The sequence below is a fragment of the Oryza brachyantha genome, chromosome 3 (assembly GCF_000231095.2).
Source record: "Oryza brachyantha chromosome 3, ObraRS2, whole genome shotgun sequence".
NCBI lineage: Eukaryota > Viridiplantae > Streptophyta > Magnoliopsida > Poales > Poaceae > Oryza > Oryza brachyantha.
Genome location: NC_023165.2, coordinates 2,801,163 through 2,861,324, shown reverse-complemented (window position 1 = coordinate 2,861,324; position 60,162 = coordinate 2,801,163). Strand labels below are relative to the sequence as shown.

General features: G+C 42.2%; 6 protein-coding genes across 9 annotated transcripts; all 6 read right to left on the bottom strand.

Annotated features, from left to right (window-relative positions):
* Positions 1-7,764: 7,764 nt before the first annotated feature.
* Positions 7,765-11,784, bottom strand: LOC102717598 (exocyst complex component SEC15A-like). 2 transcript variants are annotated; one of them, XM_015834863.2, is made up of 3 exons: positions 11,389-11,781; positions 10,154-10,449; positions 7,767-9,988 (listed from the first exon to the last, which is right to left on the bottom strand). In XM_015834863.2, exons 2-3 carry the CDS (start codon positions 10,440-10,442, stop codon positions 8,079-8,081), a joined length of 2,199 nt encoding a protein of 732 aa, XP_015690349.1. In that variant the 5' UTR covers positions 10,443-10,449; positions 11,389-11,781; the 3' UTR covers positions 7,767-8,078. The 2 variants fall into 2 exon arrangements, with proteins under 2 accessions (XP_006649446.1, XP_015690349.1); XM_006649383.3 differs by having other exon boundaries at positions 7,765-10,449; positions 11,389-11,784.
* Positions 11,785-13,792: 2,008 nt separating this feature from the next.
* Positions 13,793-17,832, bottom strand: LOC102717324 (glutathione reductase, chloroplastic-like). The gene is made up of 11 exons (XM_006649382.3): positions 17,381-17,832; positions 16,656-16,881; positions 16,271-16,549; positions 16,005-16,181; positions 15,842-15,895; positions 15,603-15,751; positions 15,054-15,117; positions 14,813-14,983; positions 14,594-14,731; positions 14,399-14,446; positions 13,793-14,218 (listed from the first exon to the last, which is right to left on the bottom strand). Exons 1-10 carry the CDS (start codon positions 17,743-17,745, stop codon positions 14,411-14,413), a joined length of 1,659 nt encoding a protein of 552 aa, XP_006649445.1. The 5' UTR covers positions 17,746-17,832; the 3' UTR covers positions 13,793-14,218; positions 14,399-14,410.
* A 1,164-nt stretch (positions 17,833-18,996) lies between these two features.
* Positions 18,997-20,752, bottom strand: LOC102717046 (UPF0481 protein At3g47200-like). Of its 2 annotated transcripts, XM_015835085.2 has the most exons (3): positions 20,553-20,752; positions 20,362-20,478; positions 18,997-20,271 (listed from the first exon to the last, which is right to left on the bottom strand). In XM_015835085.2, the coding sequence occupies exons 1-3, from the start codon at positions 20,575-20,577 to the stop codon at positions 19,085-19,087; spliced, it is 1,329 nt and encodes a 442-aa protein (XP_015690571.1). In that variant the 5' UTR covers positions 20,578-20,752; the 3' UTR covers positions 18,997-19,084. The 2 variants fall into 2 exon arrangements, with proteins under 2 accessions (XP_015690571.1, XP_006649444.1); XM_006649381.3 differs by having other exon boundaries at positions 18,997-20,478.
* A 50-nt stretch (positions 20,753-20,802) lies between these two features.
* On the bottom strand, positions 20,803-29,186 carry LOC102717694 (putative ion channel POLLUX-like 2; the record flags this gene model as incomplete). The annotated part of the gene is made up of 24 exons (XM_015834288.2): positions 20,803-21,230; positions 21,440-21,550; positions 21,634-21,707; positions 21,781-21,850; positions 21,937-21,984; positions 22,296-22,372; positions 22,457-22,583; positions 22,705-22,797; positions 22,912-23,025; positions 23,099-23,290; positions 23,677-23,757; positions 23,845-23,921; positions 24,600-24,747; positions 24,830-24,914; positions 26,362-26,448; positions 26,550-26,654; positions 26,743-26,897; positions 26,990-27,088; positions 27,256-27,331; positions 27,494-27,565; positions 27,752-28,017; positions 28,675-28,784; positions 28,914-28,999; positions 29,134-29,186. Coding segments are annotated over 24 exons (2,526 nt in total), but the record flags the coding sequence as incomplete, so codon positions are not given.
* A 3,767-nt stretch (positions 29,187-32,953) lies between these two features.
* Positions 32,954-37,599, bottom strand: LOC102716578 (pentatricopeptide repeat-containing protein At3g23020). Of its 2 annotated transcripts, none has more exons than XM_006649379.2 (2): positions 34,940-37,599; positions 32,954-34,160 (listed from the first exon to the last, which is right to left on the bottom strand). In XM_006649379.2, the coding sequence occupies exon 1, from the start codon at positions 37,597-37,599 to the stop codon at positions 35,131-35,133; it is 2,469 nt and encodes an 822-aa protein (XP_006649442.1). In that variant the 3' UTR covers positions 32,954-34,160; positions 34,940-35,130. The 2 variants fall into 2 exon arrangements, with proteins under 2 accessions (XP_006649442.1, XP_006649443.1); XM_006649380.2 differs by having other exon boundaries at positions 32,954-33,374.
* A 1,080-nt stretch (positions 37,600-38,679) lies between these two features.
* LOC102717419 (probable 3-ketoacyl-CoA synthase 20) lies at positions 38,680-42,805 on the bottom strand. The gene is made up of 2 exons (XM_015834286.2): positions 42,086-42,805; positions 38,680-39,713 (listed from the first exon to the last, which is right to left on the bottom strand). The coding sequence occupies exons 1-2, from the start codon at positions 42,803-42,805 to the stop codon at positions 38,886-38,888; spliced, it is 1,548 nt and encodes a 515-aa protein (XP_015689772.2). The 3' UTR covers positions 38,680-38,885.
* Between the last annotated feature and the right edge of the window lie 17,357 nt (positions 42,806-60,162).

Below are 60,162 nucleotides of genomic sequence, written 5' to 3'. Positions count from 1 at the left end.
AGGCGTATTGATTTGCAATAAGGCAGAAACTGACATGGATAGCTTGGTCGTGAAATTATTTACTTTAATTTCCTTTTGTTAGGCGTATTGATTTGCAATAAGGCAGATTTGTATATTCTTGTCAATACAAGAGATTTACTTTAATTTCCTTTTGTTTTTCCCCTATAATACAATAGGTGATTCATTCTTAAACACATATATGTCTCCAATTTAAATATATGATATTGGTGATTTCATTCGTCCGTTGTTGTGCAACTTTGACCACTACTTTCTATCGGTATATAAAAATAATATATAATAGTATTACCCCGATTTCATTTGATACTGTTGAATTTTAGATCACATTTGAGTATTCATATTCATCAAACTATTTTGTGCAATATACAAATCTGTCCTATTTTAAAAAATAACATCGACAAACATATGTTCCATAAATATCCCAGTAGAGTCCGTTTGTACTAGAACTACTATCATCATTACGGTTCCATCTCTACACTCCCACCAAAAAATGTAATGAATTAACGGAGATGGAACCTTAAAAAGCATTGATATTTCTATAATAATGATCAACTAATACGATATCATTTTTCAGAACTTGTGCTAATCAATGGCCGTATTTATCGGAAAACTACGTACACTTGTTAATTATATTTATTGGATTTTCTCGTTAATCAATCAAAGTCACTTTCTCGGAAGTTATATAACGACCTAGGCTTCAGGTTGGTCGGGCCGGCAGCGGCAGTCACACGCACGGTTTGCAATATCACGATAATTGTCACGATTATCACATTCATCGGCCATGTCGTCATGGCACGATAATTGTTACGCTGTGATTTGGTTCAGTAAATATCATGAGAATTTAAAATATTTTAAATAAATCTAAAAAATCATGAAAATATATCCCAATAATCAGTACATATATCACGATAATCATGACATATTGTGTGGTTTTTACATAAAACCGCGATTATCAATTCCACTAAACACGGTGATAATTGCTACTAATCACGTGATAATTGTGCACGACCGCATGGCATTCCCTTCAAAACCGTGATAAACTTATTTAAAAATTTTAATTTCAAATTTATATAATTTTTATGTGATTATCACCAATAGTCACGCTACCGTGATATATAGCACTTTCGGTCCCCCACCATAAAAGGAACCCTGGGTACACGTCGGTTAGTCAGAGCAACCAGCATGGTGTACTACAAGTTGATGTACAACGGCAGGGGTAAGAATAACACTAGCACTTGGATCAATGGACAATGGTGTACCTTAAAATAATCCATTACATACTAATTGTATTTTTAATTACGTTATAGTTCTTATGTAATTACACCTTATGTTGAAATTTTGTATAGTTATTCAGGAAACAATTTTTAGCACACGGGTGTATATACACCCGTGTGCTTGCATGCCATCTAAATAGTCATCAAAAAATATGAAAAAATTTGACAAGATAGATTAATACGAGTTATATCACTTCATAAACATGTAAGTTTAAATTCAACTTCTATAAGTTATAGCAAAAAAAAAATAAAACTGAAACTAAGTATATGCATATAATTGTTTTTGTTATTTTTCTACAACTTGTAGAAATTAAATTTAAACTTGCATGTTAGTGGAGTGATATAACTCATATCAAACTATTTTATTAATTTTTTTTCATATTATTTGATAACTATTTAGATGACATTTAAGTAATGGGTGTATATAGATCCATGTGCTTAAAAAACTTCTTCCATAGTTATTCGCCTATTCCTAGTACTCCAGGGGAGCGTTGGCAGGATAGTCAACGAACAGAAAACGTACGAGCCTAGCTTTGGTTGATCGTATCGATGTCTTGAATTTGAATGGTACGTATACTAGCACTCTGCTTGTTTGTCAATGTCAAACACAGGAAGCTGAATTAAACGAGACCGCGGCCACAGCTCGCTCGCTAGCTCAAAAAAAACCGCGTTTTTCCGCACGAAAGCTTTAAAAGTAGCACCTTTTACATGTCGCCCGGTGGCCATGCAAGAATAGACCCGGTCCCTTTTGTTGCAAAACCTTTTACTTTCAACGTATGCATCCTATATATAACCAACCCATCCTGCTTCAGTTCTCTTCCAACAACCACTGCGTCTGCTTCATTCATTCGATCGAACAGTACGTAACCGGATCGATCGAGCTTGAATTAATTCTGTCTCTGCCGTCTCTGAAACATAGTAGATCGATCCGATCATGGCGGCGGCGATGGTGAGGGTGGCGGTGCTGGTGACCGCCGTGCTGGTGATGCAATGCTGCAACGCGGTCATGGCGGCGAGGCTGCTGGAGGGGGAGCTGGGCAGCTGGCTGCAGGGCGAGGGCGGCGTCGCCGGCGGGGAGCTCATCCTGCAGGTGCTCAAGGGAGGGTCGGAGTCGGGACCCAACCCCTGCACCCGGAGTCCCTCCGCCGGCGGTGGCGCCGGACGCTGCTGGCCATAACTAGCGGCGGCGCGGCGCGCAGCCGGCCGCATCAATTGTTCATTTGGTTCAATTCCTTCTTATCTTTTTCTCTTCTTGTTCTTTTTTCTGTGAGAGCTTCATCCATGCAAAAAAATGGAGGCTCGCATGCAAATTAAGCTAGCTGTTCATCAGTAGAGAGATTGAGTAGTGTTTAGTCAGTTTAGGCGCATTGATTTGGAATAATTAAGACGGTCCCTGATGTACATATAGTTAGCTAGATAGGTCTCCTGCACAAAGTCTGTACATGTTGAATGCTTCATATATACCGGCGTATATAGAACATGGGGCCAGGCCAGTCAAATGAAAGGAGAGATGTTTTACTTTTCTTTTGTCTCAATTTCACTTTAATTCAACGGCCCAATTCGTTTTTATGCATGGTTTTGATTTACTCCTTAAAAAGAGTCTTAATTTTTTTTCCCCGATTACACATGAAAGAGACACGTACATCATCGGCACATATGCATTCCCGTACCCGTGGAGTGTCTCCTTTAACTCACATTTTAAACACAGAGGTCATTAATAAACTTGTGACCTAATCACTAAATTAATTTTTAATAAAAGAACAGTGGTGTGTAAATTGTAGGAATCAGGAATTGAAACCGGCCGGTTGATAGTTTCGTACTATCGTTCACCCGCATCATGGGTGATTGTTTGCCTTTTTTTAACGAAAAAACAAAACGACATATTTATAAATAAAAAATAATTGGTTAATAAAATTTTTATATATGTGTCTTTGTCGATCTAAAATCAAAGTCTGAAAAATAAAATATGCTAGAAAAACCTTGAAATGAACCCCAAGTTTAGTAAAGAGTTTAAATATCGACTTATAAACATAAGTAGAAGTAAAAAGATGGTAGTAACGACACTGGAGATAGTTCAGTGTTTCTTTTTTAAAAGTGAATTTCACATAATTACATGTATACTTTGACCAAATTATAAGTTATAACACCATAAAAGCATATATTTAGCATTGAGCTAATGCTGTAAAAGGAATCATATATATTGATCTTAAATGGTGTAGCTCTGTGATTATTCAATCGAAATATACGTGGTTTTATGAAATTTCATTTGCTCACTTTTAAACCGAAATGTTGGACGAATTTAAATTATTTCAATATAATCAGTTATACTGTTATGTTTCTATAGCACCATGAGGTTATTCTTCACGCCAAAATGCGGGTTGGTTATTCGGTGTGATATATCTAATCAAAATAAGTTTATCCCAGTGACTGGGGCTGTATGCATCACTATATGATCGAACAGTTAATAATTTATTTTCAAAAGCAGTCACCATAAAAGCATCATCTGACTGTTCTAATAATGCAAATATCCAGAAGCTGCTAGTATGCTAGCAGTCTAGTATAATTATACTACCTTAACGGCTTGACCTTGGCCTTGATCAACAATTATAGAAAGGTTCGATTCAAAAAAAAAATCGATTCAAAAAAATTACAGAAAGGTCAGCATATGCGAGCCGTAGCCACAGAATGCATTATATAATTAGGATCGTTTCAGTAAGTAATATATAATTAGGGTTAAATCCGATTTACCGGCCGTCAACTGACGGAACATTTGGCGACATGCGAACATGATATACTTCCTTCATGTGCAAATATACGTCTTAAAAAAAAGGTGGGAGGGAGTATTTTTTTATTTACTGTGACGATCTCCAATTAATTCACAGCCGATTATCCAGGTAAAAGTTAAAATTCTTATTAATTTCACACTTTTCTTGTTTAACTTGGCTGGTCAACTGGGACATAATAATTTTGACTCTCCGGCCGAGCCAAACTGTTCAGACCAGCACGCAGGAAAGAATTTGACTTCAGACGTACATGCTTTGAATAAAATAAAATAAATTTTGAACTGAAAGATTCAAATATTCAATTCAATGCAGTCTTTGGAATTGGACCGACTATTCACATGCATACGTACTTTACGTTGAGGAATCTAAATTATGACATGAACAATGACGACCGCTAAGGCTGCATTCGGTAGTGGTCGAGAGTAGAGTTAGTTATCTGGCGTGAAAAACGATTAGTATATGATTAATTACTTATTACTTATTAAAAAATATAAAATAGATTAATCTGATTTTTTAAATAATTTTTTTATAGAAAATTTTCGTAGAATATACATCATTTAGTAGTTCGGAAAGCGTGCGCACGGAAAAAAGAAGTTAGATATCTTACGGCCGCTACCGAACGCGGCCTAAGATATATCGAACGTAGGAACGACAGTCCCAAAATTTAAATTTTCAACTTTAAATATGGAGTAGAGTTTAGAGTTTTTTATCGTATTTTATTTTTACACTTGACTTTCAGATTGCTATGAAAACACACGTATATCAGTTTTATTTATAAATTATTTTTATTAATAGATATAACGTCTAAACAGTCATCCCCTTGTGATCAAGAAGTATTTTGCGGTCAGGTGAAAATTTAATGGACCTAATCCAAGTCACTAGTACAAATCCTAGGCGGAAGTAACCGCCTTGTGCAGTTGTGCTTGGAATTTGAAGTAGTACACGATGGAATTAAGCAGTCTTGGCATGGCATCGGATCTTTTCGGTAGAATTTGGTCCATGCAGGCAGCCTAGTTGCCTGAGCAGACCATTCAAGATTCAACTCAAACACCTTATGTAGCAGTAGTACCGCACTGCGTGAAAGATTTGTTTTTTTTTCTTCAACATGTAAAAGTTTTACACATTAATATATTAGAAGAAAAGTGTTTCGGTACATAACACCTACAAGCCTGACAGGCCCAACAAAGAAAAACTGGAGCAACTAACTATTTAAATTTTCTATTCTAACTACCCAAAAGGTTTGTTACTCTTCTTCCATCCCAAGATGTTTATATTGTCTATTCTAAAATATAAATATTTTAACTATTTTAATCTTATTTCATAATATTAGTAGCAATATTCACAACATTAATTGTTTCATAAATAATTACTCATTTTATACCCAACAATCATTTCACCTTCGTTTATTCTACATTGTAAAAATATTTATATTCTGGAACATGGAGAGTATATTATTTGGGATATTGCGCACAAATCTGACAATTAATTCATGCATTTTATTCTCTACTGCTTCCATTCCAAAATGTAAATATTTCTACAGACATTAAGGTTGAGAGGAAATACTCAGCGCCCCTCAGTAAATAAGAAATAAATAAAAGTGGTAGAGTATATGAGAATAGAATAGAAAGAATCATAAAAAAAAGCGGTCGATGGGATAAGTTGTCATAAATACTTATACGATATTACAAGATCAAACCATACGAATACTTATATTTTAAAAACAGGTATATAAAACCGAAAAATCAAATGCGTTTTGATTAAGTCAAAGTAAAACCAGCTTAACTGGCTCTTTCGCACGAATATGTTTGTGTGGCTCTGCAGTGGATAGCGCAGGATCGAGTACGTATGATGGCGACTAGTAAGTTAACGCATAGTAACGTGTAGTAACAGTAGAGCGAGCAAGATTCCGAGTAGTTTAGTAATCTGATCCTTATTATGGAGTACAAATTTTGTTGTTTTCGGCGAAGCACACTAGCTTGACAATAGACGCGCGTCCCTCTGCTTGAATTGAAACTTGAATTCGCGGTGGCCTATCGACCAGGGCACGACCGCTTCTTCGATCTACTCCCCACCACTGGAGACGAACCAAATGGCTTCAAAAGTTCAAACCAACCGATGCAACTACGCAAACGTGGGGCTGGGAACGGGCCAAAACCCGTTTGTTCTTTCCCAACTCTATTTAATTTTTAAAAAAATAGCTCAAAACTCTATACAAATTTATTTTTAATCCGTCTTAAACCCGACACTTAAATTTTAATAACAAAATAATTAGACCCATTACCACCCCTAAGCATACGTAGCTTAGGTCAGTGTGAAAACTCATGACTATATCTATACCGATACCCCTTTTTTTAAAAAAATAATATACTAAATTATTTTTTCAACCGTTTCTGTTTTTAAACTTTAGATTTTTTATTTATGTCAACGTTGTATTAAAATTGCACTGTATCTAGGATTTTAAGTTGGTGCGGTCCAACTTATATAATTTGTTTAATATCATAACTATATCATATAAATATATAGTACAAGTTTAAAATTAATCAAAAATCACCATTTATACTATTAAGAGAGTTTTTCATTATTCTCTTTATAAGAGTTGTTCTTTTTACATACATGTCTTAGATTAGGATCCTTTTGGCTGGTGATGCCAATGTAAATAGTAGTAGTTTAAATTCATAATATAAAAAAAAATCTTAACCGTTTCTTTATAAAAACAATGCTAAAATGATACTATCGTTTTGACCTTTTTTTTATCACGTTCCAGCCAACGGCAATGCCGCGAGCCATTCTCGAGCATTTGCACCGGCCGGAACTGCAAACGACCGTCCACATTTTTTTACTTTTGTTTATATTTATAAGCTAAAATTTAATTTTTTTTATTTATGGTTAATGTTAATTGTTTTTTAGTTTATTTTTCAGTTATATCTTTTCGATCACTATGAATATATATAAGTTTTATTAATAAATTATTTTCCGTACAGGTAGTATATCGGTGGGCTTCTTGGAACAAACGGGTGCTGAACTGCTGATCGGTTCGACGAGAAGCAAGATTGAGTTGGAGGTTGATGGCTGATCATTCTTGCATGATGGCCGACCGTTGTATTGCAAAGAACGGTCAGTGGACCTGAAACGATCAAGGTCGCAGGGTTGGACGAGAGGATGAAAATTGGAATTCACGAGATTTTGCAGATGTCAACACTTTGGTCATGTTTTAACTCTATCTTTACAGGTTTACATTATGATTAGAACTATATGAAATGACATTTTCTTGATCTAAGGGCAGTTCTAAAGGAATAAACTGATACGGTTGCTATAGCATAAAAAATTATCTACATGAACTATTTTTTATAATAGAGGTGTTTTAGAGTAATAATTATTTTCTCTTTCTTTTTCCTAGCTCTATATTGTTCCACCGATGGTGAGCATGTCATATACTCCCTAGAAATTAGTTGTTTCTCTCTAATTGTAAATTTATGGTTTTTTGGTGTACTGGGTGAAGAGAAGACTTGTTTCTTCGCGAAAAAACCATTTCTATTTTTTTTCTCTTTCTTCGTTAATTATTTCTTCATTAATAACGTTGTCATGTCATTATTTTACTTATATGACAAACTATTTAATGATGATAGAAACCACCATTAATACACCATTGGGCTGTCCTAATAGTAGGCTTTACGTTAAGCAACACAGAAATATTAGCATGATCTTTTATGCACGTCACTTTTGGAAGATGCTTTTACGACGAGAAAAAGAAATGAAGTCAGGTGATATTCGACACCTGTGCTGCAGTAATTGGACCCAAGGAATCTAACATGACTGGCAAATAGCAATTCAACCCTAGTACTAATCAAGACTGAGGATTCAAAACTTGACCAATTCAATGTGTCTATTTGGAAATTGAGGTAGATTGTCAGACACAAGCAGTCCCCAAAGAGGAGGAAAGAAACATCAATTTCAGCGGCGCATCGTCAGTTTATTTACAAAGGCAAACATTCCTAAACCTAAATTAGCTGAAATCCTTCAGCCTTCTCTTCAGAACATCCATGGACTTCTTGCGAGCATCCTGCTTGTTGCGGTTTGAAAGGCTTCCAAACAACCCGTCTGCAAAATCCTTGTACTTATCACAAACGATGGCAACCTTCTTGTAGTCTAATGATCCATAGTTCCTCATCCTTATCACTGGATTCATGAAATTCTCTGGCTGGCTGCTGAGGAGGAGATTTACGAGTTGCCTTATTTCAACCAAACAATCGGCGAATGTTGTTTCCTTACCCAAATCTGCCAAACCAGTGCTCTGAAATTTATCATCCACGAATGCCTCCAGTAATTTCAAGTCAATGTCAATGCCCATAACTGCATTGACAGTGAACCTTTTCACGCCGTCATTAAGAAGCGTTGTCATGATGGAGTCCGAGATGTGGCTCACTGCACCAGAAACCACCTTGTATAGAGCTTCGAGTGGTAAAATCGCCTGTGCTGTTGACACTAGCGTTTCAAGATAGATAAGGACCTCATTCATATAGTCATTTGGATTATCCGGGGCTTCCTCCACTATCCAGTTGACATCGTCCAAGAGCACCATAAATTCATCAATCTTGAAATTGGCTAAATTTATCAATGCATTGTATGCTGCATTCTGGGAGGCTTTTAGGACAGCTTTGGCAGTCAAACCAGAATGAGATCTCTGAGCAATACGCTTCGGAATGCCACACAGGTGAGCACAAAACAAGAGGAACATATCACAGGCTTGCTCAAGAACGGAGATATTTCCTGCAAGTTGCATCATCTGTGACATGGCCAACGAGCGAGCATAAATCATGTTCAGAAGACTATTATTTAATACCTCAATCAATAGCCTGTCTAGGTAACCTTTCACAACTTCATAGTTCATGCGACCACTGTATGACAAATAGCTGATAGAATCCTCAATGAAGGACCGAACGATACGACAAACATCAGGAACACCAGAGGAAAATGACGCCATATATGGAAACTCTGGGATCACATCATCGGGTTCAAAATGGAATGCTGTGACATTCATGTTATACTCATATTCCTTCTTTATAATCATCTGTTCATATGAGTCATTACCAAGGATATCCTCTATCTTCTTTCGGCATTCAATAAGAAGCAACTGGTGGTATTTGTCCTTGTTTTTCTCAATGACTTGAATCAATTGTGTGATTTGATAGCCATACTTACTAACAGTTGTGCCTAACAAAGTGACATAGTCTTTAACGAGAAGGAGGTGGCTGGCTATACTCATGCGAGCAAATTGATCTTCCAATATAGATGTGATCTTAGCAACAGCAGTCTCCCATGTTGTTTCAACCTGGCTCTCAGACAACAAGCCATCCGCACTTCGAAGTACACGTTGTTCAACAATGAAAAATCCAGCTACCTGAGCAAGTAAGGGTTGATGGGACTCAAGGAAGGGTTGTGAGGTGGAGATTTGCATGTCCAAGTTGAGTTGCATGAGCCTATTCTTGTAGTAATAATCTCGGAACTTCTCCCCGATACCAAGGCGTATGTGCATATGATGAGCTCGGTACACTGGCGTGAGATCAAAATTCAGTGTTGATTCCTCATCTGTATTCTCTACATCCAAGGTGTAAGTATGCCCATCTGGTCTAGCATCGCTATGTTCTTCAGCCTCTCTATGCTGGACACGCATTTCCTCATCTTTTTGTCGAGCCAAAGAGGCCTGACTTATTGAGACCTGTCCAATCTGCTTAGCCATCCTTCTGATATGAACAAGCCAATCATTAAACTCGCTGCAAACTTTCTTCTCAATGTGCATCTTTATCAATGGTATATGTTTTGCAACTACCTTCTTCAGAAGCTTCAGAGGAATATTTTGCAAGTAGCCCTTCTCGATCAAGTCCAAAGTCTTAAGCGCAGGATGAAACTTAGCTTCTGCAATATAACCATTGCATGCCATGCATAAACTGATGACTTTCACACATATCTTCAACGTTCTTGTGGCCTCTCCTAAGTTTTTCTTAACCGAATATAACTCAAAAAGTTCATCAAGCTTCAACAATGAGGCACTAGAAACCTCCTGCAGGTTTAAGTTCTCACCTGTTAGCATGCTCTTTAGCTCATCGGCATCAACCAACACACCACGTAGTTCATCAACGGCCAGGATGAAGTCCTCGTAATGAAGCCTGCATAGCTCTTCAATCTCAACTTCTTTTTTCTTTACAATACTCCTGAGGTTTTGCATGAGAGCTTCAGGTTTACCAGACTCAAATGCATGCCGAATGATAGGACCCAAATCTTCACCATTTGCAATAAATGCAGCAAGGCCAAGACCAAGACCTCCATCTCCACTTTCTAGTACAGTCCTCTTCTTTGGCTGAGCAGCCATGGTTCACCTGCAAAAGTAAAGCAACATAGACAATAAGCTCAGTGCAGACAGAAAAATAAATCCTTAGAACAATCGAAATTAAAGCTCATATGATAAGTACTGTCAATTATAATATGTAGCATGTATCAGACAAAATATAGTAACAACCCTGAAGAAGAGATTATTTGTTACACTACTTTTCACAACATTTTTCATGCTCACCAGGCATACAAACCATGTAGTACAGTGTTTATTTGAACTAAAAAAACATGAAGATCACCCAGTACAGTCACTAAATTAGTCACTAAATATAATTGAGAAATTACTCAGAATGGTTATCTTCTTTAGCCACTTATGGAGATCGTCCAACAGATGATGATATTTCTTGAAAATAAAATTCTAAACATGAGTACATGATTACAACAGTCCACATCCTAGAACTAGATGCAGATAACACTAGTTTCTCCTTCTTTGGTAGTCAGCATCTTGGCATCTTAACATTGCGACAGAATTTATGAAAGATTGGCATCACAGCATTGAGACTAATTGGTCGTGAACATGGCTGCAACAGGGGAATTGCATTGAAAAAATCAGGAATCAATTGAAATTCACTTCTCAAAAGTATGGAAGCGAGGTCATGATATAACACCGTACAGATAGAATACACAGGGAGATGGACAGAGAATCTGAAGAGGGGTGAGAACAAAATTGAACTCAATGTGATTATGCATGGCTACTTAAAACCACTATTGATACTATTGTAACATGAAAATATATAGATCGTAGTCACTATCCGCCATGATCAATCCCAATACTAACTAAGAAAATGTCATGCGGGAACTACATTAATCAATTTGCATATCAACGCAACCATGTAGAATCATCTCCAAATTGAACATAAATTGGTCAGGTTCGAAACATGAAGCAAAAACAATATGCAGTAATCACAGGAAGAATTACAAATTACCTGCTTGCGACGCGGAGAATTTCACAGGCTTCCAACAGGAGATGATTGGTCTGAAGCCGGAAGGAAGAACAGGAAACAAACAGAGTGGAAATACCGCACGAAGATGAAAAATACCACAGGGCGACAGAAAGAAATCCTGCCTATCACCAACGCGCAGGTGGGGAAACGAACGAACGCAAGAACGGTGAGCTACCGCGCGATTGGATGTGGGCGCATGGGTGCCTCTGCATGCATGCATCAAATGCAAAAATAGCGAGCTAATCATGCAGTTGGCCGAGTCTCTCTCCATGGCAGATCTTGACTCTTTGATCGCAGGAGGAGCAACGGATTAACGTCAGGTAAACACATGCGTTTTTTTTCTTTGACTAATCCCCTTGTGTTCTCCAAATGCGGAAATACTTACTACCTCTCGTTCTCCTTCTCCCTCCGCCGTCCATGGCTGTCGAGGCCGCTGCTCGCCGGACGCCGCCGCGCGCGCGTGGCCGACCGATCGATGTCGCCGTCTCCGCCCGCTCGCCAGCACACGCGCCCCAACGCGAGGGGCTCATCCGCCCTGCCAATCGTGCGCTCGTCCTACCTGGTAGGCAGTGCTTCTCTGCGACCGCGAGCTCCGAAAGCCGCCGCCGCTACTCGTCGCGCTTGCAGTCCCAAAGCACGCCGCCGCTTCCCGTAGCTCTCCGGCGAGTAATCGCGCGCGCGCTCATCTGAATCTGATGCGGCGCTCCGCAGTAGCTGTTTTTACTGTAAAATTCCCTTCTGTGCATTAGCTCAAGGCTGTAAAACCAGTAACACCTCAGTTTCAAATTTTAAGACTTTTTTTTAGTTTTAACTAAATTAATCTATATATCTATACATATGTTTTATATATTTGTCTAGATTCGTTAGCACATAAATAAATAGATATGACCAAAAAGTCATACGTAATCTTAAACTTTAAAATATTAATTATTTTAAACTCGAGAAAATAGGTTTATTTGTTTTATTAAAGCAATTTTTATAAATATTTTAAAACTGAAGTAATCACTTACCTCGTTTTATTCGAACAAATTCCTTTAGCCCGTTGTATTCCAAAACAACTCGCTCTATATCTCAATCCAAGGTAGGACAGCTGTGATTTTCTTTTGACTACTGTCAAACCTGAGCAAGAACGAGGAGCACATAATTGCAGTAACTTACAGACTGGAAGCACGACTAGACGTATATTCTCTTTGTCTTACAATAATTCTGGAGTTTAAATTTATTATAAAAAATAAACTAAATTTTAGGGATGATTGTTTGTGTTAAAACACACATCATATTTATAAATAAAACTTTTTTATATATGTATTCTTAACGATCTAAAATCAATGCTGCAAAATAAACTTTAATGAAAAATCTCAAAATTAACTATAAATTTAAGGGTAAAATTTAAAGTTTAGCTTATAAATATAAACAAAAGTAAAAAGACGAAAGTGTCACCATCTCACTTAGCGATTAGAGAAAGTAAAATCTCTATGTGCTTTTATCTATGGGTGCCACCTAGGATTGGGTGATGAGGTGAATGAGAGAAGTTTGAGAGGGGACGAGCCACATCTTTCGAGAGATAACCTCTATACAACCTATAATAAAATTATAAAGATGAGTGTAAAAATAAACAAATAAAATATTATTGGAATTTATATATTAGATTGATATATTGTACATGTATAGTCATCTCTACTATAGAACTTATTTGCGTGACTTATTTCACGCAAAGAAACATAGCATCAATGTGTCATCTAGTGCACAAGACAACCTTTAAAAGGGAGAAGAGTTGATTGGCATATAGTGTATCGAAGCTAATACACTAGAAGCAATGCATCGTACAAAATGGATCATCATCACCTCTGCCATAGCTTGCTCTTACCATAGACGGAATTAGTTTGGTAGTTAGCTTATGAGAATATGAAAAAGCTATAAAATCTAGCTTTTTCAGTCTCGGGCTTCTTAGTTTATTTTCTAGAATACAAATTGTTAGTAGTTATGGATTATCTGGGGTAGCTTCAAATAGAAACAACTTTTTGGAAAAAAGCTGTGATTTGGCAAATCTAAAGAGTCTTTAATGTTTCCCCCATCCGCACACTAACACCAGTTTGCTATTAATGAGTATCTTGGTATTTTGTACTTGTCTTATTTTAGTATTGACAAAGTATCCTACAAACAGAAAACATAATAAAAAATATATACTTTCTTTATTTTATAATAGATGAGACCATTATTTTTTTACATGACATGTAACCATTCATGTTGTTAAAAATATATATAATTATAATTTATTTTGTTATGGCTTATTTTACCACTGAGGATCCTTAAATATAACTCTTTTTTTCAATTTTGTATAAAAATTTTTGAACAAAAGAGCGGTCAAACATTATGAGAAGTCAACAGCAGTATCATTTATTGAAAAAAATAGACGGAGCACATATTTTGCTGCATATTAGGAAATGCTCGCACAGATGTAAAATTCAGGTTAGGCCGAGTTGTACACTTGTACTACCAAAAATAATAGCAGCTGCCCCCGTTTTAAATAAGAACATTCCTGGTTATTTGTTTCTTCCAAAATTTCCAGGCCGTGAGACTCACATATGCAGCACTTATTTCAATGAACAGAAGGAAAATAGCAGCTAATAGTACCGTGTTCAAGCTACACAACAGATGCAAAAAAAACGGGAGCAGAGAATGCCAGCGCTATGATACAAGTTTACTGGCTTCCTGTCATGGGTTTCCTTTCCGTGAATACCGCTACAAAAAAAAAAAAGTTTGCCCAGTGTAGTTGGGCTGCTCGGAAGCAGAGTAGTCCCTCTGAGAATGCCTGCAATATAAAGCTAAATATTATGACGACGCTGAACAATGCACATTCCGTGGATGATTGCAAGTTACAGTGACTATTGTTTTGGATTTAACAGGTTCTAGACAATACTATCATTGCTCTGTGATTAAATGTGCATTGCAAAGACAAGAGCAAGTGCCAGTCTAAAGGGACTGTACTTACCTCCTATCTGTACTAGTTCTGAGTCACAACCTTATCTTTAGATTCTACCTGAAATGAAAAGGAGGGGGATAACACGTAAGCATATTATAAACGTATGAATAGAAACAGGCAATTCTAGTTGGAAATGAATCGTTTTAAGAAAAAAAATTATCATATGCTCTGATAGGCAAGAACTTAAAAGGCATTTTCCTGGACCTCATCTGCTGTGCTTCTCCGAATTTTTCTAGTTACATTTCTCATAGTGACATATTCCTCTGCAGATGTTGGGTGAATGCCAATGGTGGCGTCAAAATCTTTCTTTGTCAGCCCAGCTTTAACAGCAATTGCAATTCCCTGTCAAAATGTAGTACCATCATCAGCAGTATGTCAGGAATAAAGCTGAAATGGTGAGGAAGAATATAAAGTCATGCAGACCTGAATTATTTCAGGTGCGTCTTCACCACACATGTGTACTCCTACAACTTTGTTTGTTGTAGCACACACAATGAGCTTCATGAAAACACGATCAGGTAATCCAGAGAGAGTGGCCCTAAGAGGTCTGAAGTTTGCTGTATAGATATCAATATCTCCATACGCCTCAGTAGCCTACAGAAATACAGATATAATGACTTTCTTTTGTGTGTCACTTTATATAGATGCACACTGTATACTATACCTGCTCTTCAGTAAGACCGACTTGCCCGATTGGTGGTTGGGAGAAAACGGCAGATGGTACAGCTCTGTCAAATTTGTGTAATTCACAATCAAAGAGCATCCGATTGAACAACAAGAACCAGTACCAAATAAATGCTAGCCGATAAGCAGTGAAATATTGAAATGAATCAAGAATTTCAGTACAAAGTCAGTCCTAGGAGCTTAACATACTAGACACATCACAAAAACAAGAACGTTTCACAACAAATGGTAAATAACAATAGAACTCTAGATAAACAAGAAATCACCCAAACTAATTTGTATCACATATCAAACAAGGAAATGGCAGAGTAAGATGTTGTGTTTGCAGTCAAGCTAATCAAGTCCATCTCCTGCAAACTATATACCAGGATATGACTGAGTAACAAAGTTCTCTTCTACTGAAATGCAACAGAGATGCCCTTTCAGGGCCAAATTATAAATATGCAGCTCTAATATACAGCAACAACATTCCCTCAAAACATGAGATGTAACTGTAGTTCAAGATTCTTCATAGGGATATTATACATACCTGTAATCTGGTTTGGTCGGTTCATCGCCAAATACAGTTTTTGCAAATGCACCTCCTTCCATAAGTGCAACGGGTGTCAGGTTGACCCTATCAGTAACATCTCCCACAGCCCAAATTGAATCAACTGAGGTTCGAGAATACTCATCAACCTAGCAAGAATAAATACAGTGCAAAGCTCAAAATGCTATAGAGCCACAAAGCAAAATTGTAGTCAATTATCACTTGATTACTTAACCTACCACTATTGCTCCGTTCTTGTCCATTTTCACCCCAACCTCCTCTAATCCAAGGTTCTACAAGTTCAAAAGCTACATCAGCAAGAGAGTATGGATGTATGATGTATCAACAAATGGAGATGCAAGATCTAACAAAGTGAAAACAAATAGGGCATATGGTGCAAACCTTTGTGTTTGGTTTACGACCTGTTGCAAACATTACATGTGAGAACCCGCCAATAGTTTCTTTGTTTGTCTTCAGAGATAGCAAACCATCATTTGATTTAGTTATAGCTTGAGGACTTTGTTCAGTATGAAATGTGACGCCCCTTAGAGACATTTGTTCAGAAATAAAATCTCTGACCTGCAAATCCACAACAGACAAAAATAACTCAGTGAACGAGGCACTTGATCTACTGTGAATATGATTCACTTTTCTCAATATTTGCTCACCTCCTCATCAAACCCTCTCAAAACTTTCTTCTGCCGAATAAACACATGCACCTCACTTTTTAAGCCACTGAAAATTCCAGCAAACTCCAGAGCAATATATCCACCTCCCACTATTGCAATTTTCTCAGGTTTTGAAGGTAGATCCAGTGCAGCATCAGAGTCTATAGCATGCTCTATTCCTGGGATATCCAGCATTGATGGTCGACCACCAACAGCTATAAGTATGTTCTTAGAGGTGTAGAGCTTGCCATCTACACTCACAGTATGTGGATCAACTATCTGTACTAAGTAAACAGAGTTACATCAACAGCTGCACCTTCCTATAGTATTTGTTTATGGAAACAATCTATTAAGAGTTTAACTTGATTTACGAACATCAACCAACCTTTCCACGGCCTTCAATTAGAGTGACTCCAGAGTTGTTTAAAATATTCTTGTAAATGCCAACAAGGCGCTGCAGCTCTGTATTTTTGTTGGCAATCAGGGTGCTCCAGTCGTGCTTTGGATCAGTCTCATACATCCACCCAAAGCCACGAGATTCTTCAAACTCATGAGAGTACTTGGATCCATACACTAATAGTTTCTTTGGAACACACCCACGAAGCACACATCTGGGACAAAAACAAATAATAGATCTTATGCATACCTTCCAGGCTCTGTTATTCATGATTATTTAAATTGTAAATCACATAGGAAATACCAAAATAGCCAACATTATGCCGACATATGGATCGTTATTGTGTTGCATATATTCAATCAAATTCCTGCTTGGAAGCTGATCAGAACAGCGTGTAAATTATATTTCCACTAAAGACCAATAATTATAAAGGCAACAAATTGTGCAAGTGAAAATTATTTAAAAGTACTTCTAATAACAATTGCTTTGTGCTTCTAACCCTTAAATGAGCACACAAAAAAAGCCACCGAGATAACAGACTCTCACTCAAAAGCGCCGCGTTAAACGCAGTATGATATCAAGTAGAAACCTAGTCAACTAAAAAAATTCTCTGTAATGTAGTAACAAAGTTGAGTTAACGAAGCCATTTCTATCACAAAAATATCGCAGGAAAAAACATCGCAACTATAGTAGCAAGAGAAGCATCCACTTACGTGCCGCCGACTCCTCCCAGCTCGTCGGACGCGACGGTGGCGAAGGGCATCTCGCAGACGGCGGCGCGGGCGCCGTAGAGCGTGGAGGCGAAGCGCGAGGCCCGGACCCCGCCGCTCCCGGCGCCGATGGTGAAGAGGTCGTAGTCGTACTCCCCCTCGGAGGAGGCGCCGTTGGGCGCTGCCGCGGACGCCGAGATGGGTCGGCGAAGGTAGGGGAGCCTCGGGAAGGCGGCGAGGGAAGGGAGGTGGTGGAAGCGGCGGCCGCGGCGGCGGTGGAGGCCGAGGGAGAGGCGCGGGGAGAAAGTGCGGGACAGGGTCTGGAGGGTGGAGGAGCAGGAGAAGGGGATGGTCGCGGTGGTCGCCATGCCTCCCTCCCTCGCTCTCGCGGTGGTGGCGCCGCCGCTCTGCTTCCGGTAGTGTGGGGAGGGGAGAGAGGTTAAAGGCGACTAGGCGAGGCGAGATGATACGATATGTGGAGACGATGGGTTTGTTTGATTCCTTTTCTGATCGAAGGCGTATTCAGTGGATTTACGTATTCGAAACAGTGGAGGTCTAAAGAATGTGTTGCTGAAGGCGGCTTACAGGACGCTGGTTCGTATCAACACGTGTTTGAACAATGGGAAGCTGGCTCTTTTAAAATCATGCAAATTCCTACTCCACAGCGTTCGTTTTGGAGGGAGGGTAAGTTAAATTACTGATTCGGAAAACGTAGTAATAGATTAATATATAATTAATTAATTATTAATTATTAAAAAATATAAAATAGATTAATATGATTTTTAAACAACTTTCCTATAAAATTTTTTTTAAAACATACACCGTTTAGCAGTTTGGAAAACGTGCGCGTGAAAAACAAAAGGGTAAGCTTACATGGCGCGAACGAACGTGGCCCTAATCATACTATTATTTATCACTCTATTGTTTATTTATTTTTGATAAAACACTGATTAATATGACATTCCAGATCATTTCTAGGACTTGTTGATACACTCTAGATATCCCTTCAGTTTGTTATGTCTGTTGTCAATTAAGTTTTAGACACATATTTTATTATTTTGTATTATTATTGTTTGAAATAAGAAAAAAATATAAGTCATTGTTAAATTTTATTTGATAATAAAGTAAATTATGAGGTAATTATATAATTATTTTAAATAAGACGAGTGGTCAAAGTTATGTTCAAAATCAACAGTGCTAAATATAAGAAAGGAAAGAATGTGTTATTTATATTAATCCCTTGGCAAGGCTACACCCTAGTGAAATATTTAAAGGAAAGGACATACTAATATTTTTGTCAATAAAACTGTGCAGATTCCGCCCCTCCCGACCTTCTATTTCCATGGATTATTTGTTCAACGCCTCTAAATTTATGCTTTTTAATAAGATAATCTATTGTATTAACTATTCGTTCATTTTTTAAATGACACTGCTGACCAGTCTAATTTTATCTTTGACCAATAAAAAGTTTTAAATTATAAGTTTTGACGAATGCGAGTAGTATAGATAGATTTAGCATGCAAAGAACTTTGATAATATATGATATCTTTTGAAATATGTATAGAACTTTTGCAAAAAAAACATGAATAGTAAAAGTTTATATATATGAAGTGTCTTGTGTAAGTATAAAGGAACGGAGGGTATTTATAAGTCTCAAAATATTTATCTATCAACAACAAAAGAAGTCAGAAACCACTGTCGCTGCCATTAGGAAACGATGTACCAGCACAAAGCCAGAAAAACATACGCCGTCACAGCCAGCACCACGAAGAACATGGTGTCCGACATCGGCGTCGTCTGCGTCTTCCTCCTGCTGGCCCTCGCCTCCCTGTACAAGACCACATCCACCATCACCCGGCCGAGGTAGTTCTCCGACGACGGGTCGACGTCCTGCTTGCACCGCCTCCGCAAGGACACCTCATGCTGGGGAGAGGTGGATCGCACGTCGAGAACACGCCTCCTGCGCAGCATCTCCGTGTCATGGTGATCGGCGTTCAGGGCGTCCATGAAGGCGGCGTAGTTGGCCACATGGCACGTGGTAGCTCCCTCGTAGCATTTCTCGAACGCGATCAGGTTCTGCAGCAGCTGGATGCTCGCGTCGCTGACCTCCAGCTGAGGGATCTGCAGCTTGCCATGGCTGAAGGCGATGTCGAGGAAGGTGAAGGGCTCCTGGAAATGGCTCAGCGGCCACCACCACCGCCGCCGACGCCGCCTGGTGATGCTGACCCCATCGGCGTCGAGCTTCTTGGCAGGTTCAATGCCGGTTCTTGGTGGCCTCGGTGGTGGCTCCATCAGATCACTGCGTAGCTTCGGGTTCGGGAGGAGTGACCTGTAGAGGAGCTGCAGGAGGCAGCGCGCATCATGGCAGCGGATTGGGCGCGTCGACGTGCGCATTCCAGCAGGCAGGTACTTGTTGAACATGCTCCTTGCACATGCCGTCAGGTCAACAGCTTCGTCGTGCTCCGTCTTCAGAATGTCGAACAGGATCCTGACGGCGACGAAAGGTATTTGGTTCTCCAGGAGGAGCATGTCGATGGCCACCAAGCTCCACTCCCATGGCCTCTCCCACTGGTGCGTCCCGTAGTCGTGATCCAGCAACCCAGCATCCAGCTTTGTCCAGTATTCATGCTCTGCACCCTTGTTAGGATCATGCCTCAGCAAGAAGTGCACAATGAAGCACCCATCGAACAGCAGCATCATACCGATTTCCTCCTCTGTCATATCAACTGGCCCCGAGTATAGCTGCAGGAAAGACTTTGTTTTGATCGCCTTTGACAGTCTAAGCAGGAAGGCCTGAACCAAAGGTTCAAGGCTGTGGCTGCTGCGCTCCAGCAATCTGTTGACGCACCAGCGCTTGTGCTGCTCCATTCGCCTGAAGCTTGGCGAATTTCTCGCTGAATGGAAGTAGGGGCCGATGCAGACAGCCTTAGGATGGTAAGCTTCTGGGTCGCCCAACCGAATTTCTTCAGGGATACGGGTGATACCATTTTCATATGAAGAACACAGCGGCACTTCGTGGCTCCGGGGAGTCGTTAAGCCTGAAGTTTCATCGGTCTCCCCATTTGCACTCTCCATCATCTTTCTCGTCCTTGAGTTCTGCCCTGCATGCATGAATATACAGATGCAAGCAATTACAGGTGAGAAATCAGGAAAAACGAAGACAACATGAATGCACCTCTTGGTTGCTCTGGAGAAGACATCTCATGAAGCCAAAGCAGAAGATTTCCTGTAGTTGGTGGACACCAAGCAACAATCTGAAATAACGTTTGGTTGTGATGGAGGAGAATTATGTCTCCAACAGACAAACAACAAAGTTGCCTCCCACTTGATCAAATCAAACTTAAAGAAGAACAGTTATATAGTTTTATTGACCCGGCAAAAAAGTTATATAGTTTTATTCAATAGTCAGAAGTAAGAAGGCAACATCAAAGAACTTTCCTTTCTATTTCTTTATGCAAGATTGATACATCATACAAGTTGACCACGTGAATTTAGCTATGTTTACTGTTTACAGATAAACAAAAAAGATTCTGCAGTTTAGCTGCAGATAAACAAAAGAAAAATTCAAAAGGTTCTACAGCTATTAAGGCACATATAATATTTAAGTAAATGTCCCTCAAGACTCTTTTGATTTCCCTTTGAACTGAGAGAAAAGAATGGTTAATATTTAACGTGATACAAGCACCTCCTGATAAAGCTGTCAAAATTTCAGCCGGACATCAAGCTGGAAACTTTATCTGGAAGTTCCTCCATCCCTTACAACTGGCTGTTCACCTTCAAACTCAGATATCACAATAAGTTGGTCTGTCATTTCAAAAGAGAGTAGCTCCAACTTGTTCATAGGATTTATATGCTGCATGGTAATATACAAAATTATAAATTAGTTGGTGGTTATTAACAACACTTTAATCATGCACTAATATTCACAAAGCCAGAAGAGCCCCATGGCAGCACAAATGAGGTCCGTAAAGCTAGATGGCAAAGTCAAGGACCTGATTTCTTATGTACTTTGAAAATATCACACCCATGTAAAGGTTACAGAATAACATAGAGAATCTTAACCTGCTTCTGGTCCTTGACATAGCCAATGGCAACTTCACGACGCAAAACCGCCCTTTCAGCGAGCTCTGAGAATGATAGCTTCTCTCCTTCTTTCATGTACAGTCCTATTTCCTACAAAATGTGCAGCAAAGCAATTCCTTCAACAAACACAAAATAGAAGAGTGAGTCAGAAACTCAAATTATGCTCGTATTACCTTGATGTAGATCTCATCTCCTTCAGCATTTAGAATATCCTTCCATACTTCATTCAGCTCACTACTTCCCGCAACTAAATCACATTTTTCATCAGGATATGTAATTCAGATAAAATAAAATAGCCAAGATTGATTAAAAAAACTAACCCTGTGCAGTTACAAGGCTCATTACTTCCTCTGCTCCGATAAATGAAAGGGATGGTTTTATTCTAGATATCTGCATAAAATTAAAGTCTAAAGGATTTCCTTCCATGTTAAAGTAATTTTGATGACTTAAGCAAAAGAAAACAAGTAAATTCTCACTTGCTTTCCCAGTCCTGTGTCTACAATTTCTGATACAAGATGCTCAACCTGTAGGAACACATTCAGATAAAAATTATAAAAACCAAGTAAATTGTTATTTACAAGAAAACTATTGTATGGGCTGACTAGTTGAACCACATCATGTGTGAGAAGAAAACAAAATAACACTGAACCATTCGTATATTATCGAACCATTATTAATACAAAACAACAGAGTAATGGTTCATGAATTCTCTCTCTAGAGTCTCAAGTGTATCACAGTATTCCAAAAGGAAATGTTTTACACGCTGATGAGAGAATGGAGATTACCTTAGTGTGTTCCAGGTACTATTAATAATAGGAACTTTAGAAGAACTGACCTTAATGCCATGTTTCTGGCAAATGTTTTCAGCAAGGAGAAGGGTATATGCTAACTGTTTATCAACCTGTGCAGTATCTGCAGAAACCACAAGCAGATAAACTTCAGTTGTACATATAACAGGGAAATAGCATGGTTCTATCACTTTCATGAAACACATACCTCCACCTAGCCAGTCACTGTCAGATATTACGACAATTGAAAATGGAACATTTTGGTCATACTTCCTAGATTTCCTGAAGTTAATTATTGCTTCCTTTAAAGTATCATAGTTCATAGGACATCCCACCTGTTTCAATGCTATCGCATAAAAATTAGCCAATAACAATACTAGAGTTATTTTTCTGCCTGTGCAAGCATGATATCTGTGGACATCAGATGTTACTGTTCATAGGGAGGGTTTAAGAGACCTGATGGTTAACTTTAATATTTTTCAATTGTTTCTGCACGAGGGGGTTGACAATACTGCTCCGATCTTTAACAGGGGTTTCTGACAATATTTCCTGCACATCAAAGTTAATTTATTAGACAACAGAAGTTTGGATGAGGCAATACAGTCATAGACTCATTTTCTGCTACAATTCATATTTTTATTGAGACTGTTGTCCTACACGTACCAACACACTGCCTGGTCCAAGGTAATTATCGTATTCCCGAATCATATCAGTAACTTTTGGTCGCCAACCAACAATAAGCACATGTTCTCTTGGTCCTAGCATGTAGTCATTGCTCTGCATACAGTCAACCACTTATGAACTCAGTAATCTGGTATTTCCATCAATACATCATTACATTGACATTTACCTTGGAGAGTGATTTTGAGGGGCGCTTTACGATGCTATTTAGCCGTGTTTCCTTCATTTCAAGAACCATACTAGATGATCTTTGTCCCTCTGTTGACTCTGAGTGATTATTTGAGTTTTCAACTCCATTTGGGGAATTTAGTAATGTAGACACTGCTCTTCTCCTCCAGGAAACAGGAGCAATAAGTAGTAACTGTGAAAAAAATGAACGATGAATGCATGAGATCATCAGCTACGAAACCATATGTCAAATATGTTCTCATGACTGATGGTATAACCCTTTTTTTCAAAACTGTCCAAAGATACTAGTAAAATATTCAGAAATTAACAGATACTTGAACCAATGTTAACTTTAGTAATTAACAAGATAACAAAGCATACGCCAAGGGAGGTAAATAAAGAACCTAATCACATCTATTTAAAAGAAAAATGGAATAAGCTCACTTTGGCAAATGGCTTAGGACAACAGTTAGAAGAGCTTTAACACTTCAATGAACAGTTAATTCTTCTGGAATACTATGCTGAGAAATATCTTCTACTAGTTGCCCTTAACATGACAAGAAAAACATAAAACCTTACTTTGTCTGTCTCTTTCAGCACTTCATCCTCACATGGGTGAAAGTGCATCATTCCGGATCGAAAGATACCACAAACAACTGCCTGGTCATAAAGAGAGCGGAGAAATCACAAAAATGAAGTGGTACAGGCTGCAGAGTTTAGGCCTTTGCTTATTTGAAGTGATATTACATCTGGGATCCTACGTCTCACATCCCCATACTTCATACCTCCTACTTCACGAAAGCTGAAAAGGTTGAAGATGTTTTCTGCATGATAAAATAACATAAGTCACAACCCAAGTAGGATAATAGATCCTATCATTAAGAGCATAAAATAATTCAGGTACTCATAAATTCAATAAAATGTGAAAGTATGTCAATTGTCAAAAGCAGAAAACAATAACCAAATCATAAAACCGTTTTAATACAAGACATTTTCTTTGTGATAGATTAGATGTAGTTGTCTACACAACCATTGACATCAGCAATGCAGAACATATAGTATAAGATGGATGTCAGTTCCAGAAGTTCAGAAGAAAGAGAAACAATATCTTTTTTGTGTGTGGACAGATATGACCCATATTGGCCACAAAAGTGATTCTAAGGAAGAGAAAAACTGACCAGAAAATATGATATCATACATGATACAGTACCTTAGGAGGCTCAAAACAATTATTTATTTCATAACCAAAAGTTGGGTTCATGTAGATGACTGACTATGAAGTGTAGAACTAAAGTTCAATGAACAAAGGAGGCAAGCCGCAACAGGGCCTATGCACAACCAGTCTGTACAAACCATAAAGGCAAAGGGGTTTATTTATGGATTTCATGACTTGATCATGCGAACTCTCAGTTGCTAGTCCTTAAAGATAACTGCGAAACCGAACTACAAACTTGTACATAAAATGTATCAGCAAACATATGTTAATAAGATTAGAACAGTACTGCGATAATTAAGCAAGTGCCTGTAGATTTTAATAAGGCCCTTTTGCCTAGAGCACTGCACAAACAGCTTAGAAGCAGCCATCTCCACCGGCTGCACATGTAATCCTGTGATCGATTTCAGAAGATCGCATGTGGTTGAGTTAGAAGCCTACAATGACACAAAACATATACATAAAGGCCCAACTTTTGATGTGTATATTCACTGTATGAATAATGGAGGTTACCTATACCTCCACAATGGTAGGAACAGTTGCAATTTGTGGAAGAGATTGCAGAGCCAGCAGAGAGAGAAATGCATCTGTATCCACTTCATATCTGGTCAGGTTCAACAAGATGAGTTTCCGACAATAAAGTGGTTCTAAGTAGTCGTATTTTTACAGGACTTGCTTTGCAAAAAGATCTGCTTGTGTGAGGAAAAAAAAAGGTGGCATTTTTATTCAGAAAATGGCAGGCAGGTGACATGTTCAGAGCATCCACTGCTTTTCCCTTAGAAAGTTTTACTCGATTCTGATAAACTAATTGCCCAATTCAAGTCATCATTCCAAACCTCCAAGCAAAAAGGTCGATGTACCCCATGAGGCCATTATCCCATCCAATACTAGCACAAATGGAATTTAACATAGCAATGTTATTTTGAAGGAGCTGGATAACCTGCTGCTTTTAGCTATCTCTACAATCTCAATGCAACATCACAATAATCTATTTTATATATAAGGTTTATATGGTGTCAAGATGCCCTTCCCCTTCTCTGAAATAATCTATTACTTCCTCCGTTTCATAATGTAAGAAGTTTTAGCTATGCTTAGATTCATCTATTAACCAATGTATATTGTTTATATATATGTCTAGATTCATTGATATCTATATGAATTTAGAATACGCTAGAAAATCTTACATTATGAAATGGAGGTAGTATATATATAAAGTAATAGAAAAAGGAGTTACCACGTTCACTCGCATGAGCTAGAATCCCACATTAATTGAACAACAAAAAATATAATCTGATTAGAAATACAATTTCAAAATTAAAAATAAAGAAAAGTAAAAAGAAGTCCATATTGTAAATTCAATTTAGAAAAAAAATCCAAAATTCGGATTATATATATATATACACACACACACACACACACACATATAAAATAATAGGAAAAGGAGCCACCATGTTCACTCTCATGGATTAGAAAAACCCACATTAATCGAAAAAATATAACACAATTAGAAATACAATTTCGCAATTAAAATAAAGAAAAGTAAAAAAATCCATGTGTAAATACTGTTTAGAAAAATCCAAAATTCCGATAAAATTAAAAATAAATAATATTAAGTGAAGAGTCCATCTATAAATACAATTTATAAAGATCTAAAATTCCAGTTAAAAATAAGTAATATTAAGACTTAAGAGAAAGAGTGGACATATACATACACTTTAGAAGTATCTAAAATTTGAATTAAAAAATAAATATTATGCAGAAAAGAGTTTATGTACAAATACAGTTTAGAATACAAGTATAAATAGAATTTGGGATTTAAAATATAAAGAAAAGTAAAATGAGGTTCCACGTAATACAATTCAGAAAAATCTGAAATTTGAATTAAAAAATGAAAATAATAAATATCAAGATAAGAGCTCATGTATAGATACAATTTATAACGAAGCTAGCCGCACAATATGTGCTGACCACCGTGATAGTTTCCAATAAAGGAAATACAATTTACTCTGTTCTAAACAGAGCAAATCGAAAAGTTTATGGTGTATGCATACCGTTCGTTCTTTGCTGGCAGGATGATTATAGATTTTGCCTTATTTGCTGCTGCTCTCTCGAATGATTTTGTCAAGCCAAGGCTACAGCTGAAATGTAAAAATGTGAAGCCTCGATGAGTTTTTATATGTCAAAGAAAGTATTTGTTGTAAATGTAAATGGATGGAAGCAAAACAATCGTCACCTACACCTTTTGGTGAAGACATCAATATGGTTTAAATCTTTGGCAATGCTATCTCCAAGCTTCTCGATTTGCTTTCTTGGAAGATCAGACAGAAGAAGAATTCTCTGCTTCCTTGACGTTGTTCAAAAGAAAGCAAAAGCTGCATTAGAGAATATAGATAGACATAGCCAAAATAATAATCATGTTATCCTTCAATTACCTTGCAGTAGCAGTGCCTAACCTAATTGATGATTCATGGAACTTGTTCAATTGATTAAGTATGGATGGCAGATGACTATTGATTCCACAGATGATAATATGATCATGCTCAATAACTTGCTGCTGTGCCCCTTCCCTTACCTTATGCATCTGGATCTGTACAAAGCAAGGTGGTTATTTACCAGAGGCATGCACTGAATTAAAATACTTTAACCTCGGTTTTGTAAATTTTCGAAATGGTGACGTACTCTAAACTGTTCTGTTGTTGCACTTAACAAGCGAGAATAGAACAATATACCCCAGATAGCAAGAACGAAACCGAGCACACGCTCAATGCGTGTCTTTTGCTGTTAAAAGAAAGAGCAAAACATCATATTAATCAGGATTGCATAAAACGAAAACATTCATTTATATAAATGGTTAAGCAAATATATTAGTTAAACATACGATTATTAAAAACTAGGTTGAGCATATTGTTCTTCAATTGGCAACAACCTCACTAGTCTCTACTTACTCTTAGGTGAGTAGATGATGAAATTAGACATGCCCAAGCTTCCCAAAAACATTCCTCTAAAGTCTGTTGGTTCTTCCTGAAATGGAAAGCAAGATATTTCATCATCTTTTCATGCCCATCCAATTACTACTGATAGAGCATTTTTAAAATAAATATACAAATAAAAGAAATAATACTGAGAATGAAGAACACTAAACTAGATAATGTCCATTCTTTTCTTTTAGTAAAAATAACAGACCTGAACTTATGAAACAGGAATCCCCCAACAACAACTAGTGTAAAGCACGTGACCATCAAAGTAATGATAGACCTGCGAAGATAAGTCAATACAGAGTATGAAGTTGATTTACCATGAGCTAAAATAATATTTTATGTGTAAGTTAGGAATAGACAAACTTTTCAGGATGTGCAGAAAGTGAAAGCCCAGTAATGCAGTAATCTGACAAAAGACTCGTGACAAAATACCAACTGCTCAAAGGTGATAAGCTATACTTACAAGGCAATGTTCCGTTCGAGCTGTGAATTGAATAGGTAGTACAAGCGCGAAATGCTCCATCTGATATCAGGCAATGGTGGGAAAGTCACATCTAGCTTCAGAGGCACAGGTTTTTTCATAGGATCTGATATGCATGCAAATGGTAAACTTGTATTATTGTGTGACATCCAAGGGAGAAATTTTCTTATCAACTGCATCTGGCCAATAACAATTTTGTGTAGAAGGCAGAATGTGATGCCCACAATAGCAACCATGCTGAAGTTTCCCTGCAAAATTAGAATCTGAAACATTAAGCAAAATAAAAGGTGCTTTTGTATATCATCCATTGTGAACTGAAGCTGAAGGGAATATATTTCAGTTGAACCATTGCCTCAAAAGTCAAAAGGCACAAATGGATTGTATTGTTTGAAATGATCAATTATTCTCCTAATGAGGAGTTACAAGATTACATCATTTACCATTCTCTAATCCAGATTCCAACAAAAGGAAGCATGGATCAATCTAAACCTGGTTGGTCCAAAAGGAGCAGCTCCCAGCTGTTATTCGACAATCATAGGGGCAGGATTTGGTCACTCGGGTCTGTTATTTGTGCAACAAAATCAGCTAGTCTTATGATATTGCCAGTACAGCACCACTTTAGATGCTGTGTCAAACTGACAACCCTGAGTTCACCACCATTGCCCTATAAAAACATGTAATCTAAACAACACAGTGCCACCTCCATCTACCGATCAAATTTACATATTACCATCCCAAAAGTCACATGATAGGCCCTACAGTCTATCATCATCACATTAGAATGATGGTGTCCAACTTTCAATTGATTTGTGGTCGATGTATCACAATTAAAAAAATACTGCAACAGTTGATTTAATATCCAGAAAAATCAAAAAATAATGAATGATGTACAGCAAAAAAATCACCTGAGTAGGGAACGTTGGGTTATTTTCGGATGTGGAAGTGGTTGGTTGTTCTAAATTGCCAATAGTCACCTTCTCATTCAACCCCATCGCTGAGTCGAACACTCTTACTCCTGACGAGGCAATGGTACAACATTGATAGCATCAAAACATGGTTCGGCGACCAAATTATTACCAAATAAAAAAGGTTACAGCTCGAAATAGCAGAACGGGAACGCTCGATTGCATTGCCACCCACGAACCTCGCTTGCTCGGGAGATGCCCACCGGAGCGGAGTCCGATGCCGCCACAGCTATAAACGCGAAGCTGCCCGGGGAACGCATGGAACCTACTAGAACACGAGCAAATCAACACGGGGGGATCCAGATCACCGGAAGGTCAAAACCCTACCCCACCCCCAACTCGCCCGCCGGCCACATGTGGGTGAACCCATACGGCCATTGTAACACAGCGCGCGCGTACCTGAGGAGCGGGGAGCGGGGGCATCGGCGGAAGGCGGGCGTCGGCGTCGGCGTCGGCGGCGGCGACGAGACGGCGGCGTCGAGCTGCGATCTCATCATCCTCCCGCGCGCGCTGCTCCGCCGCGTGTCTGCGCGCCGGCGGCCAGCGGCGGAGGGGCCGAGGAAGCAGTTAAAGCGAAGCGAAGCGAAGCCGCGAGTGGCAGCGTTGGTTGTGCCCTTTTGTTGACTCGACGGAACGGAAATGCAAGCGCAAACGCGAATGCATGTGGGGGATGAGGCGGTGTGGAACACCGTACACACAGTGGATCACGTGGATTGGCCTCATTTTCCCCCGTTTTATAAGCTATGTTCTTCCCTCCATATTATTCCTTTTTTTCCTTAGTTTTTGCCTTATTCTCTGTGTTTTTGCTCAGCCTTTTCAAGCACGTTTTGGCTTTTCCGCACATCCTGTACTTATTCTTGATTTTTTTTTCCTTAGCTCTTCCACATAAGTTTCAGTTTTTTCTGCACATTCTCGAACTATTAAACAATATGTTTTTCTATAAAATATATTTTAAAGAACTTCACACAAAGAAGATTTTTCAACTTTGTAGATGGTTCTATCGTTTATCGATTTAATATTAAATAGCTAACAAAATAGCTTTCACTTCTTCTAAAAAACATACATGATAGTATATTTGTAAACAGAATAATTTATGAATAAAAATTTTATATATTTGTGCTCAACAATCTAAATGACAAGATTATAAAATAAACTATGAAAAACCCTAAAATCAACTTCAACTCTAAATTTAAATTTAAGAGTAAAAATTTAAAGTTTATCTTATAAGCATAATAAAAAAGATAGGGTGCACAAGCTCTGTTCTTCTGAGTACAGATTATATAGAATCCAGCAAAAAGAAATGAAGATAAGGAGGACGACGACGTGTGTGTCAGTGCGTTGCCTCGCCTTGCGCCCAGCAACAACCAATTTTCGCCTGCATTGTCACAAGGACCTCACATTTGCATATGACAAAATAGAAGTTCAGACAAACCCAATTGAAAGGACAGCCTTCTGGAATCTAGCATATAAAAGGATAGTATGATCGCATAAAGCTTTCGGTTCAACCATTATTGGTTCACAAGGCACCAGAACAACCAAAAGATGGCGGGCAGCATACCGAACCATGGAGGTAAACACATCAAGATTGTCAGAAAGAAAGCACAGAGAGTGAGAAGAGATTAGTGACGGCTATGTTATGTAGTAGTAGTACTACTAGTTGAGATTTCAGCGTAGCTTCATCCACCAGGTTAATTGGAGAAGCAGTAATCCCGATGAGTTCATCGGTGTCAGAGTGGAGAAACGGTTGCAGGAGTTGTTGTTGGGCACGTGCAGACGAATGGCCACCTCTTACAAGGGGCCGTTGCTCTGGGGCTTGGGCTTCACGTTATGCTGGCCAAACCCGAGAGGCCGAGAGGATCTCGGAGAGCAGTATGTACAAATGGTCGGGGATTTGAGATGGGGAGACATTCTTCCATGATGTTGAGTTTGTCTTTGCCCAACATCGGCAGCCTTGCTTCCATTCTCCATTAATTTGTCCTGCATGGTAACAACCAATGCCTTATACAGTCCAGAGGTACTATTTGTTAAAAGGATACAGTAGTTTTTAGTACAAAAGCATTACCGGATAACATAGTTCAGCTTATGCAGATAACAAATACTCAGCTCCATGATTGGCATGGGTAAATAAGGGAGCATGGTTCACATGCAAGGATAAAAGAAGACATCTGCTGAGGTTTGGAGACCTCATGCTGATAAACAAAGGCAACATATTGTATTGGACTAATGGACTGTCTGGTTATCTGGTGCAAGTACAGCATTTAGGCATAAAGAGATTTCTTCCACATAACACAAACAACCATCCCTCACACCCCCTAAAAAAGGAACACAGATACAAAAAGAACAACTAATAAGCTGAATGGGATGACTACATGGGTAGAGAACAGAACACTACATCAAAGCTTTTATGCAACTCTTGCAAATTCACATTAACAATTTTCTCATTTAACTTGTAAGCATACCATGGTATACTTCTGAGGGTTCTTTTAGCAGGGATATACTTCAGACTTTCAGAGGTTTGACGGTAGAGGTTTGCTCCAGTCCTTCCTTTTGTACCGCAAGGTACTAGTACCGTGAGGTACTAAAATCCTCACTCGTGATACCCACCTCATAATCAAATTGATACTAAAATCCTGACTATTGGTGATGCTAAATCAAACGATCACGATTGTATGGTACCTCGAGATACCAGCTTGGTCGTGAGTGGATAGCACGAATGGGGATATTAGTACCTCACGGTACTAGTACCTCGCGACACAAAAGGAAGAACGAAAGTAAAGCTCTTGACAGTAACCAATGAAATAGGGGCTATCATGCATACTTGTCATAATCAGTTGGCTGCCAATACAGTTGTTAATGGTACGCTATCATCAAATTATCCTTAAATTAACTTTGCCACTGGACGGATGTTGACATAATGACATGTCAATTGGGTACTATTATTTACATTCAAATCATTGGAAATCTGGTTAACATCATCTCTTATATGCTATTGCTTCATCCCAGGTATTCAGATTTACAAGCTTAAATGCCGATCATAAAACAGAGAAAGATCACTACAGGAAAATTTTGGCCCCTTCTTACCTTGTGTCCAGGCTATTTAATTGCTCCATCTAACAGAGAACCTACAGCCCTATAATAGTCATCTTACAAAACCCTGAATTTGTCTATGACAAATTAAGCTGTAGAAGGCACTATTTTTTTTAACAGTTTTCAGTGCTAAGATCCAACAAGACTAACCAGGTCACTTTACCATTTTCTTCTACCAGATAATCTTTGCCACATTTATTAATGAATGATTCCAAGTGCATTGTAGTTCACCAATCAAGTAATAATACTCCACAGCCAGGTATACCCAACAACATTAGGTAATGGTAAATAGAGAGTTTATCTCTTCCGTGAGGTTCCAATATCAAGCAAACATATGTGGATGATCACTACAAATACGGTTATCTTCGCCCAACTACCTACAAAATCATCTCCAATCGTCGCAAAAAGATTGTTAGAGAACAACATTCTTTTATCGGCTAACAAAGCAGCAGTCTCTGTGACTTCCAAATTGGACCATCCAACAGAACAGCCTACTCATAAGAGGATGGCACAAGCAGATAAAATGCAGAACAAAACTTTCCGGATGAACAGCGGCCACCAAGCTAAACTGCACGAGCAAATCATTTGCGCATTCCCATCGCCAGCAACAGAGCTCCAAACCACGACACCGCGTGCCCCCCCCCCCCTCCCCAAGACCCTCCTCTCTCAATCGCCCCAACCATCGCACAGGACTAGGGGAGAGCAAGCGTGGGACGACAAGCATACCTTGGTTGTTCGCCGATCGCGTCCGGCCAGCCGGCGTGCTCGCCGGGCGACGGCGACGGCGACCCGTTCAGATCTCGAACACGAACGCCCGCGAGAGCGAGGGGGCGCGGCGGCAGTATCCGATCGGACAGCGCCACCGCCTCCGCCCCCACCCCACCCCCGGGAAGGGCGCGAGGCGAGGGCAGAGGCAAGCCGAGGGGAACACGAAACCCCCCCTGGTGGGCTCGGTGTCTCCCCGAGACGGGAGGCAGCAGCGCCAGCAGCGGCGGTATTAAAAACTGATGCCGCTGCGCTGCGTCGCGCCACTCTCCCGGATTTCCCGCGCGAACGCGGCGGGGCTGGATTTACCCTCCTGCCCCTCCCGCCGCTGGCCGGTGGGCCCGCCGCGGCGAGAGGAGGGCAGGAGAGTAAATTCACCCCGCCGTCCGCATCGCCGGCGACCACGGGGTATAAGAGTAAATTCCGACTTGGTGGCGCACGACCGCGGCCGCCGCGGAGAGGGAGAGCTCAGGTGCAGGGCCCGAGGTGGGGGGGGGGTTCTTGTCAGCGCCGCAGCGGGAAGGGACGGGGTGATTTGAGGTGGGCGAGACGACGGTGAGGAGGAGAAGCAAAGGGGTCTCAGCTTGACGTGGGGGAGGTGGCAGAGCTGCAGAAAATGCAGAGCATTCATCAGTAGGAGGAGTAGTACTGGTGAAATGATGCGTACCTCTGCGAGCACGTTGAATCACTCGCGCATTGATCACACTCATCCCTTCTTTGAGCACAAGCATGTGTCAGCATCAGCATCTGCCAGGACTCGTCCCAGCCCGTGTACTAGTAGTATAATCCTGCAGCAAAGCTCCTGTGAAAACAGTTCGTAGAATATGGTAATAGGAGTAGCAATCTCAAAATCTCAGGTCAATAATATCAGTTAGTACGATCAAAGAGAAATGCTAGTAGTAGTTGCTGTACGATCTGTTTCAATGTTGTAATGGAAAAATTAAGATGAAATGCAGCAATGTCAAACAGGTTTTCCATAGTTGCCTGGTTGGCTATTCAGAAGACAGCTGAAGCAAATCGATATTTTCTTTATTTTTTCCTTGATAAAAATGAGAGAGCATGTACAGAGATTCACACATATGTATTGTCCTTCGAGTAAGAAGATTCAACAGGCTGGATAGCAAGTTGACAACAGGCGGCCACATCATAGGCTGCAGACATACACTCAAAGCAGCAGCAGGACCCTCAATCCATTGTCACACTGAAAATGCACTGTACCACGCCAAACTCCCCATCGATTGCACAGCGTCTCAATGTAGTGAAGTGTGATGACCTCAAAATAACTTCTGTATGCAGTATGCTGAAAACTGAACCTTCGGACTCGGAGTACATGTTGTTGCAATATGTAGGGCTAGGTGAATAGTAATGACTGGAATTCCCAACATACAGATGTTGTGGAAAGTATATCTGGAGGTAATAATCCAAGATTACTGGAAACCACCTATGTCAGAGCATTTAAAATGGCATGCCGCGTGGTAAAAGTTAAACATGTGGAGATGGAAATTAGTGGAGTAACAGTTTAAAAGCCCATCCTGGTAGCTTGCTTTGAAAAATTGCACCTGAGAACTCCAGCTCTGCTCATAAGACGCTTAGATTAGAAAGGGTGTCTTCACCAATAAAACCATTGAAACACATGCTTGTCCAAAAACTAGAATGCAGGTGAACTTTATTGTCGAATTAATCAGTTTTCATGTTCCTTCAGTTGTAAGTATAGCATGTATTGACAGGATTCGGTTAAAGCATGCCAAATTTAAAAATGATATCTTGCTTGGAGTTGTGACTTAAGGCTATTGCTGTTGTACTGTGGATATCTATCAGTACTTGGTTGAGACACCTCAACAAATAAAACAGCATGATAACATTTAGAAGGGAAGCATGATTGGAAAAAATACTATGGGCATCATACTAAAAAACATCAAAGAGTAATTATGTAAAAGAGACATGCTATTACAGAGGGAAAATTATCTGTTACAAATGAAATACATGTTGATATAGTCAAAATTACTGAATCTTTGCAGTATTCAGATAATCTGCAGAGGTTCCATTTAAGGGTACATGTACAGTTCTCTTTACTGATAGTTATCTACTACCATATTCCCATCAGTAGAACAATCTCGACTACTAATTTAGAATTCTACTACCTGTGGAAAAATTTGTTGTAATACCAGTAATTGACATGGTAGTATAAATAGATTTGACTTGTTGAATTAGAAAAATAAACAATCTAGGTTAGTTCTGCTACCTTAGAGAGCATGGTAAAACACCTCATAACGTAAAAGCCTGATGTTGGAAAAGTGTGAACCCATGTATTGTAATACATACAATCAGAGAATATATACGTAACAAAACTGACCTGCATCCCTGCAGTAACCTAGCCTGATCCATCTGAAATTTCACCACATTCTTAGTGCACCAGTCAAACAGTGGTCAGGGAGTTTTGTTTTGGCGATAACATGTGTGTATCCATGAACTGCTTAGTAGATGGATCATCACCATGGTGTGTGAACATCGAAGACTTTCAGCCAGTTGGAAACTCGAAAACTTTTATGAAGTTGTATGTTTTCTTGTATTTCTTTTGCTAATATTGGAATCACCGATGTCTAATATATGTGTCCTCAGAGCTGAGGTATCAATAATACGTCGAGAACCATCACCTGATCTTACTGTCATGCGTAGTATCCTGTACCAGTGACGCAAGCAATCATGTGTGCTATTTTTTCTGAGCAATTCTAACCTTGTAATATCATTTTTTGAAACCCCTCCTTTCACTAAAATAATCTTTAGTGCCTTGAATGTTGCATCATTTGGTGGTGTGTTCGATGCCAACATCTTCTGAAATATTGTAAGAGCCTCTTCCATCCTTCCACCAGACACGTACATTTGTATCAGAGAGTTGTAGCTTAATGCCTGAGTTAGAAATCCTGAAGCTTGCATTTCCTTAGAAATCCTGTGGGCTTCATCAAAGCGAGCAATTTTCTTGTACAAGCACACCATCATTGCATGTGAAAATTCATTTGCCTTTCCTGTAAACTTTAAATTCTCGAAGATCTCACGTGCTTCATTCACCATACAATGGTCACTATAAAGGTCAATCATACAGTTTGATGCATAAAGGTTGGTATCTGTATCTAATGATTTGAGAAGCTTGTACGTTTTCTGTGCCTCTGCAAGATGCACTGCCTTTGTGTAGAGCTTGATCAAAGAATTATATATGGTAGCACTCTCACATAAACCAGACTTTTTCAACAAACCAAAATATGCTTCAGCTTTCTGGACATCTCCAACTTCAGCATGTGCATCAATTGAGATAGAGTAAACATAAGTATCAGCTTGGATTCCTGATGAGATCATTTCTCTAAACAGGCAGTCGACCATGTGCAAATTGTCGTTTTTCGCAAAGCTACTAATTACCACAGAATAAGAAACACAGTCAATCAGCAATTTTGCTGCCTGCATCTTTCTCAAATAGTAGAGAGCTTTCTCTGGCAGTTTAGCAGTTGACATTAGTTGAATCAGAGAACTGTAGGTTAGGTTATCAGGCAAAATGCCATACCTCGCCATGCCATCAGCAATCTCACAGGCCTCATCAAGCTTCTCTACTAAACCATATGCTTTGATCATAACATTACAAACACAAGTACTTAGCATCTTCCTTTTTAAGCAGCACAAAAAAGCCTTCTCTGCAAGGAGTATATGTCCTCTCTCCCCAAATGCATCAATATTTGCAGAAAAGCAATCAGAGTTCATTTGATAATTGAACTTCTCAAACCAACGCCACGCTTTCTCAAGCATCCCAGCATTGACATACATCCTCGTCACAGCTGATTGTGTGTATTCATCAATCACAAGGTTCCTCTCGTACATTTCTTTAAGAAGAGTTTCTGCTTTGTTGACCAAGCTCTTAATGGAGTATCCGTACAAGAGAGTGCGGCAGCTCACAACATCTGGCAGCAGATTTTCTGTTTTCATCTTCCTGAAATAGTACTCTGCAACATCAATATCATCGATTTCTCTGTATAGTGAGATCAGAATATTATACGTCCTAGTGTCTGGAAGGCACTGAAACTCCTCCATTGTTCTCATCAGAGAAGCTACTTGGTCCATTCTATGGTGTTTACCCCAAACATGAATCATTGTGTTAAATGTAACAATATTTGGTGAAACACCTTCTCTTAACATTTGATTGAATGTATCAGATACTTTGTCAAGTTGGCCAGCCTTTCCATAAGTATCAATCAAGGTGTTGTAAGTGTACAGACTATAGCAAGGATGTCCTTCCATGTTTACATCTGACTCTAAGGACCATCTTTTGAAGAAAAGCCCGGCTTTCTCATACTCCCCAGCCTTCTTGTGTACCTGAAGCACAATACTCATAGTGATCTCATCGGGCAGCAACCCCCGCTTGAACATGTCGCCAAGCCAAAGCAATGCCATCTTCTCCCTGCCCCCTTTACAGTGCACATCAATAAGTGTACCGTACGTCGAATTATCCGGCGCAACACCACTGGAATGCATCTCATGCCATAGCCTAGCAACAATGTCCCATCTCCTCGCCCTCCCAACCGCGCAGAGAACAACATTGTAGTGTATCACATTGACGTCATGTCGCCTCCTCCTGCGAAACCAGTTGAATACTTCGACCGCTCGCCTCCAATCCTTCTGCTCCTTGAGAAGGATTGTCCTCTCCCGGTTGCTCATCGTGTCCTTCCATGGCCGCAGCGCCTCCCCGATATCCTCAGTGCGCTCCAGCGCCTCCAGCATTGCCGGAAGCGACCCGCCATACTGCCCCCACCTCCCACTCTTCCTCCTTTCAGCAGCCCGCCGATGAACCCTGCACGGAACCACCAAATTGGGGCAAGTCTCAGCACTTCTCGCCGGCGCAGAGACTGCGCTGCACTGGAACGAGAGGTTGCTATCCCTCCGGCGCGCTCCCGGCGCCGCAGCCGCGAGCCTCGAAGACGGATTCGGCGGCGGCGAGGGGGCATGGAGGAAGCAATCGCACGGGCCCATCATCTCGCCCACCCTTTTATCCCAACGCGAATGCAGCTCGGCCCCGGCGTCCACGGCTCCTCTAGATCAAGAGAAACAAAGCAAGCAAGCAAACAAGCCCAAGGTGAACCAACCATGGAGCGAACTGCCTTCTCGGCGGCGGGTGGTGAAGACGGCACAGGAATTCGGGAAGGAAGAGCGAAGGAGTTGCTCACCGCGGCTGAATCCGGAGAACGCCACAGCACGAGGGCGGAGGAAGGAGGATTCCGCCGGTGCTCGAGGTCCACGTGATTGATTCCGGGTCTGCGAGGGCTTGGTGGCCGGAAGGGATGTCGCCGGCGGCGGCGCGCGCCTCCGGCCGTTCTGCAACCGCAGTGGCTGAGCAGTGAAGGTGGGGAGGATAGGACAGGAGGACCGCCTTGGTCGGTCGAATCCGTTGAACCGGCTAAAAGGCTACTACTCCATCTAGGCCCATTTAGGATAGATGATGTCAAAGGCCCGGTCCAATACGAAAATATGGGCCAGATCGTTACATTTTGGGCCCATTTCAACTTTTTCATGTCTGCAAATAACTGTTTGGCAGATATTCTCAGGAGAAATAGTGAAATCCCATCCAAATGCAGAAATAAAAATGTTTAAGGTTTCTTCAAGAATAAAAAATACTCCACCCGTTCAAAAATATTTATCGTTTATAACAAGATTTGGTTAAACTTCTAAAATTCTGACCATCGCTAATTTCTTAAATGCTTATTTTAAAAATAAAACAAATGATACACATATATTATCCTTAAAAAATATTATTATAATATCATAAACTTATTATATATATTCCTGTAAAAAAAATGGTGGTGGTGAATCTGTCACCTACCTCATCACCAACTCCCTCTTATTTTTTTTGAAGGAAAATATCTAAGATTTATATATCAAACAATATTTATTAACTCTACTTTAATAATATGTTAATGATATTTTTATAATATTTTGTTGCAATATATGGACGATATGCTAGTTTTATAAAATCATTTCAACACAAAGTTATTTGTCGGAATTTCAGAAGTTTAAAATGACAAACATTTTTTTACCAAATGGAGTATATTAAGAGGGAATATGTACTCATCGTTTCACATATTTAAACACGCCATTGATTAATTAATTAATTAATCAGTATACCTAAGACAAAATACCTTGGAAGGATTTACAGTAAAGTCCTCCACCGACACGATACGATGTCCATGAAACGACACGCGACATGCAGTAGTATTCATTTGTCCGGTTCATCAGCCGCGTCATGCGTAGTGTAGTACTGTAAGTTATTCTGGTCGTGCGTGCGACGCCGCGTCGTGCTGGTCGTCGTCGATGGGCACCACCTTGGGCACGTGCACCGGCAGCGAGTCGAGGTCCTGCGCCCACGGGCCGCCGGCGGCGGCGCCGCCGTCGAGCGTCCTGAGGGCCTTCCAGACGGCGCTGTTGCACTTGAAGCCGGAGCCGAAGGCGATTTGCCAGACGCGGTCGCCGCGGCGGATCCGGCCCTTGGCCTCGCAGTAGGCGAGCTCGTACCAGAGCGAGCTGCTCGACGTGTTGCCGAAGCGGTAGAGCGTCATCCGCGACGGCTCCATGTGCCAGGCGCTGAGCTTGAGGCTGCGCTCCAGCTCGTCGAGCACGCCGCGGCCGCCGGCGTGGATGCAGAAGTGGTCGAGCGCGAGGGTGAAGTCCGGCAGGTAGGGCTTGGCGGCCGCGCGGCCGAAGACGCGGCGGAGCACGACGGTGGCGAGGAACCGGAGCTGCTCCGAGAGCGGGAGCACGAGCGGGCCGAGGGTGGTGATGTTGGTGCGCAGCGCCTCGCCGGCGACGGACATGAGCTCCTTGGACAGCGACACCCCGACGTTCCCGGCGCCGTCCTCCTCCTGCGTCACGCACCCGTAGCTGCGGTCGCAGGCGCCGCCGCGGTGGGTGCGCACCGTGTGCATCAGCTGGTACTTGGCCCGCCGCCGCTCGGCGCGCCGGTTGGACAGCAGCACCGCCGCGCCGCCCATCCGGAACAGCGTGTTGGTCACCAGCATGGGGCGGTAGTTCCCCAGGTACGCGTTCAGCGTTATGTTCTCCGTGCTCACCACCAACGCGTACGTGTCAGCGTGCACCTGCATGCATCACACACACTAATCACTTTCTCTTCCATTTTACATGTAACCAAACTTTGATCATTTTCTCGTCCATTTTACATGCAACCAAACACGTTCCATTAATCATTTTCTCGTCTATTTTACATGCAACCAAACAAGTTTGCATGTTAATAAGCAGTACTGATAAGCACATGTTCACTCGTACTAAGCAGTAACTTTCACCGAACAGCAGTTACTCTGGGTGTTGCAGGTACAGGCCGTTACTTTAAAAAAGACGTTGGAACAGGACAGGGTTACAGTAGGCACATGGAGCAGAAGCTCGGTTTTTTTCAACTGCGTAATTATAATTTTATAAAGTTAAAAATATGTTGCCATATCTCAAGGTCCACACAAGTCAATAACACGTGGGTCAGAATGACATATCTATTATTTTGTAAAATTATAATAATATCTTTCTAATTTTCTTTTTTTCTGTGTGTGTGGTCTGATGCTCTCTGTGTGGGTTCATGGACTTTATGGACTTTATGGGTATGGGGCATTGACATTGGGACTCACTCCCCGATGCATGCATCGAGCCATCGAGGTTGTTACGAATTTCTTCCTAGCACACGGTTTTGATCGGAATATTGCAAATGAACGTGTACTGGTGCAGAAGCTGGCCTATACTCACTCGGTCACAAAGATGAATTTCGTGTTATAATTATATTCATGGTGTGTGTGTTTTGTTCTTAGTTGTGTCCTACGTCTTTAGTAGTAACACTTTTAGAAGTTTGTTCATAAACCTTATCTAAAATGATAGTAATTATGGAACTAGATAGAGTAGTTTTTTTTTCAATGATAAAAAAGTAGGTTTTTTTCTGGATGAAAGAATATGGTATCTGGTAAATATCGGGTGATCAAATTGAATTATCAGGATGCACTTTCTCAATGAAAACTGCACGTCTTGTCAATCTAGGAGCAGTTTGTGTCAGATCCAGGGGTCCGTATATATACTATTCCACTATGGTGCATGGGACCAATTCCACATTGTATATGGAATTTAGTCATTAGCTATTTCGATCAACTCGATCTACTGTACTGTTTTAGATTAATCGGACCGTGGTTACAACATGTCTTGTTGGTCCTTTTGGGCTGCTTTTAATGTGGGACGTGATCTTGACTATCAAAAATAGACTACGGCTAGCAATGCACACACAACAACCTTAAGAGTTCAAATTAAATATAATATTGTTATCCAGTATGTTACTATGTGTAAGTATATATTGTTTTAGCTGTTTCTTAGTTAATGTAAACACAAGAAAATTGCTGGCTTGAAAACCATATTGGTAGATTCTCTAATTGTAAATAATCACAAGCTATATGCCTTCATGCAATCTGATCGATCTGGCCAGTAGGGTTGACTCTATTACCATCTCCGTTCCATAATAATTTTATTTTTCGTTTTTCCGTATCTAATGTTTGAGTAATCATCTTATTTAAAAAATTTATAAAAAAACTTTTAAAAAATAGTTACGCATAAAGTACTATTCATGTTTTATTATCTAGTAAGAATAAAAATATTAATCGTAATAAAATTTTAAATAAGATGAAGAGTCAAAACATTGTATTAAAAAACTAAAAAATGATTTTATTTCGGAAAAGATGTAGCATGTGTGTTCAGTTGATGAAATGGCTGGTGATGTCCACTAGGCATAAGGCCTTGTTTAGTTTTCAAATTTTTTTTCCAAAAACATCACATCGAATTTTTGGACACTTAAATAAAGCATTAAATATAGATGAACCAAAAAACTAATTGCACAGTTATGGAAGAAATCTTGAGACGAATCTTTTGATCCTAATTAGCCCATGATTAGCCATAAGTACTACAGTAACCAACATGTGCTAATGGCGGATTAATTAGGCTCAAAAGATTCGTCTCGCGGTTTCTAGACTAGCCGTGAAATTTGTTTTTTCATTCGTGTCCAAAAACCTCTTCCGACATCCGGTCAAACATTTGACGTGACACTTCTCCCAAAATACTACTTAAATATGTTGACCAGAAAAGAAAATATTTATGATGCACAGACTGGGTCACTGGGACATGTAATCCCATTCCTAGATACTCCTACCTACTTGTTGACAGTTCATACACTGTCAGTATCATGTTCCATCCTGCTGATGTTTTATTGTCGATGTGTCAAAGTCCTGTTAGAGCATGTCAAGTTGTTGTCTAATTGCATGTCTTTCACAATTATCAGTTTGTTAACTGGTGCCATTTGTTCCTGGGAGAGGCAATGTTGATGCCATTTGTTACTTAACACATGTTTAAACTCGTTCTTGTATGTGTGCATTTTGCAGAGAAGAAGTTGGAAGTGCAGAACTCTGCATGGTAAGTGTGTGTATGTGTGTACCTGAAGCAGGTGCTTGGCGAGATCAATGGCGATGATGCCGGCGCTGCAGCCCATGCCGCTGAGGTTGTGGCTGACGACGTCGTGGCGGAGGCGGTAGCGGTTCACGACGAGCGAGGTGAAGGACGGCGTGGGGCTGAAGAGGCTGGAGTTGACGATGACGACGCCGATGTCCTCCGGGCGCACGCCGGTCTTGGCGAGCAGCTCGTCGACGACGCCGAAGACGACGGCCTCCGACTCCTCCCTCGCCGTGCGGAGGCACATGTCGACGGGCAGCCTGAGCAGCGACGCCGGGAAGTGCGTCGCCTCCCCGAGCCCCGACCGCTCCATCATCCGCGTCTGGAACGCCATGCTCTCCTCGCTGAAGTTCCCGGCCACCGCGAAGTGCCGGATGGCCCTCGCCCGCGTCGACTCGTGCGCCGCCGCCGGCTTGTACCCGGCGAGGTCCACCAGGTACACCGGCCGCGGCCGCGACATGGCGTACGCGTACGCCACCGCCGCGCAGCACGCGGCCGCCGCCAGCACCGCCCGCGCGTTGTCCCGCGCCTCCCGCACCAGCGCGTCCACGGACGGCGCCGTCGCCGGCGCCACCGCGCGCGCCGCGGCGACGAGCAGCGCAGCGGTGAGGACGCGCGGCAGGTGGCGGCCGACGAGGCGGTGGTACAGCGTCCCGGCGTGGTTCCTCGCCGCCTGCCTCACCGCCCTCAGCAACTCCCCGTCCATCACCACCACCAAGAGAGATCGATCAAATGCTGCTCCAGACAAGATCGACAAGCGTAAGCGTGTGTGTGTGAGCTCGAGCTGCGGCTATGGTGTGAGGTTGCAGGCGCCATGAGCATTTATACGAGGAGGAGAGGGAGAGCATCGAGCGGGGGAGTAATGGCGGGAAGCGAAGCTGGTTGAGGAGGTAGCGGTTAATTGAGTTGGCGCGCCATCTGTGCAGCATGTGGATGCCGGTGTAGAAGAAGAGAACCGGTCGGCCGCGCGCGTCCAAGCAGGAAGAAGACGAGACGGTATCCCGACCCGACCGTGTCACGTACTGCTGTGTGTACGTGGTGTAGGCGTCGCAGCTAGCCGTGTCGTGGACGCATGGGCCTCGGCGAACAATGTGAGCAGCAGTTGTATCGTATCGACACGGATATGTAGCTTGCTTGATCAAGTACGTACGCCATGGAGAATCTGAGATCGATCTGGTATGTACAGTGCGATCGATCGTGAGTGGGGAGATCTCAAATTTGTGTTTAGAAATGGCTACGGGTCATCCTTTGGCCTTTGAAATGAAAAGTTCAGACAACATATTTACAAATAAAAATATTTTGCGAATAAAACTTTTATATACGTGTTCATAACGATCTAAAAGCTAAACTAAAAAAATATAATAAAAAAACATTAAAAAAACTCTAAATTTAAGGTTAAAAATTTATTTTTTAATAAAATAAAATAAGGCCGGTCTGACCCGGTGTATTTTATATTAAGCAAGGGAGAAATATATACCGAAACACCATAAAGGATACAGCGGAGAAAGGACAGACCAGGTTCGGACTGTAGTTCCCGAAGGAAAAACAGAAAAGAAAAACTACAGGAAGTCCCTAGAAGCTGGGACCTGAGCATTCAAATTTTGTGGCAAAAGCCAAAAGATGGTATGATTATGGAGCAGATAGAGCGTCGTTTTCTTTCTATGTTTTTTTTACATAGGAGCTTACACTTTCGTATGTAAATGTGCTTGAACTTGTTAACTACATATATACATTTTGAATTTCGTTCTAGTGATTTACATTGAGAACGGGGGAAGCTTTTTTTTTTATTTTTTCCCTTCAAATAAACAGACTAAGGTCATGTTCGGCTGGAAGATAAATTCTCTCGTGTTTTACGCGCACGCTTTTTAAACTGTTAAACGGTAGTACAGTAAAGTTGATTTAAAATATCATATTACTATATTTTTAATTTCTTCTATAATTAATAACTAATTAATTATATACTACGTTTTTCGCGCTATATGAGTTACCTCATCAGCATCAACTCCGAACGTGGCCTAAACAGTACAGTTAATCTCCCGTTGTCGCGTTGCAAACAAGGCTCTAGATGGCAGGCTAGCTACTTTCAGCAGCACAGTGAATTCGTGGTGTGATCAAGTATAGCAGGAGCAGCACCGCATATGGCAAGAAATCAATATGGTAGCTTCACCTGAACATGCAATGTACACAACGCACTGTAGCAGCATGACAGTTTTGGCGTCCGAAAACAAGACCACCATGGCCCCCCGGTTTCAGAAGGATATGTATATTTGCATGTTCGATTCTCTAGGCACATGCCGCTGCCATGCTTCGGTGATCCAACAGTTGTGAAACTCGCACCGGTGCTTGCCAATGGTCCGGTACCAGTTCTGTTTATATTTATAAATAAAATAAAATATTTAGTCTTAAATTTAAAGTTGACTTTGAGATTTTTTTTACCAAATTTTATTTTCCAGCCTTACCTTCGAGATCACTAAGAGTACATTATATAAAAGTTTTATTTACAAATATATATTTAATATTTTTATTAAAAAAACCAAACAATAACCCGGGTAACTTCATCATTAAAGACAGGTTGCTTGCAAGAGCAGTATAGCACTGTAGCACGCAGGTGGGGTCAGATCGCCGAAACCGGCGACCATGCGACCGCACACAGCATGCATCGTCTCGTTGCTCAGGATGATCAATGGCTGATGGGACGATAATGGAATCAAATCCTGAGACTTTCCAGTGCTGCAGGGTCACATGTACCCCCCTCTTCCGGGCCTTCAATGCGCTCGCTGATCTCCGCGTTTCCAGGCCCCGGCCCCGGCCGCCGTCGCCGTCGATCTCTCTCTCTCCTCTTCTTCATGGCCACAGCCCACTCTGCTGATTAGCCCTACCTGCTATAGAACTACAGATCGGTCTGCATTAAGCTCGGAGATTACTGATTAGCTATAGCTGTTAGAACAGTCAGTGTGCTGCCTTTTGTTTGATATGTGTGCTTAATTACGTCCACAGTGGACAGAGATATGTCTGTTGATAATGTTCATATCGATCCTTGGCGTTGATCTCGCACTTTCGATCGTAACGTACAGGAGCTGGCATTATTGTTTCGGTAGATAGATTTGCATCTGAGGAGCTGGACAAACAACGTTAGATGCAATGGACAAGATGTTTAAGAAATTTTAAATCTCAATAGATTGATAGATAGATAGATACAGATGCCCATATGCTGAACTTGATTTTCTGGGCCACCATGTATATATTGCAGTTGCAGACTTCCATATTCCAGGGGAATTTAAAACGTATCATACCACTGTCCGCTTTATTGCTAGAAAACCAAGAATTAACCCCTGAAGCATCCTTTGATTGATCATCAGCTTCTACCATAAAAACTCAGATCATATTTAATCAACTTATATGCTGACAAATTAAGTGGTACTATGGAGAAAACTGCCATCTTTTTCAGAGCCCATGAGGGCGGCCGGCCGGCGCCGCGCATACACAGAATTTTGTAGCCAAATGCAATGCAACCAATGCACGTATCTTCAATTCCCGCGCTATATGAATCTGTGAATCCGCCATGCTCGAGCGAATTGACCTTGCTTGCATATATCGACCATGGCGCGCGAGGGAGATCGATCGAAGCAAATGCACGCACGAACATAAATGTCACCGGCATCCATCCATCCACCCGGCCTCTTCCAATCATGGCGGATTTCGCGTGCGTACGTGCCGCCGGCCGGCCATCGATCCGCCATGAGCGGGGGCCGGTCAGCGAGCTCGATCACGCCATGAGCGGGGGCCCTGACGGTAAACGCGGCGGCCGGAGGTCGATCGGCGCCACCGCAGGGAGCTATCGATCCATGCGTAAATCTCAATTCTCTCGTCTCACTCTCAGTGCATAGTTTTTCTTTTTTTTTTATTTTCTACCGTCTAGCATATATAAATCCAGCCGTCCATCGTAGAGGGGTACGATTGGGAGACAGATAAGAGAAACGAAACCATTCAGAGTCGTGCCGCTGCTTTCTCAGTGTCCGCTTTTTTCCTCTCCCCTGCATACCACAACTTTCTCATCACCACCTCACTAGCCGCCGCCTCCCACAGATTAGAGGAGAATCGAGATTGGAAAACCCTAGTCCCTCACCGGGACAAAACACATACTATCTACGTAAAATGACAAAATTATGATACCACCTCATGGATAAATATGTCCCTGGAGATACATATAATTTTCACCGTTCGATCGAGCAGAATAAATGGGAAATTTAACTATTTGCCACTATTATAAATAGCATCTCTCCAAATACCATCTTTATAATAGTCCTTACACATTTGCCATTGGAGAGATAAACTTTCTAAATAATTTATCATTATTGCACACGTGGCGTGCCAACTCGTATCGCTAGCGTGGATGAGGGCGCAAATATCTGTTTTACCCTTTGTGGGCCCCACACGACAGTGGCTCATCCTCTTTTTCACCGGCGACGGGGCAGCTGACTGGGGAGGGGTGGGGCGCCGCCAGCGGCCGGGGCTACGGCAGGCCAGCAGCAGGCGCGCTGGCCGAGGAAAAGCGATGGCGAGCCGGGAGCACCTGCGTCGGGGGCAAAGCAGTGGCGCGTGCACCGTTGCCGACCGTGCCGAGCTCCGGGCCGGCGTTGCTCGCGGCACATGCAGTTCATGACGATGCCATGCTCCATGGCCTTGAAACCCGCGATGGCGATGGGGTCGTAGTTGAACTGCATGCTGTTAGGATTGATCTCCACCTCCTTGAGCCTAACGGCTCAAGAGAGAGCCTTGACCGCGCCTGATCGGGGCGCCCAGCCCAATAGGCTGGTGGGCCCCTGTCACACTGCGCAATATAAACACAGGCGATGGAAGCTGGCTCTGCACGGAAAACCAAGTTCGTCACCGCCGCAACTCCACCCACAAAACCCTAACGGATCTAGGGCAAGTGCAGCCGGTGACGGGAATTGTCACCGCCGCACCTTAACCTCCCGGGAGCACTACGACCAGGACCTTGCCAGGGCTTCACCGACCACCGCCGCCGCCGTCAGCACCAACCCCGGATCAACGATGATGGCCGGTTCCTCCTCCTCAGCAAGTGGCTCCACCGGTCGATAACCTAAACCCTAATCCCTCTTACACCCATGCAAATGCTGTTCTACCATGTCAATAGAGTACCCGATCAATGCTAGACCTGGGCGATCCCAAATATAAACCTAACAATGGTACCAGAGCCTTGCCTAGGGTTTAGATTGTTTTCGGGATTGAGAATTCACATGAGAAAACCAGAGGGGAGTCAATCTCCAAAAGAAAACCAATCGCAACAGAAAAGTAGATGGATAGGAAAGGGAAACCCTAACATCCGTCGCTGCCGCCGGTCGTTGTTGACACCGCTGCAGTTGTCCCTCCGTCTTCACCGCCGGTGTGCGTGCTCGGGGTGGCCGAAGTCGGCCGCCGCGGGGACGCCGTCGCACGAGGTCAAATAGGAGGAAAAGAAAGGAGGCAGACAGCGGTGCCGGCCGGATGCCGCCGCAAGGCTGCTCGACGGCGGCGCGCTCACCCCGACGGGGAGCGCGCTCGGGCGAGTGGCCGAACGACGGCGCCGCCGCGCGTATCGGACGCTGTTTCTGCTCCCTCACTCTCGCTCGCGGCCGTGGGGAAGAAGAGAATGAGGTGCCAGAGGCCGGCGGGAGGCCGCCGGCGAGCACCGGCCACGACGCGGCGGCGCGAGGGCAGCCGGCGGCGCCGGTGCCGCTCAGCGTGGCCGTAGCCGAGAGAGGGCAGAGGAGTTCTAGGGTTAGGGTTTTCTGGGGGCGGCGGCTGAGGAGGTTTTTATTCCTCCGATCCAGCCGGCCGGCCGTCCGATCCCCTCTACCCTAGATCGGACGGCCAGGATCGTCCCGATCGAAAGACCGCTTTCCTGGCCCAGGCCCAGGTTGCGGCCTGGGTGGGGGAGAGGTGTGCGCGGGGGAGGGAACAGGCCGATGGGCCCCCTGCTCTCGCCCGGAAAAGTCCGATATTGGTCCCTCGGCGCCGATTAAAATTATAGTTGTTGTTTATTTTATAATTTTCTATGCAATTTGAACCAACGTGACAATTGTTTAGAGAATATTTAAATGCTTCTTCCGCTGTAAATAGAATAAATTGTTGAAATTTGATGTTTCTAAAATTAAATTTCAATCCAACGTGAGAATTTAATTTTAGTAACATTAAACATGTGTTGTGATATTGAATTTTGACCAACGTTTTAATCGCAATTTCATAGTTATGGCTCCATGTGTTATGTCTAATTTTACCCAACGGTAATTTAGGCCTAGTACATAATACAGTTATAGTTAAATTTTATCCTTGGTCTTGTTCTCACTATATTTGACTGTTTCAGGTGGCTAGTCCTTGATGGGTTGCATTAAAGATATACCAACCCTGAAAGGAGACAATTACGTTGAATGGAAACGAAAGCTCGACCTTGCATTCATCTTGGGAGAGGTGGGCTGGGTGTTGACCACCCCATGTCCTACAGAGCCTACTGCTTTAGTCAGAGGTGCCAATGAGTCTGATACAGATTAGGAGAAAAGAGAGAGGCACCATGCCCCAACGTCATGTCTTATGACATAGAGAAGAAAAAGTGGGCCTTAGCCAACAAAAAATGTTTGGCTGTGGTAAAGAATACCATTGAGCCCACCATATTAGGCTCAATCCCAGAGTGTGAAACTGTCGCAGAGTACTTAGACAGAATAAACGGCCAGTTCACTGGTTCCTCAAAGACTTATGCGACACAGCTCATTAAGCAGCTCACTTTAGAGAAGTACCGTGGAGGTGGCATAAGAGACCACATATTACGGATGAGCGACATGGCTTCTAAGTTGAAGCCAGTGAACCTGGGCTTAACAGAAGAATGGCTAGTCCATCTAGTCATGGCATGTCACACCCGGAGTTTTATCCCAAGCCTAAATTCGTAAAAAAATTCGTAACTGATAATTGGCTTAATTAACTCAGGAAAAATCCCTCTAAAGACATTAATTTAATTAAATCGAAGTTCAAATCGATTAACTGGATTTAAACTCAAATTACAGAAGTATAAAATTTGGCCAAACAAATTAATTTAAAATTCGGCAAAAGTGGGGTTTTTCTTTTTCCCTCCTTTTTTTCTTTCTTTTTCCCTTCCTTCCCAAATTGGACCGAAGTCCAATTTGCCTCTCCTTCCTTTTGTTTTTCCTTTTTCTTTTTCCTCTCCTCCTTCCTAGGCCGGCCCACCTCCCTCCCGGCCGCTCCTCTCCCGCGCGCCCTCCCCTCCTCCCGGCCGGGTTGCCTCAGCCCAGCCTACGCGCCCGCTCGCCCGCGCCGCCGAAGTCCACCGCGCCTCCCCGCACCGGCCGTGCCGAGTCCTCCTCGCCATCGAGCCGGACTCCGCCCGCCGCCCGCAACTGCCGCCGTCGAGACCGCGTCGTGGCCGACGCGGACTCCGCAACCGCCGCCCCACCCTAGCCGGCGCCGTCACCCTATAAAAACCCCCACCTCTCCACCCCGCCGCCACTTTTCGCCTTACCCGTGCACCGCCGCTTCCTCGCCGCCGTCGACCGATCCCGCCGTCGGCCGTCGGACGTCGCCGCCTACCCGTGTCACCACCTCCGCCTCGGCTTCGCTGGCTTTCCGCCATCTTCACCGCCGCCGGTCGGGCACCCAAGCGCCCTCGTCGCCTTCTCGCCCTCTCCGCCGTCGCGTCCGACCTCGTCGCCCGCGCGCCGCCGTTCGCGCTTCAGCCGTCGTCGCCTCCGCTCCGTTCGCCGTCACCTGTCCCTCCTCCTCGCCGACTCGCTACCACCTTCGTCGCCGTCGGTGAGCATCCCCATTCCTTTCTCCTTCCCCTTTTCCCTCTTCGCACACCGCCACCGGCACGCATGTCGCCGTCGCACGCGCGCGCCGTTCGCTGCCACCGATGTGCCACCCCGGCGCCATCGTCGTCGCCTTCGCCTCGCCGTCGCCGCACGGTCGTCGAGCCGCCGCTGCCGGCGCCCGCCTCCACCTCCCGTGCGCCGTCGCCATCGCCCCGACACCGCGCGCTGCCGCCCGTCACCTTGCGCCGGTCACCGCCGTCGCCGTCGTTGCCCCAGTCGCCGGCCGATGCTGTCGCCATCGTCGCCCTCGTGCCGTCGGTCCTCGCCGTCGCTGCTCGCTCGCCGCCGCCGCCGTCTTCCCCTCCCGGTTACGCTCTCCCCTCCTCCTCTGTTCGTGGCCCACCGGCCAGTCGTCAGCCGCCGCCCTTCCCTTCCTCTCTCCTTCCCCGTGGTCCCACCTGTCATCCTCCCCTCGCCCCTCTCTCCCACCGACGGGTGGACCCCACCTGTCGGCGCGCCCTCTCCCCTCCGCTGACGTCAGCGCCCCATTTAATTGCGCAATAATTGATTTAGGACTTTTCTGTTTAGTTAAAAAACCCAGAAAACTTCTAAAATTCATATCTAATTCATCTAGTCTCCGTTTAGGCCCATTCAAATTTCATTAAATTCATAAAATTATCAAGAATCCATTAAAAATACTTTCTTTTATTGTTTCAGTAGAGTTTATTCCTGTTTTCTTTATTTTTGTGCTTTGTCGCTTAGATTCGGACTCCGCCGAAGAGCCGGTTTATTTCGAGATCGTCGCCGAAGTACCCCAAGGGCCAGAGCAAAGCAAGTGGCACTCATCTTTGATCATATTGGACCTATTATTGCAAATTCTCCGCTTTATTTCTTCAAATATGCATTGTTTTAATTAAAGTATTTACTGTATTTATTTCTCGGGTAATTCTTATTATTATGCCGTTGTTTACCCAACTTTATTCATGCTAGACCGGGGGTAACTTGACTAGAGTTAGGCCTAGGTTAATGCTTAGTCGTGCTTAGATCAAGTAGCTCATGGGATCATTTAATAATCATGATTAGCTCTGAATAGCTGTAATAATGATTCATTACCCGGTTCGGGTTAATGCCAACTAAAATATTGCTAATGGTGGGTCGTGGGTGCTTGGTTTTGAGAGTCGCACCCATGACAATTAAGGACTGGTTCGCAGGAAACCCTGAAAGTTATTTCCGTGCTAACCACAAGCCATAATGGGCAACGGTGGGATTTGAAGTGTAATTGCAAACTATTCGACGTACCTAGGCAAGGGTGAGCGTGATGGAGTATGGATGGGAGTCGTGGTGTAACGGTGGCCGACGCTGCTTCTAGATTCACCTAGGCATAAGAGGGGGCTGCCCGACTTGGTTTAAAGGAGGAGGCGAAAACTGAAGTGTGGTGCGATTGAATAGGGAGGGTTATGCGACGGGTCTTATCATAGTTCCCTTTCCGGTATGCCATGGTGGTATGTCGGCGCACGTTCAAGTGTAGTGGGACTATGTCTTGTGGGTACATTAGTACACCTCTGATCAGAGTAAAATCTATTCGAATAGCCGTGCCCACGGTTAAGGGCGAGCTGCTAGCTTCACTGCAATTAGTTGAACCTTTAATGACCTGGGTGAACTGGTTTTGCTTGGGACTGCTGCAACGTGGTGTAACGTTGAGTAGTGGTTGGGCCTGTTGCAACGTGGTGTAACGTTGGACAGTGTTGTGGTATTTTACAACTGTTATTTATTTATCCTTTAACGTATTTAATTACCTTTATTCGGTTTAATCTCTGTTATTTATTTAAGTGCTGCTTTATTGCAACTAACCCTAAGCCTATCCTTGATGATTCTTATGCATCACTTATTACCCTCTTTTCCGTGCTACTTGTTAAGTACGGTGGTTTGTACTCAGCCTTGCTCAATTTCCCCCCTCCAGAGTTAGAAGTGGAATCCGATGGAGGTGACTCTCAGGAGTGAGCTGGTCTGCCGTCGAAGCTTTGCCTGTGGACTGGAGTCGTACCCGCTAGAGCTAGTCTACCTTTCTTTTCGCTGCATTTTCGTTAGAATAAGTGTTATTTTTAGTTGTTTCTAAGAACGATGGTTATGTAATCAATATTGTCTTCTTGTGTACCCTGGCTGGTCCTGAACAGGGATTTTAATACATAATTAAGTTTAGAAATTCGGGTGAGGAATTTCTAGGCGTGACATGGCATCTTTGCCAAAATTGTTTGACAACTTTATTGTCAACTTCAACATAAGCCCAGAAACATGGAACTTTGAAAAGCTCATATCTAATTGTGTTCAAGAGGAGGAGAGGATTAAGGAATCTACTGGTGGCTCCATTAACTATCTTAATTTGATTAAGAAAAAAGATAAGTGTCCTCACCACAACAAGGAAAAGCCAAACAGCCACAACCTCATCATCAGCCACAGCAGCAACAATTCTCTATCTTCACTGTCGGAAGACAGGGCATTACAAGAAGGGTTGCCCCGACTTTCTAAAGATAATCATGGCTAAGAAAGGTGAGAACATCATTACATTTGTAAATGAATCTCATTATGTTGGTTATTCTAGATCCATATGGTGGGTTGATTCTAGAGCAACCATTCATGCTTGTAATTGTTTGCGGGCATTCCATTCGACGAGGACTACGCTAAGAAGCGAAAGTTTCATTAGAGTCGCCAATGGAGTAGAAGAAGAGGTTGAAGCTGTTGGAGACGTCTCTCTTGCGCTCCCAAGTGGCTTTACCATTCGACTTAGAAATGTTTTCTATGTTCCTTCATTACAAAGAAACTTAATAAGTGTTCCCAAACTTGATTTGGATGGTTATCATTGTCGTTTTGGAGACGGCAAATGCGAAATATGGTGTAATAATAAACGCATTGGTCTCGCTATGTTGCAAGATGAGCTTTATTTATTATCCCTATCTAAAAGTGTGAATGTAGTTTCCTTGTCGACAATAGAAAATAAGAAAAGAAAGAGAACTCCTAATGTCTCATCAAAATTATGGCACTGTCGTTTAGGCCATATCTCGAGGGGGAGAATTGAGAGACTAGTTAAGAATGAGATTCTTCCTCCATTGGAGTTCTCAGACTTAGAACAATGCATAGATTGCATTAAAGGCAAATTTGTAAAGAGCATCAAAAAGGGTGCAACTCGTTCCACGGGAAACTTAGAGATCATTCATACAGACATTTGTGGTCCATTTCCCGTGAAAAGCGTGGATGGCTATGACTCATTCATAACATTCACATATTATTACTCCCGCTATGATTATATTTATCCAATTAGAGAAAGATCAGAAGCTTTGGATAAATTTAAGATCTTTAAGGCTGAAGTTGAAAATCAGCATGACAAAAAGATTAAAGTAGTAAGGTCTCACCGTGGTGGGAGTACTATGGTCGACACACGCCATATAGGCAAGTCCCTGGACCTTTTGCAAGGTTCTTATTAGAAAATGGAATTGTAGCCTAGTACTCTACACCGAGCGAACCTCAACAGAATGGAGTAGCTGAAAGGCGTAACCGTACTCTCATGGATATGGTGCGCAGTATGATGAGCTATTCCAACCTACCATTGGGGTTATGGATGGAGGCGTTAAAAACCGCCGTTCATATTCTCAACAGAGTTCCAACCAAATCGGTGCCCAAAACACCGTATGAGCTATGGACAGGAAGAATACCCTCGCTAGCTCACCTCCGTGTGTGGGGGAGTCCGGCAGAGGCTAAAGTATTTAACCCAACCATTGGGAAGTTGGACCTAAAGATAGTGAGCTGCCATTTTATTGGCTATCCTGAAAGATCAAAGGGTTATCGTTTCTACTGTCCCGACAATTATACAAAGTTTATAGAAACGAGACATGCCGTCTTCTTGAAAGACGAGATGATTAGGGGGAGCTCGGTAGTTCGAGAGATTGATCTTGAGGAGAGGCGGATGTCAGAACCCGCTCTGTCGACTCAAGAACCTTTCTTCTCTCTACCTGCTGATGTCGGGTCAACACCGTCAATTCCGTTTGATGTTGTGGTAACAACTCCTGTTGTTACCCCTCCTGTGGCAACAATGAATGAAAGTGAAGAACCTGTCACACAGGATTCAACAGAAACTAATGCTACGCAAGAGGAGGAGACTCAGTAGCCTCAAACAGATAATGCGTCTGAACAAAAGGCCCTTAGAAGGTCTGAAAGAGTCAAAAGATCGACTATCCGTGATGACTACGAAGTTTATAATATAGAAGAGTCTCATATGCAGGATGATCCCACCTCATATGAAGAGGCCATGAGAAGCGCACGTTCATCTAAATGGTTGGAAGCCATGAAAGATGAAATGAAATCAATGAAATTAAATGATGTCTGGGATTTAGAACAAATTCCTAAAGGAGCCAAAACAGTAGGCTGTTAATGGGTCTACAAAACCAAATATGATTCTAGAGGGAATATAGAAAAGTTTAAGGCGCGACTTGTGGCAAAAGGTTTCACGCAAAGAGAAGAAATTGATTACAACGAGACATTTTCTCCAGTCTCTTGTAAAGATTCCTTCAGAATTATAATGGCATTGGTGGCACATTATGATTTGGAATTACATCAGATGGATGTAAAAACGACATTTCTAAATGGTGATTTGGAGGAAAAGGTATATATGGCGCAACCGAAAGGTTTTGTCATAAAAGGAAGTGAAAATATGGGATGTCGATTGAAGAGATCAATTTATGGTCTAAAGCAAGCTTCGAGACAGTGGTACTTGAAGTTTGATGGGATGATAAAGAAATTTGGTTTCCAAGAGAACGTTGAGGATAACTGTATTTATTCAAAGTTTAAGAATGAGAGATTTATTTTCCTAATTCTGTATGTAGATGACATTTTACTAGCTAGTAATGATGTCAGTCTATTGTAGGAAACAAAGAAATTGTTGTCATCAAATTTTGACATGAAAGACCTCGGTGAGGCTTCGTATGTTTTGGGCATAGAGATTCACCGAGATAGAAGAAAGTACGTATTGGGACTTTCCCAAAAGACATATAGAAAAAGTGTTGAAGAAATTCAACATGTCCAACTGTAGTTCTTCCCCTGCTCCTATAGTAAAAGGCGAAAAATATGGGGCATCGCATTGTCCCAGAAATCAATATGAGCTCAATGAAATGAAAACAAAACCATATGCGTCAGCTGTAGGAAGCCTACAGTACGTGCAAGTGTGCACACGACCTGACTTGGCATTTGTTACCGGGTTACTTGGCAGATTTCAGAGTAATCCAGGCCCAGAGCACTGGAAATTAGTAAAGAAAGTCTTGCGTTATTTGCAAGGAACAAAAGGGCTCATGCTGTCTTACAGAAGATCAGAATCGCTCCAGGTAGTGGGGTACTCTGATTCTGACTTTGCAACAGACAACACAAAGTCGACATCGGGATACGTGTTTACTCTTGCGGGAGGAGCTGTTTCATGGAAAAGCTCAAAACCGACGATCACCGCGGGGTCTACAATGTATGCCGAGTTTATAGCATGCTATGATGCAACAGGGCAGGTGAACTGGCTTAAAAAATTCATACTCGGTTTAAAGGTGGTTGATAGTATTGAGAAACCACTAAAGTTATACTGCGACAATGAACCTGCAGTAATGTATGCTCACAACAATCAGTTAAGTGGTGCTGCCAAACACATTGACATAAAGTACTATGTTGTGAAAGACAAAGTTCGGGATCAAACAATCAGTCTCGAGCACATTAGAACAGATAAAATGCTCGCGGATCCGCTCACGAAAGGCCTACCACCCAACGTGTTCAAGGAACATGTAGCCGGCATGGGTTTAAGGGAAGCCTTATGATTCCTGGACTATATGGCCCAAAAGTAAAGTATCTGTTTCTGAATAGAGATATGTATAGTGGCTGTGGAATCTATCGGTGATTAACTGAGATGATGAAACATGCTCTATGGGCAAATCTGTGATGGAATAGAAAAAGCCTAAACGAAACAGTGAGATCAAGGGGGAGAATGTTAGGATTGATCTCCCACCTCCTTGAGCCCAACGGCTCAAGAGAGAGCCTTGACCGCGCCTGATCGGGACGCCTAACCCAATAGGCTGGTGGGCCCCTGTCACACTGCACTATATAAACACAGGGGGTGGAGGCTGGCTCTGCACGAAAAACCAAGTTCGTTGCCGCTGCAACTCCACCCCACAAAACCCTAACCGATCTAGGGCAAGCGCAGCCAGTGACGGGAATTGCCACCGCCGCACCTTGACCTCCTGGGAGCACTACGACTAGGACCTTGCCGGGGCTTCACCGACCACCACCGCCGTCGTCAGCACCAACCCCGGATCGACGACGATGGCCGGTTCCTCCTCCTCGGCAAGTGGCTCCACCGGTCGGTAACCTAAACCCTAATCCCTCTTACACCCGTGCAAATGTTGTTCTACCATGTCAATAGAGTACCCGATTAATGCTAGACCTGGGTGATCCCAAATAGAAACTTAACACATGCTGGAGGTGGCGCCGGAGGAGAAGGACAGCACATCGACGCCGTCTTTCACAGCGGCGTCAAGACCCGCGATGATGTCCATGATGGAGCAGCGGCTGCGTTTGCACACCTTGTATCATGAGGTGCGTGTGCGGCGTCATTCCGGAGGCTGTGCCGTCGGCGTTCTCCACGAAGTTCCTCGCGGCCGTGCTTGCCGTGTGCATACTGTGCCCCGCATCGTCCACCGGCGGCGCCGACAAGTTCAGCGCGGCGCTCATGAACGCTTGCACCCCGATGATCTTGTTGCTGCATCTCCTTGAACTCCCCGCGTCTCCACTTGCATGTACAAATCCAGCGGCACCGACCAGGGGCTGCGCTGCTCTCGGTGGCCACGAACTCCGGCCAGTGAAGCCCCGTGGGGAGGACCGGAGGAGGAACACCATGCGCTTGCTGCTAGCCATTGCCCTATAGATGAGCCACTGCCTTGTGGGGCCCACAAAGGGTAAAACAGATATTTTACCTCCTCGTCCACGCTGGCGATATGAGTTGGCACACCACGTTTGCAATAGTGGCAAATTATTAAGAAACTTTATCTCTCCAATGGCAAATGTGTAAGAGCTATTATAAAGATGGCATTTGGAGAGGTACCATTTCTAATAGTGGCAAATAGTTAAATTTCCCAGAATAAATGGTTGAGATTTGGTAAGGGGTACCTGCTAGACGGGAGCAACACTCCTTTTTGTGTTGTTTGCGAAGTGTCATGACATTAAAATATATTTAAGTGGACGAAGAAACATGTGTTCTCACCACAAAATTTTACTTCACGATTTTATAGGCTAACATATCCATAAATGTTTCATCCAAGTGAACAACAGAAATTGATTAACTTTGTGGAGATATACTATCTTTAAAAGTTTCGGTACAGTTTAATGGTAATTGTAATTGTAATTGTGTACGTCAAGTTTTGTCCCATAAAACTCTGCTCATTTCACTCATTATAAATTCTATATTGTATCATCATTTTCGCAATTTACTTTTACCTACGTAACAGAGATTGAAACACACGATGATTGGACTCTATCAACGGTTTCACCAGAGAGGCTGGCTAGCTAGCAGCCTACCACTCCATAGCTGACTAGCTAGGGGCGTACGCACAGTGTCCTACTAGTACCAGCATTGTCGCCATTGATGTGCAAAAATTTATTATTGGAGCTCCATGTTGAGTGTTCCTACTCCTACGTCAACGCGCACGCATGTGTACGCATTCTGCAGCTGGAAGGCTGGACCGATCGATCCGTGCCGTGACTCGGGCGAGGCTGGCGTTTTGATTATTAATGTTAATTTGATCGTTCTTTCGTTCGTTCGGCTAGATTTTCCGGCGGGTGCATGCATGCATGAGTTTCTCGGTGGCAATGGAGATCGAGCACGCGCGAGCGAGCAGCATGGAGTGGAGTGTAATGCAATCACATGTACACCGACTGCATATGCGGTGGCCGTTCTCGTGGTGGCCAGGATGGACGATCGATCAGCAGCTAGCGTTCCTTCTGAAATCGGCCTGTCGCTGCTGCGTATTTATGAATCGGCCGCTACGACGAGGCTGCCATACAAATGCAGGCATCGACTACCTGATCGAGTGGATTGAAAGGGATCTAGGATGATGATGATGTGCTCTACCTTTCCTTGATTCTGTCCGAACGGCTAATGATTTTTCTAATAGAGAGAATATTAAATATACATATTTTAGTTAAAAGTTTCAATTTTGAACTTGAAAGTTTTAGATTTTCAAAATTTTGGCTCTTGGTTTAAGTAGCAAATTTACTCGAATTTTTAAGTTCGAGTTAAATGTTCTGTTCAAAATTTGATGTAAATTTAACTATCCGACCAAATATTCATGGGAAGAAGATAAAACTTGATAGTGTATGTCTGATAGTCATCCATTCTTAGATCATATCTCCTATAAGGTGTGCTTTTGATATTTTTTCCAGAAATTATTCGGCACATATATAATTCCAACAATTCCAAAATCCTCGATGGCTGCCAGCTTAGTACTACTGTGCTATGCATGCATCCTGGAAGTCTGAATCTTTTTCTTTTTCTCCTGAGGTGACTGGAAGTATGAAACTAACTGAACAATTAATATGCCATTACTTTTGGGTTGTCGTTTAACTGAGAGCCCAAGATTAATTAGTTTCCTCTTATGTCAGCAATTAGACATATCTCTCCATTCATTCAGCTACCCATCTTAAGTCAGAATTAGGTTACAGCATAAATAGCCATTGTTCAAGGAACATGGACAATTTTTTTTTCCCTGCACCACCTTACAGTGAACAGCGGTCCAGGATCGATTAAATGGAAACAGGAACACTGAAAATTTCACAGATAACCGCAATCGGCCTAACACAGACAAGAACGAGCACAGGTGCACAATATTTTTGCACGGAGCGAGACTAGCTGTCGATCCCTTCCGATCTGGAGTGCACTGTTCGAGCTCATGGTGCAGTGGCCAACTGGCCATCCACTCGACCATTCCCATTTCTGCACCATCCGACCAGCCTGTAGCCTAGCAACCCTCGCAGCTGCAGGTGTATTACTGCAAAGCTTCATTATTACTTCGTGTGTTTCATATTATAAGATCTTTTATATTGTTTTTAAAAAACAGGGTCTTCGGTCTTTTCTCTAAAATATTATAAGACTTTTCGAATTTATTTATTTAGATTCTTTTACGTGTCAATACATATGTTGAAACATATACGTGTTTAACTAGATTCATACGTGTGAATCTAACAAGACCAAAAAGTCTTGTAACATGCTTGAGATCGCGAGGTGCGTACAGGCACAGGGTGCTCTGTGCAGCGTGAACGATGAACCAGTGAATCGCAGCGTGCGCGGTTGAAATCTTTGCGCGTTACTCGTTTTTGGTGGTTCTTCTGCGCGATCAGCGCCGCAGCTAGCGTGTCCGTTTCCGCTTGAGTTAAGCTCGGTTCTTTTCAGCGGTTGGAGCCTTGGAGGTGGTTACTACAAGAACGTAATTAAACCAGAAATACGATTAATATATAATTAATAATTAAATATGAAAATAAACTTATTTGATTCTTACGCAACTGCCATATATGGAATGTTTTTTTACGAAAATTAATGTTTAATGGTTTAAAAAACACGAGAGTGAAAGATAATGAATAAGTCAATCCTAGAAAGTTGGGAAGAATGGTTGTTCCAACCATGTATATTCAGTCTTACAGAGCTATCCCTAAGGATGCCCATTTCATTAGACAAGGACTCCATCTCACATTCGATCCCTATTCTATCCTTAAAAGACTTCTCTTTTGTCTCTCAGATTTAGTAAAAGAGAAGAAGAGGGCCTCTTGATGGGAGTGATTCCCCAAAAAGATATCGGTCCCACCATCGTCAAGTTTGTAGTCAAACAAACCTTCATCCACCTTTTATGGACGGGTGTGGGCAAGCACGAGTCCTAGAGGATAGCCTTTAGGATATCTATTGTAGGAGATATATAAATCGGTCAACGTTTAGTTGAGGGTGCACTTATCTCCGTAATCTCTTTAGCACAACAAACCAGAGATCTCTGTCTTGCAGCAGAGTGTAGAGTACTGAGATACCGGAGAGGCAAGGTCAAGGGGAAAAGTTAGAGCATGTTTCTATCTTTTGCTTATGCTTATAAGACAAAATTTAAATTTTAAAATTTAAATTTAGAGTAGTTTTCCGCCGATGTTTATTTTCTATCCTTGACTTTTAAATCACTAAAAATACATATAT

Excerpts from the sequence above, each read along its gene's own strand:
- LOC102717598 (XM_006649383.3), bottom strand. The coding sequence starts at position 10,442 with ATGGCTGCTCAGCCAAAGAAGAGGACTGTACTAGAAAGTGGAGATGGA.
- LOC102717324 (XM_006649382.3), bottom strand. The coding sequence starts at position 17,745 with ATGGCGACCACCGCGACCATCCCCTTCTCCTGCTCCTCCACCCTCCAG. Across the intron at positions 16,550-16,655 it reads TAATTGAAGGCCGTGGAAAG|ATAGTTGATCCACATACTGT; the intron begins GTTGGTTGATGT and ends TACTTAGTACAG. Across the intron at positions 14,732-14,812 it reads ACGCACCTGAAATAATTCAG|GGAATTGCAATTGCTGTTAA; the intron begins GTCTGCATGACT and ends ACATTTTGACAG.
- LOC102717046 (XM_006649381.3), bottom strand. The coding sequence starts at position 20,577 with ATGTCTTCTCCAGAGCAACCAAGAG. Across the intron at positions 20,479-20,552 it reads TTCTCCAGAGCAACCAAGAG|GGCAGAACTCAAGGACGAGA; the intron begins GTGCATTCATGT and ends TCATGCATGCAG.
- LOC102716578 (XM_006649379.2), bottom strand. The coding sequence starts at position 37,599 with ATGATGGGCCCGTGCGATTGCTTCCTCCATGCCCCCTCGCCGCCGCCG.
- LOC102717419 (XM_015834286.2), bottom strand. The coding sequence starts at position 42,805 with ATGGACGGGGAGTTGCTGAGGGCGGTGAGGCAGGCGGCGAGGAACCAC. Across the intron at positions 39,714-42,085 it reads TCGCCAAGCACCTGCTTCAG|GTGCACGCTGACACGTACGC; the intron begins GTACACACATAC and ends TGATGCATGCAG.